Source organism: Lepus europaeus, chromosome 7 (genome assembly GCF_033115175.1).
Source record: "Lepus europaeus isolate LE1 chromosome 7, mLepTim1.pri, whole genome shotgun sequence".
In the NCBI taxonomy this organism is placed as follows: Eukaryota; Metazoa; Chordata; class Mammalia; order Lagomorpha; family Leporidae; genus Lepus; species Lepus europaeus.
Window position 1 is genome coordinate 57,468,249 of NC_084833.1, and position 72,089 is coordinate 57,540,337.

The following is a 72,089-nucleotide window of genomic DNA, read 5'->3' on the forward strand; positions in this document are numbered from 1 at the left end:
CCTACATCTACATTCTCATCACCATCCTAAAGATGCACTCCACTGAGGGGCGCTATAAGGCCTTCTCCACTTGTACCTCCCATCTTACAGCAGTCATTCTGTTCTATGGGACCATTACATTCATTTATGTGATGCCCAAGTCCAGCTACTCCACTGACCAGAACAAGGTAGTGTCCGTATTCTACATGGTGGTGATCCCCATGTTGAACCCCCTCATCTACAGTCTCAGGAATAATGAGATTAAAGGGGCTCTGAAGAGAGAGCTTAGAAGGAAACTGTTTTCTTAGTGAACACTTGTTATTTTGGTGAGATTTAATTTAACTGTATCCCATGAATATTCAGTAGAAGAAAACTTTCTATGGTTGAAAAACAAGGAAACTTTAGAAGCTTCATGGAAATGAAATTAAAAGATAATTTATTTTGTGCAAAAACAATCTGAAATCCATGCATATTTTTTTATACTATACATTTTCCATAAATTGTTTTAAGTCCATTCATATACACAGATCTAGAGATTTCTTTGCTTCTATTTTTTTCTGAAGAAGCCAGATACAAACTCTAACTAATCAGCTTTCTTCTTTTGTCTCTTAATCCAGTTCATTTTGCATACACCAACCATGGCCATAATCCAAATATCTTAGAATCAAAGCAACAATACTTAACACGTGCTATGAATTTCTGAATATAACACATATTTCCTTTCAATTTCTGAACATTTTTTCTTCTTGGTCTGTAAGCACACAATTCTAAGAACCAATAATTTGGTCTTCTTCCAAATCCTTAAACCTATCTACATTATCTCCTGCCTCAAGACTAACTCTTATTTGAACACCCTCGTCTTCATTGTCAAGGAACAGATTTTTTTCTTTTCACTTTTCATATTAAATGTTGAACTCTTTACTTAAAATAGAGTTAATCATATGTATATATAATGTAGTATATATATATATATATATAAAGTCAATTGAAAATAGATCTCAGTAAAAAATAAGACGGAATAAGAGAGGGAGAAGGAAGTTGGTAACTATAAATCTGTAAAATGCCATCTTAATTGGTAAAGTGATCATACTAAGTGCTAAAGTGAACATATAGATAGGATTAAGTCTTAAAGAAACCATACAAATAGCACCAAGAACCTGGTCATAATAATAGGCATAATTAAAAAAGAGGGAATGTCCAACATGGGAAGTGGTCCACATAGCAGACTCAGAAAATGACAATCACTTTAAGTACACTCTGACCTCAGAATCAAATGTTAAGGCATTCAAATGTGGCTGAAAAGCCCATGAGAGCATTCAGGCATGGAAAGCCAAGACACTGTGGCAAAAATATCCTACATGAAGGATCTCTGTGAATGAGATCCCAGTGGAAAGAAGGAGCCATCAAAGAAGGATGTACTTTTCTCTGAAGGGAGGAAAGAACTTCCACTTTGCTTATGGCCCTGTCTAAATACTGATGGAGTTTGTGGACTCTAAAGGCTTCCATAGACTTGGCAGCTCATGACAAGAGCCTCAGGTGATCACTGATGTCATGACACATAAGATGTGTCATGATACATAAGAGTGTCAACTGTTAAATCAACAACAGAGGTCACTGTGTACTTACTCCCCATGTAGGACCTCTGTCCATAAAGAGTTGTACTATGTGAAATAACTGCAAAACTTATTTTCAGACAGTATTTTTTATATGTGTGTGTGCAAACTGCTGAAATCTTTACTTAGTATAGAGTTGATCTTTAGTATATAAAGTTAATTAAAAATGAATCTTAAAGAAGAATGGGGGGGCCAGCGCTGTGGTGCAGTGGGTTAATGCCCTGGCCTGAAGCACCAGCATCCCATATGGGTGCCAGTTCTAGTCCTGGCTGCTCCACTTTGGATCCAGCTCCCTGATATGGCCTGAGATAGCAGTAGAAGATGGCCTAAATCCTTGGGCTCCTGCACCCGCGTGGAAGACCCAGAAGAAGATCCTGGCTCCTGGCTTCAGATTGGTGCAGTACTGGCCATTGCGGCCAATTGGGGAGTGAACCAGCGGAAGGAAGACCTCTCTCTCTCTCTCTCTCTCTCTCTCTCTCTCTCTCCCCCTCTCCTCTCTCTGTATAACTCTGATTCTCAAATAAAAAAAAATCTTTAAAAAAAAAGAAGAAGAAGAATGGGATGACAGAGGAAGTAGGAGGTGGGATGGGAGTAGGGGTAGGAGGGTAGACATGGGGGAAAATAACTATATTCCTAAAGTTGGATCTATGAAAATTGTATTCATTAAACAAAAGCTTAAAAAAAGAACATCTCTTACACAGAGTTTCTACCTGAAAAACACATTTTTCTTAACCTTAGTAACAGCTATTTATGCTACAGGTATAAACCTAAACATTGTCAACCATCCTCTAGGAACCCTTTCAGAAGCTCCAGAACAAAATAAGAATACCATTATTGTAGAATCCTATATATTTTCTTTAAAACATTCATCACAATTGTAATTATTTTACATTTTTGTAAATGTAATGTAATTGTGATTTTATAAATGTAATTTTGTAAATGTAAATGTAATTACTTTACATTTTTGCTATGATGCTAACTGCTCCCACACATTACTACAGTAATTTCCCTTTTCCAGGAGCCTGATTTTTACACAGTTCCTGTAACAAAGTGAACATACATATGTGAAATACATGAATGAAAAAATAGTATATTATTGAACAGCTTAATGAAACTTTTTCACTTGCTTAAACCACTGATTCTGCTGTCTTTGAATCCTAACCACTGATATGTTGAATGCTGCTTTTTATTGAATAATCTTTTCTTGAATTTTATTTAAGATATACACATTTCATGTATTTAATATGTACAGATTTAGGAATATAGTGATACAGTCTACTCTACCTTCCCTCCTGCCAATGCTACAACAATTCTTTTGTCTTCCCTCTCCTATTCCCACTCATATTTTTACAAAGATCTATGTTCAGGTTACTTTATACTCATAAGATTAACACCATGCTAAGAAAAGAGTTCAAAAAATAGTATGAAAATAAAAACTGTTCCTCAATAGTCAAGACAAGGTTTGTTCAAAATATCACATTTCAAAGTGGCAATTTCACTTCTATAGATTACCATTTAGGTACTCTATTAGTTATCACAGATCAGGAAGAACATATGGCGTTTGTCTTTTCGGTACTGGATTATTTCACTAAGTATAATGGTTTCCAGTTGCATCCATTTTGTTGCAAACAACAGGATTTCTTTTCTTTCTTTTTTTTTTCTTGCTGCTGTGCAGCTCCATGGTATATATACACAATAATTTCTTTACACAGTCTTAAGTTAATGAACATCTGGGTTGACTCCGTATCTTAGCTATTGTGAATTGAGCTGCAATAAACATGGGAGCACAGACAATTTTTTCATTTGCTGATTTCATTTCATTTTGGTAAATTTCCAGGAGTGGGGTTTCTGGGTCATGTGGTAGGTCTACATTCAGATTTCTGAAGTATCTCCATTCAGATTTCTGAACAATCTACATACAGTTTTCCACAGTGGCTGCACCAGTTTACAATGCCACCAACAGTGGATTAGGGTGCTTTTTTCCCCCACTTCCTTGCCAGCATTTGTTGGTTGTTGATTTCTGTATGAGAGCCATTCTAACTGGGGTGACATGAAACCTCATTGTGGTTTTTGTGTTTCCCTGATGGGTCACGCTCTTAAGTGTTTTTTCATGTGTCTGTTGACAATTTGAATTTCCTCTTTTGGAAAATGTTTATTTAAGTCCTTTGCCCATTTCTTTTTTTTTTTTTTTTTTACAGGCAGAGTGGACAGTGAGAGAGACAGAGAGAAAGGTCTTCCTTTTTTTTTCCGTTGGTTCACCCCCCAATGGCCACTGCAGCCAGCACACCTTGCCAATCCGAAGCCAGGAGCCAGGTGCTTCTCCTGGTCTCCCATGCGAGTGCAGGGCCCAAGGACTTGGGCCATCCTCCACTGCACTCCCGGGCCACAGCAGAGAGCTGGACTGGAAGAGGAGCAACCAGGACAGAATCCAGCACCCCGACTGGGACTAGAACTCTGTGTGCCAGCACCGCAGGCAGAGGATTCGCCTATTGAGCTGCGGTGCCGGCCTGCCCATTTATTAACTGAATTGTTTGTTTTGTTGTTGTTGAGTTTCTTGATATCTTTATATATTCTGGTTATTAATCCTTTATCAGTTGCAGAGTTTGCAAATAATTTCTCCCATTCTGTTGGTTGCCTCTTCACTTTGCTGCTTCTTTGGCAGTGCAGAAGTTTCTCAACTTGATTTTATCCCATTTGTCAATTTTGGCTTTGACTGTCTCTGCTTCTATGGTCTTTTCCAAGAAGTCTTTGCCTATCAATATCATGCAGTTTCCCCAGTGCTCTCCTTTTGTAATTTGATGGTATTTGATCATAGATTTAGGTTATTGATCCATTTTGAATTGATTTTTGTGTAAGGTGTAAGGTAGGGGTCTTGTTTCATACTTCTACACATGAAGATCCTGTATTCCCAGCACCACTTGTTGAAGAGAGTGTATTTCTCCAAGGATTGATTTTAGCTACTTTGTGAAAGATTAGTAGGATGTAGATGAGTGGATTGATTTCTGGATTTTCTACTCTGTTCCAGTGGTCTACATGTCTATTTAGTCTATTTATGTGCCAGTACCAAGCTGTTATGATTACAATTCCCCAGTAGTATATCTTGAAATCCGGTATTGTAATACCTCCAGTTTTGTTTTTGTTGTAAAGATTGTTTTAGTTGTTTGGTGTCTCTTGTGTTTCCAAATGAATTGTAGCATAGTTTTTCCTACATCTAAGAAGAATGTCATAAGCACTTTGATTGGGATTGCATTGAATCTATAAATTGCTAAGGGTAGTATGGACATTTTAATGATATTAATTCTTCTAATCCACAAATATGGAAGACTTTTCTATTGGGGGGAGGTTTCTACTATTTCTTTCATTAATCATTGATAATTTTCATCATAGATCTTTTAATTCTTTGGTTAAATTTATTCCAAGGTGTTTAATTCTTTTGTAGCTATTGTGAATGGGACTGATCTTAGAAGTTCTTCATCAGCCATGACATTGTCTGTGTATACAAAGGCTATTAATTTTTGTATGTTAATTTTATATCCGGCCACTTTACCAAACCCTTTTATGAGTTCCAATAGTCTCTCAGTGGAACCTTTTGGATCCCCTATATATAGAATCATGTCATCTGCAAGTAGGGATATTTTTACTTCATCCTTTCCAATTTACATCATTTTGATTTCTTTTTCTTGCCTAATGGCTCTGGCTAAAAATTCAAGGATACCAATGGTGAAAGTGTGAGGTATCCTTATCTTGTTCTGGATCTTAGTAGGAATGCTTCCAACTTCTCCCCATTTAATAAGATACTAGCTGTGAGTTTGTCATAGATTTCCTTGATTGTGTTGAGGAATATTCCTTCTAAACCCAAACTGCTTAAGGTTTTCATCATGAAAGGATGTTGTATTTTATCAAATGCTTTCTCTGCATCTATTGAAATAATCATATGGTTTTTATTTTTCAGCTGGTTAATGTAACGTATCATATTTATTGATTTGCAAATGTTGTACTATCCCTGCATACCAGAGATAAGTCCCATTTGGTCCAGGTGAATGATCTTTGTGAGTTTTGATGAATTTGATTAGCTAGTATTTTGTTAATGACTATCCATTTTCCTCAGGGATATTGGTCTACAGTTCTCTTTCTCTGTTGTTTCTTTTTTTCTCATTTAGGTATTAGGGTGACGCTGATTTCATAGAAGGAGTTTGACAGGGTTCCCTCCCTTTCAATTGCTTTGAATAGCTTAAGAAGAACTGAAGTCAGTTCTACTTTAAATGTCTGATAGAATTCAGCATTGAAGCTGTCCAGTTCTGGGCTTTTCATTGTTGTGAAGATCTTTATTACTGATTCAATCTCTGTTTTGGTTATTGTTCTGTTTAAGTTTTCTCTACCTTCATGGCTCAATTATGGTAGATTGTATGTGTCTAGGAATCTATTCATTTCTTCTAGATTTTCTGATGCTGGCATACAGCTCTTTGTAGTAATTCCTAATGATTCTTTTTATTTCTGTGGTCTGTTGTCACATCTCCTTTGTCATCTCTGATTTTATTGATTTGGGTGTTTTTTTTTCTTTGGTAGTTGGGCCAGTAGTGTATCAATTTTGTATATTTTTTCAGAAAAACAGCTCTTCATTTCACTGATCTTTTATATTTTTTTATTTCACTTTTGTATATGTCTTCTCTAATTTTGATTATTTTCTCCTCCTACTAATTTTGGGTTATTTGTTGTTTTCTAAATCCTGAGGTGCACTGCTAGCTCATTTATTTGACACCTTTCCAATAGGCACCAACTGCTATAAACTATCCTCTTAACATTTCTTTTGCTGTATCCCATAAGTTTTTTTAAAGGATGTATTTATTTATTTGAAAGGCAGAGTTACAGAGAGGCAGGTACATAGAGAGAGAGAGAGGTCTTCCAGCCACTGGTTCACTCCCCAAATGGCTGCAATGACTGGAGCTACACTGATCCTAAGCCAGGATCCAGGAGCTTCTTCTGGGTCTCCCACATGGGTTCAGGGGCCCAAGGACTTGTGCCATCTTCTACTGCTTTCTCAGGCCACAGAAGAGAGCTGAGTTAGCAGTGGAGCAGCCAGGATTCGACCCAGTGCTCATATGGGCTGCCAAAACTGCAGGCAGTGGCTTTACCCCGTATGCCACACCACTGGCCCTCCCATAAGTTTTGATATGTTGTACTGTAGTCTTCATTTGTTTCCAGAAATTTTCTCATTCTCTATGATCCACTGTTCATTCAGGAGCATGCTGTTCAGTTTCTATGAGTTTGCATATGTTCTCAAGATTCTTGCTTTGTTAATTTCCAGCTTCATTCCACTGTGATCAGAAAAGATACATGATATGATTTAGATTTTTTTTAAATTTGCTGAGACTTGGTTTATGGCCTAGCATATGGTCTTTCCTAGAAAAAGGTCCATGTACTGCTGAGAAGATGTGTATCCTGCACCTGTGAGATGAAAGATTCTGTAACTATCATGTAGGTCCATTTGGTCCATAGTGTAGATTAACTTGCTGTTTCATGTTGATTTTCTTTCTAGTTGATCTGTCCATTCATGAAAGTGGAGTGTTGAAGTCCCCCATTATTATTGCATTCAAGTCTATGTCCCCCTTTAGATCCATTATTGTTTCATTTATATAGTCAGGCACCCTGACATTGCGTGCATATCCATATTACTATAGTCACATCTTCTTGTTGAACTTATCCCTTAGTCATTACATAATGCCTTTCTTTGTCTTTTTTTTAGCAGTTTTTGTGTTAAAGTATATTTTGTCTGATATTATGATGGCTACATCTGCTCTTTTTTAGTTTTCTTTAGCATGGAATATCTTTTTCCACACTTTCACTTTCAGTCTGTTTGTCTTTGTGGTGATGTGTGTTTCTTGAAAGCAGCAAATAGATGGGTCTTGTTTTTTAATTCATTCAGCCAACCTGTATTTTTTTTTAACTTTTATTTAATGAATATAAATTTCCAGTATACAGCTTATAGATTACAATGGCTTCCCCTTCCCATAACTTCCCTCCTACCCGCAACCCTCCCCTCTCCCGCTCCCTCTCCCCTTCCATTCACATCAAGATTCATTTTCAATTCTCTTTACATACAGAAGATCAGTTTAGTATAAAATACTTCAACAGTTTGCACCCACATAGAAACACAAAGTGAAACATACTGTTTGAGTACTAGTTATAGCATTAAATCAAAATGTACAGTACATCAAGGACAGAGATCCCACATCAGGAGCAAGCGCACAGTGGCTCCTGTTGTTGACCCAACAAATTGACACTCTAGTTTATGGCGCCAGTAACCACCCTAGGCTGTCGTCATGAGTTGCCAAGGCTATGGAAGCCTTCCAAGTTCCCCGACTCTGATCATATTTAGACAAGGTCATAAAAGACAGGATGAGGATAGTAACCAGTGATCCTAAGAGTGGCCTTAACCAGGTCTGAACAATTATACAGCATTAAGTGGGGAAGAGGACCATCAGTACACACAGGTTGGGAGTAGAGCCATTGGTGGTAGAGTAGAAGATATGATTACAAAGGAATGAGGCCCAAGTGCACTAGACAGGGCCTAGAACAAAGGACAGAGTCATTATTAGAGGAGCTAAGAAAGGTGCTGTCTAAGCTACAATTAAGTTTTCTGATTGAGAGGCAAATAGAACCTGATAGAAGGGGCTTGATAATAATCTGGTGGGCTTTAGGCCTTGTAAATTCAGAGGCCCAGACCTATCAATCTCTTCATATGGGGTATATCCTAAGGGAGGTGTGAACCTCCTAGGGGAAGGCACTCTGTTGACTTTCATTACTTGGCTGGCCTGGGAGGAGAGCTGGCCAGGTAAAGGCAGGTGGCATCTCTAACAAGAAATTTACAGTTCTGCCTGCAATGTTGCTGACCCTACTTGACCATCCCCTCAGCTGCAGTGGTCACTTTGGAAGTTGGGCTGAGTGAAGGGCTTTTCAGCTTAGAGCCAATAAGATCTGTGGCTCTGACCTGGGCATCCTTCGACTCCAGGGCAGGTCCATTTCCAGTGATCCAACTCTTGGCAGAGCTGCCAGGGCTCTTCACAAGCTGACTTCTGCTGAAGCCCAGGCTTACCACATTGAAAGCCACTGCAGTGGACTGGCCTGTTGGGTCTCCTTGAGGGCAGATCACTGTACAGAACAGCCATTAATAGGCCTGCCATTTATATTCAAGGTTATTATTGATAAGTAATCACTTGTCCTGCCATTTTTCTATAAGGATTTTTATTGTTTTGAATATCTTTTTTTTCTTTTAATAGGTTTTCTGCTTTCATATTCTTTCATGATGCTGATTGCTTTTCTCTGTGTATTTAGTACATCATTAAGTATGATTGGGAAGACCAAGTGTTAATAAATTCTTTCAACTGTTGCTTGTCTTATAAGGCATTTGTTTTCACCCTCCTATATAAATAAGAGCTTTGCTGGGTACATTATTCTCAGATGGCAGTTTATTTTAAAAATATTATTTCCGACTGGCGCCGCGGCTCAATTAGGCTAATCCTCGCTTGCAGCGCCGGCATACCGTGTTTTAGTCCAGGTCGGGGAGCCAGATTCTGTCCTGGTTGCTCCTCTTCCAGGCCAGCTCTCTGCTGTGGCCCGGAAGTGCAGTGGAGGATGGCCCAAGTGCTTGGGCCCTGCACCTGCATGGGAGACCAGGAGGAAGCACCTGGCTCCTGGCTTCGGAGCAGCACGATGCGCCAGCAGCAATGTGTCGGCCACAGCGGCCATTGGAGGGTGAACCAATGGCAAAGGAAGACCTTTCTCTCTGTCTCTCTCTCTCTCTCTCTCACTGTTCACTCTGCCTGTCAAAAAAAAAAAAAACTATTTGCAAGAGTTACAGAGGGAGAGCGAGGGGAAGAGGAAAAGTGACAGGGACAGAAAGACATATTTTCCATCTGCTGGTTCACTCTCCAAGTGCCACAACATCCAGGGTTGAGCCAGGCTGAAGTCAAGAGCTGCATTTGCATCTCCCATATGGGTGTCAGGGACCTAAGCATTTGGGCCTGCTCTGTGCTTTTCCAAGGCCATTAGAAAGGAATTGGGTAAGAAGTGAGCAGCTAGGACATGAACTGGAGACCACATGGAATGCCAGCCTTTCAGGCAGAGGCCTTACCTGCTATGCCTTAAAACTATCTCTCCATTCTCTCCTGGCCTGTAGGTTTTCTGTTGAGAAATCTGCTGTCAATCTGATGGGAGTTCCTTTAAAAGTGACCTAGTGCTTCTCTCTTGAGAAGCACTTTTTGTGTCTCTCTCTCTTCTGAATTTCTCACCCATGTCACGTATTGATTTTGTAATTATCTTTAACTATTTCTCTGTATTGTTGAGTAACCATACAATCAATTTTAAAAATTCTTTTCAGACATTTCATTTATCACAGTTTCATCAATATTAATGAATTAATGTGTTCCTGTGGGAGTCATACAGTCATATTGCCCTTGTTTTTCATGTTTCTTGTGTTTCTACATTGATTTTCACAAATATAGGGGATTTCCTGTTTCTGTTACTTCTAGAGGACGGTTTTTATTCATTTAAAGCTTTATTTATGGGGGCTGGTGCTGTGGCCTAGCAGGTAAAGCTGCCACCTGTATTGCTGGCATCTCATGTGGGCACCGGTTCAAGTCTCGGCTGCTCCACTTTCGGTCCAGCTCTCTGATATGGCCTGGGAAAGCAGTGGAGGATGGCCCAAGTCCTTGGGCCCCTGCTTCCATGTGGGAGACTTGGAGGAAGCTCCTGGCTCCTGGCTTCGGTTCGGTGCAGCTCCGACCAATGCAGTCATCCGGAGAGTGAACTGGCGGATGGAGGACCTCTCTTTCTCTCTGCCTATCCTCTCTCCGTGTAATTCTTTCAAGTAAATAAATAAATCTTTAAAAAAGCCTTCATTTATGGAGATGTGCTTCTGCGTATTTGTCTCATAAAGTGTTTTATCATTAACTCCAGTTAGATTTTTATAGTACAGTCAACCTATGCTTTTATTTGTTATGGTTTATGGTAGCCATAATAAGGATCTGGCTGTCCCCTGGTTTGGTGTAGTCAGTTTCTGTTACACAAATTTCCAGTCATCTCTCAAGAGAGGGACTGGTGTGATGAGCATCTTTGTGAGAGCAGACTTTGCTATTGTTGACAGTATGCCTGGCACACAGATTTCCAACCAGATCTAAGTCAGACACTGGAATTACGAGGTCAGTGCTGGCTCTAGGAACTCAGGGTACCAGTGGATTTAGAGACTCCTAGCCGCTTCCCAGATTCAGAGCTCCAAGAATTTCACTAATGCTGAGTGGAGGAGGCAGGACCTACAGATGCTGCTAACAGAGGCAGTGACTAGATATGTGGGAGTGACTTTGGCTCTATACCAGCAGGACAAACTGTCTCCTTGTGCTACTTACTGGTTTGGGTTGGGTGCAGCTAACCCAGACCCAAGCATCAAGTGAGGAACAGTACCCAAAGTCTAGCAGGTTCTGTGGTATGGGCTGGAGCCCAGAGCCTGGAGCCCCATGTTGGGCCTGGGCCAAGCACAAATTCCCTGGACCAGAAATCCCAGCAAACCATAATACTTTACTGTGTTAGGCTCAGTGCAAAGAGCCCTGTTTCTAGGCCTGATAAGTGAAGTGTTGCTGGGCTTGGGGAGTGGAGGAAAGGGGTAGTTACGGCCTTTACCTGAGCTCTAGGGATATGTGCTGATGGAGTCAAGTAGCTTAGGCCACCATTCATGGGTGGGACAAGAGTCCAGAGTGATAGCCAGGATGGTGTGGTAGGGCACCTCCAGCTACAGTTAGCTGGGGGAGGCAATTTTGGAACTGACTGGTATGTTTGGCGACCGAGCTTTTTACTGTTCCAAGGTGAACTAGCTGATTCATGGCTCAGAGTGAGCTCCCAGTGCCAGTCCACTTCACCCACACAGATGTGTGCACCATCCAGAGCACAAACGCACTCCATAATGTGCCCTTCAACCCCACTGTGAGATATGTCCCTCGTATGCAGAGAGCTTTCAGCCTCTGTGGTGAGACAGGGTGGGTGCACAGGAACCCAGCCACAACCTTCAGTGTTTCAAGTGGTTTGGAGAGAGGAGGCAGTGGGAAGACCTTGGGAGCTCTCAAATTTGAGAGCTTGGTCTCTTTATTTCCAGAGGCCTAAGGGCCGTCCATCCTAGATGCTTTGCCCCCATGTCTACCACAGCACAGAGTGCTGCGTGGGCCTGGAATCTAGGGCTGCTACTACCCCGTTGGGCTAACTAGGCTTTTGGGGCTCATTCTGCCCTGCTAGAATGCAGAAATGTTTCTGGCCTCTGGAAAAGACAAGCAAGAACTTCTTGCAAGACTCCCCTCTTACGATGGCACCTCCCCACCTCAATCCCTGCTAAGGAGCAGGGGAGGGAACCATGTGGGTTCCTTTTCTGAAGTCTGGAATCCCTGAGTTTTCCAGGGAACATGCCTCACTTCTGGGCCTCGGCAGGAGGATTCCTCTCTAGGGAAGACTGCATGGCTGAGAGGTCTACTCAGATGGGTTTCGCCTACACTCTCCTGCTCACCCTCTCCCCTGCAACAGGGAAACCCCTGGCTGACCATGGGGACTGGGCTTCAGACTCTGGATTGGCTTTGTTCCTGTTTCTGCTCTCTCCAAGCTGCCATGGGTGTTACGGATGTCTCACTGTGTTCCTACTTCTTGCCTACCGTCTCTGCTGCTCTTCTTCAAGCACTCACCTGTAGTCATGGATACTCTGGAGTTGACAGTCATTATGAGTTTCTATTAGTACATATATACTAATAACTCTTATTATTCTCATTAGAACTGTCCACTTTGTCATTATATAATAATTTGCTTTGTCACTTGAGACAGCTTTGATATAATGGCTAATTTTTTTATTTTATTATTTTTTTATTTTTATCTTTTTTGACAAGCAGAGTGGATAGTGAGAGACACAGAGAGAAAGGTCTTCCTTTTGGCCGTTGGTTCACCCTCCAATGGCCACTGCGGCCAGCACATCGTGCTGATCCGAAGGCAGGAGCCAGGTGCTTCCTCCTGGTCTCCCATGCGGGTGCAGGGCCCAAGGACTTGGGCCATCCTCCACTGCCTTCCCGGGCCATAGCAGAGAGCTGGCCTGGAAGAGGGGCAACCGGGATAGAATCCGACGCCCCAACCGGGACTAGAACCCGGTGTGCTGGCGCCACAAGGCGGAGGATTAGCCTGTTAAGCCACAGCGCCGGCCATAATGGCTAATTTTAAAAATGTAAGTTCAGGTAGACCTGTTCTCTGATTTTTACCCATAAGGGATATCTTTACCCATACCTTAACTTGCAGTCTCTATTTTTGTTTGTTGAAATGGATTGTATGGGGCCGGAGCTGTGGTGCAGCGGGTTAAAGCCCTGGCCTGAAGCACAGGCATCCCATATGGGTGCTGGTTCTAGTCCCAGCTGCTCCTCTTCTGATCCGGCTCTCTGCTATGGCCTGGGAAAGCAGTAGAAGATGACCCAAGTTTTTAGGCCCCTGCACCCGCATGGGAAACCCAGATGAAGCTCCTGGCTCCTGACTTCAGATTGGCTCAGCTCCGTCTGTTGCGGCCATTTGGGGAGTGAACCAGTGGATGGAAGACCTCTCTCTCTGTCTCTACCTCTCTCTGTAACTCTGTCTTTCAAATAAAATAAAATAAAATAAAATAAAATAAAATAATAGATTGTATGCCGCAAATAGTGGCCTTGCTTTTTAACACATTCGGTCACTCTATGTGTTATTGAAAAATTGAAACCATTTATATTTAATGTGACCATTTAAAAAATTATCTATCTACATATTTGAAAAGCAGAGAAACATATATAGAGAGATCTCCCATCTTCTGGTGTACACCTCAAATGCTTGCAATGGTTAGGACTGGGTCAGGTAAAAGTCAGGAGCCAGTAACTCAATCTGGGTCTTTCTGAGCTAGAAGACAAATTTTTGGAAATATCTCAAAAAAAGGGGGAGGGTGAATTATAAAACTCAAAAACAGTTTTTAGTTTCTATGGGGTACTAGCAAATGACAAAAAATATGTGTCTTAAGAGTTCCTAAAGGAATGGAAAAATCAAATGGCTTAGAAAACATATTCAGTGAAATAATACCAGAAATTTTCCCAATTTGGAAAAAGATATGGACATCCTAGTTAAGTAATCACATAGAACTCCAAATAGACATGATAATAAAAGGTTTCCACCATGACACATTATAGTCAAACTTTCAAAAGTAAGGCACAGTGTTGGCACTGTGGTACAGCAGGTTAAGCCATGGATTTCAGCACCAGCATCCCATATGGGCGTTGATTCGAGTTCTGGCTGCTCCATTTCTAATCCAGCTCCCTGCTAATAAACCGGGAAAAGCAGTGGAAGATGGCCTAACACCCTGGACTTCTGCACCTACATGGGAGACAAGAAGCTCCTGGCTCCTGGCTTCGGCCAAGCTTAGCTCCGGTAGTTGCAGCTATTTGGGGAGTGACGGAACATCTCTCTCTGTGTGTCTCTGTGTCTGTCTACATCTCTCTGTGACTCTACCTTTCAAATAAATAAATATTTTAAAAAATAAAGCATAAAGAAAAGAATCCTAAAAAGTACAGGAGAGAATTGCGAGATTACTTCTAAAGGATTTCGAATTAGATTAACAGCTGATTTCTCATCAGAAACCATTATAGGCTAAAATAGAATGGATATAGCCCAAGTTCTAAAGACAAAAACTGTCAAACCAGAATACTGTACCATACCCAAAGAGGCTATCATTTATGAATGAAGGTGAAACAAAGACCTTCCAAAACAAACAAAAATTGAAAGAATTTGTCACCAGCAGGCCAGCTTTACAAATAGTACTTAAAGATCTGATACACACAGAAACAGAGAAAGAAAATTAGTGTCATGAATGTGAAAGCAGAAAATCTCCTAATAAAAATACAAAGGAGATCCAAAACAAAAAGTAGGAATATTAACAGATGACAGAACCAAGTCATAACTTTTCAATAGTAACCTTGAATGTAAGTAGACTTAAATTCTTCCATTAAAAGATATAGACTATATAAAGAGAATCCCAACTTATGCTTATCAGATGGTAAACCTTATCCTTTTCTGTAATCAAACAATACATGTCTCCTAAATTGTCTTTTAAAATGTGTACTGTCAATTAGCCAATTTAATTGTATCTAGAGAAGAATTTTAGAGCTATAATTTTATAACTGAAAAAGAATTCATCACTGCAATTACAAAATTGATGTATACCAATCACCAGGGAAATGTAAACTTTAGTCACATTTTGTTACTATGACACCTTAACTAGAAAGGCTAAAATAAACACAACAGGAAAGATCAAGTATTGGCAGCAACGTAGAACAACTGGAACACACTTGGCGGTGGGAAAGTAAATTTGTATAACCACTTTAGAAAATCATTTGGCAGTATGTATTCAAGCTGAATGTTCACATACTTTATGACACAACAATTCTACCCAATATATATAACCAATAAATACAACACAGAGGCCCACAAAGCATATTCTATGTACTGATAGCAGCACTATGTATCATAGCCTCAAATTGAGAACTATGTAAATCAATGTCAACAGTAAAATGCACAAATAAATTTTGGTGTGTTCACACAATGGACAGCAATGAAAAAGAGCAAGCTACAGCTACACAAAATAGATTGGATGTGTCTTAACACAATGGACCAAGTGGTATTTACCCCAGGGATGCAGGGATGGTTGAACATATGCAAATCAAAAAATATGATATACCACTTTAACATTTTGAAAAATAAAACCATATGACTATCTCAATTGATACAGAGAAAGCATTTTATAAAATATAACATCCTTTGATGATAAAACCTTAAGAAAATTAGATATAGAAAGAATACACCTCAACATAATCAAGGCAATGTATGACAAACACACAGCCATCATCAAACTGAATGAGGAAAAGCAGGGAGCATTTACACTAAGATCTGGAACCAGAGAAGGCTGTCCACTCTTATCATTACTATTCAATATAGTTTTGTAAGCTTTAGCCAGAACCATTACATATGAAAAAGAAACCAAAAGGGTATAAACTGGAAAGGCATAAGTCAAATTATCCCTGTTTGCAGATGACATGATTCCTAATATAGGGCAATCAAAAGACTCTACTCAGAGACTACTGAAATTCATTAGAGAGTTTGGCAAAGTTGCAGGATATAAAATTAGCACAAAAAATCAATAGTATTTGTATACACAAACAATGCCATGGCTGAGAAAAATTTGTAAGACCAGCCCTGCTCACAATAGCTATAAAAACTTTTAAATACCTTTGAATAAATTTATCAAGGATGTGAAAGATCAGGACAATGAAAACTATAAAACATTAAGGAAACTACATAAGAAGAAATAAATATTGAAAAATCTTCCATGTTTGGGGATTTGAAGAAGTAATACCATCACAATGTCCATACTATTCAAAGCAATTTACAGATTCAATGTAATCCTAGTCAAAATATCAAGGACATTCCTCTCAGATATAGAAAAAAAAAAAAAACCTAAAATTCATATGGAAACTCAAGAGAACCCCAAAGAGCTAAAGCAATCTTAACCTATAAAAAAGCCATAGACAGCATAATATCAGACTTCAAGACTTATTATAGGGCTATTATAATCAAAATATCCTGTACTGGCATAAAAATAGACATACAGACCAAGGGAACAGAATGAAATCCAAGAAATTAATCCACACTTGTACAACCAACTAATCTTCAATAAACAAGCTAAAATCAATCCCTGGAAAAAGGACAGTCTCTTCCACAAACTGTGTTGGGAAAATTGGATTTTCAATTGCAGAAGTGTGCTGTGGACTGCCTGGGCTCCATATCAGCAATCTCTTGAGAGAGACAGTAACATAATGTCTGCATCCCTTGGAAGGCCAAAGATGTGAACAGTCCCTCTAATGCCTTAGGTTGTGGGAAGGCTCATGCCACAGAGGCCTTGGAAGTCTTGTCATAGGATAACAGGCAAGGGTCTGTTTATCACACAAGATGTTTCTCCTCTCCTCCTCGTGAGATATTGTCTAAGACAACTGGGCAAGGGTTTATTGGTCTCACAAGATGTTTCTTCCTTCCTCATGGAGATAGCCTGATGCATACTGGCACACGGGTGAAATTGTGCTGATGTGAACAAATATGCACTTGCTAATGCAGCAAAGCTCAATATTATTTGGAGAGATTAAAAACTGCTCAGAGAGGCAGAGCGGTTCCTTCTCAGCTTGCAGAGAGGCTCCCACTGGCCCCTGGCTCTTCCATAATCTCTTGTCTGTGTCTTTATTCACTAAGCTCTCTACCCTCTTTGTCCTGGAAAAGTTGCTGAGCAAATCTTGGCACTCTACCTTACACCCTATACAAAAATCAACAGGTAATGGATTAATGATCCAAACCTAAGACCCTAAACCATCAAATAATAAAAAAGAATTGGGTTCAATAAGCACAAAAATAAGAAAACAGACAATATAAGTGACATACTCAAAAAACACTTTTGCTTTAAAACATTGTTTTTTAAAAACAAAATATAATTACTAATTTGTCTTTAAAACACTGTATATTGCTATATATTTTTAAATCATAATTTTAATTATTATGTCTAACTAGCTTTTCTTCATGCCTACCTATTCGTGTCTTATGACATCTATTTTTCATTTACAAATGTAGAAATCTCTATGTCTTTAAGAATTTTAATTGTACATGTTATATGAGTATATTCTGAACAAATTTATTGTTGAGTATAGGTTCTCTTTTATGAATTGTTATTCCTCAAGTGCTCTAGGGCTACCAGTTAAAAAAGTTAAATCTTTTTTAAAAAGATTTATTTTATTTCTTTGAAAGGTAGAATTACAAAGAGAGGTAGAGACAGAAACAGTCAGAGAGGTCTTCCATCCAGTGGTTCACTCCCCAAATGGCTGCAATGACCAGGGCTTGGCTAGGCTAAAGCCAGGAGCCAAGAATTTCCTCCGGGTCTCCCACGTGGGTGCAGAGGCCCAAGGACTTTGACCATCCTCTACTGTTTCCCAGGCACAACAGCAGGGAGCTGGATCAGAAAAAGAGCAACTGCGACTCAAATTGGTACCCATATGGGATGCCAGCACTGCGGGCTGGAGCTTTAACCCACTGCACCACAGCACCAGCCCTGTGAGCTAATCTTCGCCACTGATGTTTTCTGCTTTGTTACCCATGGCCTCCACTCACATGGCAGTATTCCTTATAGATTTTTGGCTACAGTTGAAGAAAGGAGGATATACAGTTAGAAAGTGTGCTATCATCTGGTCTTTTGCACTTGACTCCATCTCTGGAGCACTACTCAGGCTCAGAAAACACTCCCCTAATGCAAGTGCTTAACTATTGGGAGGAGATATGACAGATGAGCTTGGTATACCAGTCTAGTTCCCATTGAAGCACCATAACTAAACGTTGGGTTGGTTGCCCTGATACCCTTTCAGCTTCTGAAACCTTTGTTAGTGAACACATATGGGGTTGGGCCAACTCTTTTCTGATATTCTTACACTGGCACCCACACACTAATACTTATCACTGGGAGAAGGTGAGTAACCAAGAACCCAGATAAATGAAAACCAAAGGGAAAGCTTTTTTGTTCTTCAGGCATTTGCAAATTCTGAAGTTATACGAGGTAACAGGCTGAGGAAGTTACAAGGCAGCAGCTATGAGGCTAAATTGATAATGAGAGATTTAGGCAGTTTTATGGAGCTGAGGATACAAACGTTAGGTTTCAGAGTTTGTCAAAAGAAGGAATGGTGAAAACATCAAGTATTTAACCAAGATCTTTCAGATTATACAAGAGCAAATAGAAGAAGACAATCACAGGATAAAGCTGGCAAAAGATGTAAAAAGACATAACACAAAAGTAGATATACAAACATCTAAAATGATATTACACAAAAGAATATATACAGAGAGAGACATACATACAAATATATGTTTTAAATGTTCAATGGAAGAAGCTCAAAGCAATGAGATGGAATACCACTTGATTATGGCATTGTAAAAGCCAATGTTTCTATAGTATTATCAGTTTCAAAAACTGTGGATACATAATTTCATCCAGCAGAGTGCTGAGTATCTAGGACTTCATTAACCTAGTTCCTTCTATAAGTTGTTTCCATATCCCTGTTTGCAATGAATTATCCTTTCAAAAAATTTTTGCCATGCATTTTCAATTGGGAAGAATTAAAATCTACTCTTGCTCTAGGATTCATACAATATGCATCATTTTTGCAATAATTAGAGAGCCATATTTTAATTTTTTAAAATAAATAATCATATATCATAGCATCAAGGTTCTGGAGATAGGGAGGCCATTCAGGAGGCTAAAAACTGCCTAGATTTGATCATAAAGCAACTACAAGGAAGCAATGATGTAAGTGGTGGCAAAGAACACCTTTGAGAGCTATGAGAAAGTGCCTGCATCAGCCTGGATAATTTTGATCCTGGAAATACCAACAGGCTTGCCTTTGAAGAAAGCTCCCTTGTGCCCTATTCTCAGCCACCGACACTTCCCCTGGATTTATTTTACCAAAGTCTTACCTGCTGAGCCTTCAGAGTTCCTTCTGTGTTACTGGGATTGAGATTCTTCGTGACAAAACTGTGGAACAAATTCTTTTGGTCTGGCTTAAATTAGATGGAAATAAAACCTGTCTAAGACTCCAGCATGATTATTTCCCAGATTATGATAATCCTATGTAAAAGGCGAGGGCAAGGTCTTCCAAGAAAAAGTGACTAGATCCATCAACACTACAGCCTACTATGTTGTCATTGAGAATATGATGCTTTCCAAGATGCTAATTTGTAAGATGACGTTTAAAAAATATATTACTATTACTTAATTGAAAAAAAACCTTGTAATCATTGAATCCATAAATAATGGAGAGAAAAAATAAAACTATACTTTCCAAGTATCCTAATCCTGAAATATACACATTTACGTTGAACTAAGCAGATTTTATGGATGCAGTACTTTTTGTGACTCTAAAAAGTTATAAAGGTGACATTAATCAACATACTGGCATTGCATTTAAGATAGTTCTTCACATAAAATAAGACTAATGGACAATATAAAGATCCTTCACAGATGTTCCTGAAACTATTGTTCTGCAATTTCTGAATTCACATTAGATTTATTTCAAAATGAGGGATGTGTTCCTGCCATCAGTTTTCTCATGGCCTCTTTCACATCTTTGTTCCTCAGACTGTAGATGAGTGGGTTCAACAAAGGGATCACCACTGTGTAGAACACAGACACCACTTTAACATGATCAGGTGAGTGGCTTGACTTTGGTATCACATAAACAAATGTGACTGTCCCATAAAACAAAGTGACTGCAGTGAGGTGGGAGGTGCAGGTGGAAAAGGCCTTGTGCCTTCCCTCGGTAGAGCGCATCTTCAGGATCGAGTGGAGGATGTATAAATATGAAACAATGATGATAAACAGTGTGATTACAATGATTGAGCCAGCTGAGATGGCAGGGGATATTTCAGCAATATAAATATGGGTACAAGAAAGCTTCACTAGTGGTGGGAGGTCACAGAAGAAATGGTTGATTTTATTTGGGCCACAGAATGTCAGGCTCAATAAACAGCCAGTGAACGATGAAGCATTCAGGCACCCACCGAGGTAGGAAACAACCAATAATATGATGCAGACCCTGGTGGACATGTGTGTGGAGTAGAGAAGTGGGGAGCAGATGGCCACGTAGCGATCATAAGCCATGGAAGCCAGCAGGAAGCACTCAGCTGTTCCAAAGGTAACATCAGAGCCAAGCTGGACTATGCATCCAGCAACAGGGATAACTGTTCTCTCTCTCAGGAAACTCAGAATCATGACAGGTGTGACTGATGTGGAGTACCCAATGTCCACAAAGGCCAAATGGCTTAGGAAGAGGTACATTGGGGTGTGAAGCTGGGGACTTCTTCGGATTAACATGATGATGCTGATATTGCCCAATATAGTAACAAGATAGATTGCTAGAAAAACTACAAAGAAGATGGAACAAAGTATAGGATCCTCTGTTAACCCCAAAATAATGAATTCTGTCACTATTGTGTGGTTTCCAGTCTCCATCTTTCTTTGAATGGCGCCTATTAAAATAAAAATATGTAGATATTAGATCAATTAAATGGTCTCATAATTAATATACTTACTTCAACATTCAGCATATTAAAAAACAAATGTAGATCTCCTTTTTGTCTAATGCTTGCAAAAATATTGTAGGTTAATAACTATTAGTACTCTATTTTTTTTTTTAAGGATTGGGAATGTTGCCTTATTTGCAAGCTAACAAAAGAGATTGCTACAGTTTTATGTACATGCACTGACAAAACATACAAGCTTTGGATCACAGACAAAGGCTGCTTATTAATCACAACAAAATCAGTAGCCACATCTCAAAGCCCCAATTCCAACTGCATGATAAAATGAGGACTGGATGTTACCCAGAGTACATCACAGGAGAGAAATCCCCAAATTAGGCAAAACTGATTCATGTCCAGCTGCAGGTAACCTGCCCAGCCTCCTCTCCAGAGAGAGGGCGCCCTTGTCTTTGCTTTGGAATGTAAGCTGTCTCTCATGAGGTGGATCACGTTGTCCTGGAACGTCTGAGGAGGGAGACGTTTCTTTCTTTTTTTAATAGAAAACTTCTATTTAATAAATATAAATTTCAAATTACAACTTTTGGATTATAGCAGTTCTTCCCCCCATAACCACGCTTCTACTCACAAACCATCCCATCCCCTACTCCCTCTCCTATCCCCTTCTTCATTAACATTCATTTTTAATTATCTTTATATACAGAAATCAATTTAGTATATACTAAGTAAAGATTTCAACAGTTTGCACCCACACAGACACACAAAGTATAAAGTACTGTTTGAAGACTAGTTTTCCCATTAATTCATATAGTACAACACATTAAGGACAGAGATCCTACATGGAGCAAGAACACAGTGACTACTATTGTTGCTTTAACAATTGACACTCTTATTTATGATGTCAGTGATCACCCGAGGCTCTTGTCATGAGCGGCCAAGGCTATGGAAGCCTCTTGAGTTCACAAACTACAACCTTATTTAGACAAGACCATAATCAAAGTGGAAGTTCTCTCCTCCCTTCAGAGAAAGGTTTGGTATTCTATTCTTCATCAGCCTTACTATGAAAAAATTTTGAATTCCATACAGTGATGAAATGAAACCAATGTGATTTAATCAGTTTTTCCTATGAATTAACTGATACAATTTTTCCTATGAATGTAAGAAGGCTGCATATCTACCTTCATTATTTAGTACCAGGATTTACACAGTACACAGGTTTAAAAAAAACACAAATATGGGGTATATCATATTTGTATAAGAAAATATAGGCCGGCGACGTGGCTCAACAGGCTAACCCTCCACCTTGCAGTGCCGGCACACCGGGTTCTAGTCCCGGTTGGGATGCCGGATTCTATCCCAGTTGCCCCTCTTCCAGGCCAGCTCTCTGCTATGGCCCGGGAAGGCAGTGGAGGATGGCCCAAGTTCTTGGGCCCTGCACCCGCATGGGAGACCAGGAGAAGCACCTGGCTCCTGGCTTCGGATCAGCATGATGCGCCGGCCGCACTGCACCGGCTGCAGCGGCCATTGGAGGGTGAACCAACGGCAAAAAGGAAGACCTTTCTCTCTGTCTCTCTCTCTCTCTCACTATCTACTCTGTCAAAAAAAGAAAAGAAAAGAAAATATATACATGAAAAACCTAAATGAATTCAAAATATGAGTGACAGTATGAGAAGTATGACGTTCAGTGATGCAATGAAAATCAAATAAGACCTAAGAACCCAAAGCTCTGATAAATCCAGGTCTGCCCCTGCCTAGGTGATCCTATAAAAGTTATATGATCATTTTGAGCTTTACCTTCTTTAATTTAAAAATTGAGAAAATAATTTTTATCTCACATGGTGCCTCATTAAATGAGATAAACTACATGAAAACACCTAGCAATGAATGACAAAAAATGAGTAATTCATAAATGAGAATCTACTTCAAATAAATAACTACCTGCTTCTACTATAAATGCACATATATACAGACACACACAACAAAGAATAAATGCTACCTGCTGGTCAGATATTAGGGTAAGGACAGACTAGGGAATCCTCCCTGTACAGCAGGGCTTAGGTATTAAGGATTTAAGACCATTTGCACCATAAGTATGTTGGCATCAAATATGCACAGGTTTGTTAACATCCTATTCTCCAATGGGAGAAAACCCAGTGAGATTGAGAAAATTAGATGTGTTTATGTATGCATATAACTTTTCACTGACTGAGACAATCATTAAGATCCCAGGGGCTTTGTTTTCTTCATTACCTGTATACACAATTGCATAGATATAATTATTTTTTAAGCTTTTTTGGATCAATGTAATTAACATGGGGCTATGCTTTGATCATCTGTGCTATTTCTAAGGAGCAGCAATGATCATGTGTTTGGAATTATTTTTTTGAGCGCTGTAATGTTGTTTATAGTTAGTCACAATCACATCTTACAGAGCTGCAGGAAAATCCCTGTTTTTCTCTGTGTGAAAATGATCCACATTTTAATTCAGTTTTGGCATTTCCCACTTATCATGTAGATACTATTTTTCCAAAATCCTGAACTCTTCAGAGACAGAGATCCAATTTTTTAAAGATACTTCTTCCTTTCTCACTTATAGTTAACTTTATCCCAGTGTTCTCTTTTTGATAAACAAAGAATCTCTTTCTTGTTGGCTGGCACCACAGCTCACTTGGCTAATCCTCCGCCTACGGCACCGGCACTCTGGGTTCTAGTCCCAGTTGGGGCGCCGGATTCTGTCCCAGTTGCTTCTCTTCCAGTCCAGCTCTCTTCTGTGGCCCAAGTCCTTGGGCCCTGCACCGCATGGGAGACCAGGAGGAAGCACCTGGTTCCTGGCTTCGGATCGGCACAGGGCCGGCTGTGGCGGCCATTAGGGGAGTGAACCAATGGAAGGAAGACCTTTCGCTCTGTCTCTCTCTCTCACGGCTTAACTCTGCTGGTAAAAAAAAAAAAAAAAAAAAAAAAGACTCTCTTCCTTGTTTCTAATTTCCATGGTTTCTCTTTTCGTTCTTTCTTTGTTTGTTTGTTTGAAAGGCAGAGTTAGAGAGGTAAAGCCAGAGAGAAAGAAAGAAAGAGAGGTCTTCCATCGCTGGTTCACTCTCCACATGACTGCAACAGCCAGAGCTGAGCTGATCTAAAGCCAGGAGCCAGGAGCTTCTCCTGGGTCTCCCACACAGGTGCAGGTGCCCAAGGACTTGGGCCATCTCTACTGCTTTCCTAGGCCATAGCAAAGAGCTGGATCGGAAGTGGAGCAGCCAGGACTCAAACCGATGCCCATATGGGATGCCGGCACTGCAGGCCGCAGCTCTAACCTGCTATACCACTCGCCGGCCCCTCCATGGTTTCTTTACAGTGATGTTATTGTTTGTATTTTTTGATTGCTTTTTTATTTGAAAATACTTTTAGATAACTTTATGAAAATATATATAAATCTACTTTGTAATCTAGTTTGGAATCCCATGATTCCAAAGTATTTAATTAGCATATATATTTTTAACAATAGTATTACCAATGCTTCATTGTAATAGAATTTCTCTTCCATGTACACAAAGAAGTGTTTAAAAGATTTCAACAATTTAAATTCTAACAGATACTGCCAAATAGCCCTTGGAGAAAACTAGCATACTTTAAGTAATTATATCTTATGTTAACAATCTATTAGATCATTTTTGTTATTATTTGACCTACCAATTTCTGAATGAATTTATTCATGATTGTGGATTTTTTCAATTTATTCTATTAGATTTTGCTTTAAAAGTTTCAGTACCGTGTTATTAGGTATCTCACTGTTTAAGACCACCTAACTTCCTTGTGAATTATAGCTTTTATTTTTACAAAATTGTTATAACTACTTTTGTCAATTTCCCTCCCACTGCAAACATCAGAGAACACTTATTTCCTTACTTAGTTAATGATTGAGATGACCAAATTTTTCATTTTTGTAATGAACAACATGCTCTATTGTGATCTAATTTTGAGTTTTGTTTTTATTATCTTCTTAGTATTTTAATTGTTGTTCTATCACTATTTGCATAAGTTACATTGGGTCAGTTTCCTTTGTACTACTTTTAATCTAATAATACAGAATTTATTCATCTTATTTCTATTTCTACAATAGTTATCGTTTTAACTTTTTAAATATTTTCTATCAATGTCTCAAATTAATCTATTTCTAAATCCTGCCTTCAGAATGGGAGAGGGAAGATGAAGAAAGATTGGAGCTTGGGTGGGAGGGAAGGAAGGGTGGGGAAGTATCACTATGTTCCTAAATCTGTATGTATGAAATACATGAAACTGTATAATTTAAAAAAAAAATTAAAATAAATAAATAAATCCTGCCTTCAAATTAGACAGAAGGGTGGGCATGGTTTTTACATCCCTCCCTTCCTACTCTTAACCACTCTTCATTTCATCTGTTAAATCAGCAGGAAATCTAGCTAAAAATTGTCATTATTATTTTATAATACTTTTATTTATTTACTTATTTGAGAGACAGACACTCCTCAATTGCCAACAATGGGAGGGCTGGTTTGGGTATTGGAGCCAGGAGCCAAGAGCCCAATACAAGTCTCCCACATGGGTGGCAGGAACCCAATTACTAAAGCCATCACCACTGCCTCCCAGTATTTGAATCAGCAGAAATCTGGAATCAGGAGACAAAGCCAGGTATTGAACTCACGCACTCCAATTTGGGATGCTGGAATCTTAACTGCTAGGCTTAACACTTCCTCCCCAAATTATCATTTAAATAAACAATTATTTAGACTAATAAATTACTTGACTAATTAAATGACTAATGAATTTAATATTACTAATAAAATATAATTATTTAGACTAATAAATTACTAATAAATCTGTCTCCCTTCAGGCAGAAAAGATAAGTCTTGTGGGCATTAAAATTTCTGAATCTGGCACCAGTGTATGGCACAGTGGATTAAGCTGCCACCGGCAATGCTTGTATTCCATATGAGCACTAGTTTGAGTCCCAGCTGTTCCACTTCTGATCTGGCTTCCTGTTAATGTGCCTGGGAAAGCAGCAGAAGATGGCCCAAGTACTCCACCTAAGTTGGAGATCCAGATGAAGCTCCTGACTCCCGGCTTTGGCCTGTCCCAGCCCCAACCATTGTGGCCATTTGGGGAGTGAACTAGCAGATGGAAGATCTCTTTCTCTCTGTCTCTCTCTCTAACTCTGCCTTTCAAATAAATAAATAAATATCTAAAAATAAATAAGTATATAAAATTTCTGAATCCTTCTGTAATATGAAAATGACTATTTTCTCCCCCGGGTGAATCATGTATTATTTGGGTATAAAATTATATATGCATAATTATTCCCCACCTCACAACTTAGCAGAGCTGCTCCCTTATCTCCCTGCATCCTGTACTACTGAAATATCTGGAGCCAGTATTTTCTTCCTATATAGATATTTGCTATTTATGGAAAGTTTCAGAATTTTCTCTAGGATCCTTGTTTTTGAAATTTTGGTATATAATTCTTTGAGTAGTGCTTTCTTGTCATTCCTATTTGGTACTGAAGAAGATTTTCTCTTTGAAGGTCCTTGTCTCAGTTCAGTGCCGCAGTTTTTTTCTTTAATTATGTCATAGAGTGTTGCTTCTCCACTCCACTCTGCCATTCTCATTTTGGGAATGGACACATGTGGGTACTGCTTGATCTGTCTTCTTCATCCCTTAACTCCTTTTTCATTCTTTCCAGCTCTCTGACCTTGTGGGCTGTTTCTAGGACAGATTCCTCAGTTTTGCTCATTAGATCACTAAGTGTTCTCCCTGTGGCCATTCTTACACATAACCCGTCTGTTAAGGGTTTGTTTCTTTATTTGTATTTCAACAAAAAATTTTTACTTTCTTGTGTCTGTTGTTGATTTTTATTCATGCAACACTTTCTCACACTGCTCTGAGTACACTAATTATAATTACTTTGCAGTATTCTAATTACTGTTTGCCTCTATTTCTTTGGGAATTGGATCTTCTAGTGATTATATTTGGTATCTCTCCTTCATTGTGTTGTTTGCTCCCAAGGATTAGCTATTTTGTGTTTGCTCAACTTTGTACTTCTGATGATCATTAGCCTTTTGTGAAGCCATAAACATTTACCACAGCCACCTCCAGTGTCCCTGAGAGAGGGACAGGATGTAATGGCAGGCAGAGCACCCCAGGAGCTAGACGCTTCTAGACTGGTCTGCTTCTCATTGTTTCTGGATGTTTCCAACCACCTGGAACACTGCCTGGCCTCTTGGCCCCATGGGAAAGTATTACAACTGATTCTTCTTTAGAATAAAGTAGAATGGGAAGGATCAAAATGCCTAACTTGTTACTGGGATACCCCAAACATGAACACTATTAATTATCCTGGAGATCTCCTTCCCTCACTTATGCTCCTGTCTCCAGAGTTCTATAACTTTAGAACTTACTCAGCTGTATTCTAATAGGCAAGTTAGGCTATGCTTCTTTTCTCTAATGGGATTCCATATGATTTCTATCTTCTAAGGATATTCATACTTTGGGGGCATTAAAAATAACCTTTCCCTTTATTGTTTTCCAAAACTGCTATGATTAGTTTATTTAATATATCTTTCTTAACATGAATTTGAAGCAAGAGCAGGAGAAAAGTTTCCCAGGATACCAATTTAATTCAATCCCTAGGTGGAAGTCACTGAATCTTCCTCCATAAACATCTTGTTTATTCCTGTTGCAACAAGAGATGACATAGTTCAAACTAAAGGCAAATGAAAGGTAGAGATTGGCAACTGAGTTGTAAAATAATTAAGGACAATCAGGGGATACCTCAGGGCAATCAGAAGCAATGAAGATATTGCTAAAGAAAAAAAAGTCTTAAAAGGGAAGAGAGATGCAACAGAGGGAGAACTGAAAAAGAAAGAACAATTGCACCCACCCCAACCTTCTGCATCCTGGAATAGGAATGGGAGGATTTCAGAAAGAGGAGAGGTTTAGTTAGATCCAGAAATTTGAATGGGGCTGGTCATAAATCAGACAAAGAATAGGAAAATGGTCCAGGTTAAAACTCTGGAAAGCCAACAACTTTTTAACACAGAAATGAAGATAGGAGAAAGGCAGCTGGACAGGGCGTGTCTGGAAGAGACACAATTGGTGCCCAAATTCCAGGTGGATACATCATGTGTAATGCTTCATCCAGCCTCTGCAGCCTCTCACCAAGAGTCTCTTATGAAGACAAAACCTCCATGGTGCAATGGAGGAAGGAGGTCAGCTGGAGATGCAGTTAGTGAGAAAGCCAAAAAAAAAAAAAAAAAAAAGTAGCGAATAATACGAAAATACCTTTACAAGCATAAAACAGTGGAATAGGTGGCATTCATTCCATAGAAGGCTGGATGAGGAGAGAAATCATACAAATGTATCTTTTTTTCTTTACTGCTAATTTGGAAGCTAATGACTGGTGGCATCCAAAAAAAGAAAGTGGACCAAGTCTTACAGGTCTACCAAAGAAAAACAAAACACACGCAAGGAAACTGATAAGGATTTAGTCAACATAGTAGTGTGCTAGAAAGGATATGGGATCAGCAATCAAAAAACATGAGTTGGAATAAGGACTCTAACATGAATTATTATATAACACTGGGCAAATCCCTGAAAGTATTTGATTATTTTATTCCATATTTGTAAAATACTGTCTGCAATGCAGGCATTCCATATGGGCACTACTTTGTATTCGGCTGCCCAATTCCAATCCAGCTCCCTGCTGATGGCTTGAAAAAAGCAGTGTGAAATGGTCCAAGTGTTTGGGCCCCTGCCACCCATGTGGGAGACCGGCTGAAGCTCCAGGCTCCTGGCTCTGTTGGGTAGGAAGTAAGAAATTAGCCTTTGTGTGTGAGAGGGGCCAGAGGAAAATAAAGCCTCTGCAGAAGCTCATTTGGAAACATCCCAATATTTTACACTTCAAACTCCCACCCATATCTTGATAACTTTACAGGTGGTCCCAGCCTCCCCACCAAGGAAAGCTCCCCAGAAGAATCCTCTCTCAGCACCAAATGGGTTAGCTGGCCTGATAATACTGAGCAATAAAATATTTACATCCTTCCTCCAAGGCAGGCCCCATAGGGGAGGCTCCTCTGCCCAGCCTGGTGGGCTCCCAGGTCTGATAGCACTGACTAGTGACCCGTGGGAGGAATTTCACCTAATTCACATTCAGCAAACCTTCTGTCCTGGAGGAGGAAGGGGAGAAACTGCGGGCAGAACTGGACTCCTTTCCCTTATAAGCCCCAGTCTGAATACGGACTTCATGTTCAGCTCTCACCTCTTTCCTAAGCCACCCACCTGGCCTGCCAGGTAGATTCTCTCCATTTAACCACATAACCTTGCTTTCCCCAGTCTGTGTGACTGGGCACTCTCTCAGATCCTGCCCCATCAGTTCTGACAGGTGCCCCACCCCCCTAAACCTCACTACCTTGCTTAACACTGTTCTCTGTCTCATGTCTGAATTCTTTCCTGCATGAAGACAAGAACCTGTACCACTCATCTCCGCTAGCAGTTCTGGCCTGGCCCAGCACTGGCTCTTGTCGGGGGAGTAAATATCAGGGGGAGTGAACCAGTGGATGGAAGACCTTTCTGTTTCTCCCCTTCTCTGTAACTCTTTCAAATAAATATGTAACTCTCTAAACAACAATATTTCCTATTGATAAATGCAGAAGGAATGATAAAATTGGAATATAAAATGCAAACACTCATGCAGTAAAGGATCTAGGCAATAACAGCCAAGAGATAAAAATCTGAGGGCCTTTAGAACAAATGAATCAAACTGGGAACATGTAAAACTACTAATTCTCAAATCATAGAAAGAACAACTAGACATTCTGTGCCTCGTGATGTGGTGCAATAGGAAGTATATCACTCTACTATAGCATGGCTTGCCAAAAATCTAACGTGAATATGATCAAGATTCTAAGTCTATTAATCAGCCTACAGGTTGTATACTCTTGTATAGAGTTGCAGGCACACGTTAAAAGCCAAAACCCTGAAATTAACAAAATACAGAATGTACAAAAGTCGAAAAGACTACATAAACAATTCCTTCAACAAACACAACTGAGCAAACACAAAGAGAAGGAAGCCATGGCTTAAAAAGGACTTGTGAGATGTAACAACTAAGTGAAACAGGAGACCGTGTTTACATTTTAAATCACTTGTTAAAAAAAAAATTTGTAAACCAACTGAAGAATTCAAACACTGAAGATTTGATATTAAAGAATTACTTGGGGCCAGTGCTATGGCCTAGCTGGTAAAGCTGCCTCCTACAGTGTCGGCATCCCGTATGGGCACCGGTTTGAGTCTCGGCTGCTCCACTTCTTATCCTGCTCTCTGCTAATGGCCTGGGAAAGCAGTGGAAGATGGCCCAAGTGCTTGGGACCCTGCACCTGCCTGGGAGACCTGGAAGAAGCTCCTGGATCCTGGCTTTGGATCGGCACAGCTCCAGCTGATGTGGCCAATTAGGGAGTGAACCAGCGGATGGAAGACCTCTCTCTCTCTCTTTCTCTGTAACTCTGCCTTCAAATAAATGAATAAATCTTTAAAACAAAACAAAAAAGAATTACTACTTTTTACTGAACAATGTTATTATTATTTTTATGAATCTTTATCCTCAAGATATATATATATTAAATTATTTATAGAAGAAGTAATATAATACCTAAGATTTGTTGCAAATAAAGATTGTGGTGGAGATCATTGTAAAAGAAATAAAATGGGTCAAGTGTGAATAATTGTTGAAGCATAGTGTTAGAAAAATGAAGGTCTATTATAGTATTCTCTATACTTTAATACTTTATATGGGTTTTAAGTTGGCCATTATGTTTTTTTAAAAGATTTATTTATTTATTTGAAAGTCAGAGTTACACAGAGAGAGGAGAGGCAGAGAGGGAGAAAGGTCTTCCATCCACCAGTTCACTACCCAATTGGCTGCAAGGGCCAGAACTGTGCCGATTGGAAGCCAGGAGCCAGGATATTCCTCCAGGTCTTCCACATGAGTGCAGGGGCCCAAGGACTTGGGCCATCTCCCACTGCTTTCCCAGGCCATAACAGAGAGCCAGACCACAAGTAGAGCAGCTGGGTCTCGAACCAGCACCCATATGGGATGCCAGTGTTTCAGGCTAGGGCATTAACCTGCTGCATTACGGCACCAGCCCTGGCCATTATGTTTTATAATATTGCCAGTTATCCATTCCTTCTACAGTCTTCCTTTGTCATTCCTGTTAGTTATATATTAGATTATCTCATTCTGTTATACACATTTCACAATACTGTTTCCATTGTGTAGCCCCCAAACCCCATCTTTCTCTCTCCTTGACATTTTAGAAATTCCTAACATCCGGGTCCATCTTCCAGCTCATTCATTGTCTTTCATAATCAGTTTAATATGTTTAATCTATTTTTAGAGTATATTTTTAATTTCTACAATGTCTGCATTTGTGTAGTCATTTTTTAAAGCTCCTTTTTGGATTTTTTATTCTTTTATTTCTTTTTCTTTCTTTCTTTATTTTTATTTGACAGATAGAGTTAGACATTGAGAGAGACAGACAGAGAGAAAGGTCTTCCCTCCGTTGGCTCACCCCCCAAATGGCCGCAACAGCCAGAGCTATGCTGATCCGAAGCCAGGAGCCAGGTGCCTCTTCCTGGTCTCCCATGCAGGTGCAGGGCCCAAGCACTTGGGCCATCCTCCACTGCCTTCCCAGGCCACAGCAGAGAGCTGGACCGGAAGAGAAGCAACCAGGACTAGAACCTGGTGCCCACATGGGATGCCAGTGCTGCAGGCAGAGGATTAACCAAGTGAGCCACAGCGCCGGCCCCTCTTTTATTTCTTAAATAGTATTTATAAATATTTTATAACGTCCATTAAATCATTTTATTGTCTAGAGTTCTTAATGATCCTGGTCTGCTGCCAGACATATCTGCTAACATACACTTAGTTGAGTTGTGCCTTTTGCTATTTTGTGATTTTAAATTATGAACACATCTTTCTTTAGTGGGGTATTATCTGTGTTACTCTGTTCTTCCTGAACTGAGAGCATGTTCTTCCAAATAGGCTCTGTTCTTAAATTGATATGAATTGTATACTACTATAACTCTAATGATTTTGTGTCTACCTTAAAATTGATATGGATGAAGTTGAACATTTTTTCATTTGATTACTGTTTATAGTCCTTGCCAATTTTCCCACTGGACTATGGTCTTTTATTTTTTATTTGTTGAACTCTTTATTTAGTAGAGCCATTAAGCCTTTGATTAAATGTAAACTTAAAATGTTATCTCAAGACAAATAAATAAATAAAACATTATTTACTCAGAAAAGCAAAATAGGTTGTTCTTGATTTTTTGCTATATCATTGGTTCAGGATAAATTTAGATGTTAATTTCTCTACTTGGAGATTTTCAAACAGGATAATTTAATCCCTAAACCTATATTGGGTTCAGACTTTGATCCAAAATTCTCAAGAATGTTTTTCCCCTCCAAATGTTTAACAGTCCCATGAATAAAGCAATCAATTTTTACATTAGCATGCCAAGTAACACTTTAATACATTGTTTTTACAAGTAACTACAACATATAAGTATTATAAAGCACCTAGAATTCTGGCTTGGATAGCTGACCTTATAGAAACTTAGTATCTCTGAACCTGATACACTCTCCCCGAAGATGAAAATGTTAGGGGCTGGCATGGTGGTGTAGTAGGTTAAACCTCCGCTTGTGGCACTGGCATCCCATATGGACGCCAGTTCTAGTCCCAGCTGTTCCATTTCCAATCCAGCTCTGCTAATGGCCTGGGAATGCAGTGGAAAATGGCCTAAGTCCTTGGGCCCCTGCACCCAGGTGGGAGATCTGGAGGAAGCTCCTGGCTCCTGACTTTGGATTGACCCAGCTCCAGCCATTGTGGTCACTTCAGGAATGAACCAGCAGGTGGAAGACCTTTTTCTCTCTCTCTCCCTTTCTGCCTCACAAATAACTAATCTTCTTTAAAAAAAAAAATTAGCAACAGGATGATAGTTTGCCACCTTGAGGGAATAGAGTACCAACTCTTAATGACCAGTTTCATGTTGTGAACAGCTATGTTGATATATATTGATAGCTATGTTCGGATATATGTTGAGTGGGTTGATACGAGAACTTGAAGCAAGGATATTTTCTTGAATTGAAGGAATAAGCAAGATCCCATCATTTTTCGGTGTGATAACAGACATATGGCCCCCACTCTCACATAACAAGGGAAAATAAATTATTTTTCTGTTTAAAGTCAAATTGCCTTTTTATATGACACTATAAACCAAGAGTAGGTCAAAAGCTCAAGAACACTGAACAATAAATGAGCCTCTATGCCTACTATGGATTTGTTAACCCTGCTGCATCCCAGGCTTACACTAAGTCTTCCTGAATATTCTACATTAGCAGCACATAATTTATTCAGGAAATAGTGAATTTGGGATCAGGAGGGCCATTTTCCTAGTTAAGTTCCTCTGGAAAGTGATAGATAAAATATAATAGAATCTTCAAGAACATTTGTGTCAATGATACATTGAAATTTTTATTGTGGCTTACATGTTGGTTATGTCTTCATGCTGACAAAAAAATCTTATATTTCTATGTGGTCATGGATGACATTGGCCAAACCACAGGTGTTTCTCAGACACTGACCATGTGCCAAGAACTCATGCAGGAAAGAAGAAGGCTTGCATATAATCATACCCACTTTCCTTCACCTAAACATCCACCAGGTGTAGGAGTGAAGGAGACTCAGCATTTGCTGTCTATAAATACCAAAAAAAAAAAAAAAATGGTGGGACAATGCAGATTCACAGAATGACTCAGTGGACATTGTCCTAATCATTGTCTAGTAGCAGGACTTTCTGAGTGTGCTACAGAATTATCTTTCCTTTCTTCTCCTCTAACAAATGGGGAAGATCACTATCTAGTTATATTTTAAAAAAAAAAGAAAGAAAAATATTTTATACTATTCTGATGGGTTATTTGTAAATGTGTAAGAAAGTCTACCCATACAAACAAGGGCAATTTTGATATTCAATCCTCTTGTAAAAGTGCTAATCTGTACAAAGAAGCACATTTGCAAATGCAAACCTTAAACATTACCGTCTTGGGTATCCATTTATATTCGAAGGGAAGTAACTAACTCATGGAGGTGCAATGGGACATGTAATACTGCTTGACCAACGCTGCTTCTGTGGTTAACTCTCCACATCTTGCAAAAGATCTTTGCAAGAGACCACAATCAAAAACATCATAACGACATGGTTGAATACCTCAAGTCTTGGTTAATGGATAAACTTATTTTAAATTGGCTTGTTGCTGGTCTCCCAAGGCTTTCTATTTTTGTTCTCTTTGGTCTAATAACTGAGTCTGAAAATGCCTGTAAGTATGAACAAGCTGATTTTAGTACTGGGAATGTTACGTTGGGAACAAGGTGAATTTGTAACTCCTTCTCTCCCCCAAGGTAAGTTCCAAACGAACTCCATTGATTTCTTTGTCTGAAAGAACAACCTTTGCTGGCAGTGGGCATCAGAAGTCCACTCCATAGTCCTCTGGGAAAATTGGAGGGGAAAATATATTTTGGAAATCTAGTTATCTGTCAAGTAATTATTTAGGATTTCTCTCCTATACTCAATATTTGAAATAGGGTAAAACATTAATGGAATGGAATTAAGTTTTTTAAATTTAGTTTCACAAAGTGAATTGAAATTGTTTACATAAAAATCCCATCTTCTTTCGTGGATCTAATTCTGGAAATCAGCTTGGATTTGGAAGCACTTGGAGTCCTTTGTAAAATTATCATGCTGGGAAATAGAAAGCATGGCCACTGTAGTATATTATAAATGGTCTCTTCCCCCTTGATTATCATAAGCTGGAAACAGTTCTTGGCAGGCTTTTCCACAGTCAGACTTGTGCCAGACCTAAGCATCAACATGTTTTCTGTCTGCTTCATTGAGTTCAGGAAATAGTAAATTTTGTGTCTGAAGGATTTATGACTTATTCAAGTGAAACAGAAAATAAACTGAATCCAATGTCATTCCTGCATTGGGCTCAGAATTAAAACAAAAAACAAAACTTAGTGTTACATTCATGCAGTGCCAGTAATTAGCTGTGCATCTCTTAGTTTTTTCAGCTGTAAAGTGGAGGATAATGTATTTGATTCACAGGTATAGAATAGGGATTAAATAATATGTCATTTTAAAGATTCTTGCATATTTTAATATACTACTCTAAATAGTTCTACTCTTAAGGATATATTCTCAAAAGAAACCATTAGTTCATCAGTCTAACTTTTCTATTTGCCTTCTATATTCCTAGGAATTTGTGCTAAGCCTTATAAACACAGACATGTATACAACATAGGTTTCTTTTTCAAGTATGTCATAGTCCAATGATGGAGGCCAACAACTCACTATCATAGCACTGCTATACAACACAGGAGAAAGACACTTAACCCAGTTTCAGTAAATCAAGGAAGACTTCTCAGGGTCATCTCCCAGTTGAGGAATAAGGACTAGAGGATTCAGCTAGGCAAAAAAATGGTGCGATTATGAGGCAGGGCTTTCTAGATCTTCCTAAAAAAAACATGAGGAAAATAATGACTTGCAGGAGGGGCCAATTGCCATCCTTGAACTACCTATCTTAGTCAATATCTTTATTCTAGCCTTTCTCTTAGTGGGAGAGTCAGGAAAATGAGGGAAAGTGAGCAAATGCAAGATTTTTCAGGGATAAAGTATTTTCCATGAAGAAGAAGGAATTCTTTCTTCCATTATCTGGTAACCCCTAACCTAACACTGGTGTATGAATCAGGGTGCAGCTTTCTCTCTACTCCATTCTTCTTGAACGATATGACTATACACTTCCATGGATAATGAAATCCTAAGAGATTTATTGCTATCTGTGTTTTGGGCACCACAGACTGTGTTAAGACTCGTTTTCACAGGTAGAACAGAGAAGATACTCAGCAAATTGCAATAAAACACAGACTATAGCATCAACAACAAATAACTTCTATACATCAGGCAACTGTGCCATCTATTGTGATTTTACATATTTCTAAGATTAAGTTCCTATCTTTGAGAAGTTCACAGTCTACTGGGTTGACAGACAGAAACAGCCATAATGGCAAATGATCAATGTCATGGGTGACTAGAGTTCTGTGAGGAGCCTCTCGGGTGCCAGGGAGCTCAGAATCAAAAGCCAGCTGCCCACAATTCAGCGGAAATCTACTCCCGAAGCCATTAGTCTTCACATCAGGAAAGTATCTATCTTTATATTTCTTCCTCATAACAAGAACTGAGCAATTCCTTGCACTACAGATCATAGCAAATCCTGACAATTAACTTAAATCTATTTCCTGATCTTCAACATGCTCTATGCCCTACAGTTTTTTTTTTCTTGTTCAGAAGAGTTTTCTGTATCCCTCTGTCTTAGAAGCCATCTAATCACACAATTTTTATCTTATTTTTTTACCCAGCTCCCAACTGTGGGCAGCGTCTAATTAAGACACGACCTTGGAGTAACTTTAACATTTTCAGTCGCATAGTTGGGGGAAGCCATGTGGAAAAGGGCTCCTATCCCTGGCAGGTGAGTCTCTGGTGGGTGGTTGTGAGACGTCTCAGGATCAGATCTATAGAATCACATGCTACTGGTCAGTGCTCCCTTCTGCCAATCTCTTCACCAGAGAAGAGATCTTAGGAGCGTGTGCAAAGATCCAAGCCCTGTACGATGTGCATCAGCTGAGTTCAGAAAAGGTGTGTTCATAATAGTTACATGACTACTGGCTTACTTCACAAACTGGAAATGCCATCCCAAACTCTGAGCCCCTAACACATGCATGGCACTTCAGGAACCTAAAAAAAACCTGTGAATTTACAATTTAAAATATAATTTTTTATTGAATAAGTTTATTAAAGAGATACATTGCTATAGCTGAAGAACGCTACAGAGGACTGGCATTGTAGCACAGGGGATTATCAACTGTTGTGACAATTACACCTAATTGGCCGCTCTCCTTCCAATTCAGCTTCCTGTTAACACACTTCAAAAGGTAGAAGAAGATAGCCCAAGTACTTGTACCCCTGCCACTTGTGTGGGATACTGATTGGAATTCCTGGCTTAGGCTTTGACCTGTCCTAGATTTGGCTGTTGAAGCTGTCTGGAGAGTGAACCAGCATACAGATCAGTCTCTCTCTCTCTCTCTCTCTCTCTCTCTCTCTTTCTCTCTCTCTCTCTTTCTCTCTCTCCTTCTCTGCTTTTCAAAAGACAGATAAACCAAGCTTAAAAAAAATAATAAGATTACTAGACAGGCCGGCACTGTGGCTTAACAGGCTAATCCTCCACCTTGCGGCGCCGGCACACCGGGTTCTAGTCCCGGTCGGGGCGCCGGATTCTATCCCGGTTGCTCCTCTTCCAGGCCAGCTCTCTGCTATGGCCCGGGAGTGCAGTGGAGGATGGCCCAAGTCCTTGGGCCCTGCACCCCATGGGAGACCAGGAGAAGCACCTGGCTCCTGCCTTCGGATCAGCATGATGCGCCAGCTGCAGCGACCATTGGAGGGTGAACCAACGGTAAAAAGGAAGGCCTTTCTCTCTGTCTCTCTCTCTCACTATCCACTCTGCCTGTCAAAAAAAAAAAAAAAAAAAAAAAAAAGGATTACTAGACAATTTGAATTCACAGATTGCTTTTGGGTTTAGGGTATAGGATCCTTCAGGGTACAGTTAGGAACACACTGCTTCCTTAGGCACTAATGTCTTAAGAATTCTGCCTCAACTTAATCTCCTGGTCCTCCCATGCTACTAACATGCCTTTGTGTCTCTGTCCCTAGCCTATAGTGTTTGCTTTTAACATATGAAATTCTCCCAATTTTCTTTACCCTCAAAGCGTGTTGTATTCTTGCCTCTAAATTTTGCCAGTAGTGCAATCACTCTTAATTTTTACTTCTCTTGAGTCAGTCACATTAACTTCTAGGAAAATGAATATTTGGTAATGGTTGGTAGACGGAGTTTGTATTCATGAATTGACTAAGTAGCTGAGTCACTGTCATTTGACCAACTGATTACTTACTGGATAGTTGCTTGATCAGTTGGTTACGTGAAAGGTTGGTTGCCTGGTCAATTCAGAAGTCCATATTCCAATCACAGTAAAGGTGACTCTTCGACTTTCACTTACGTGCTCTTTGTTCTATTCTTAGCTTTTTCTCTGTACTACTTTTTTCTGATTGCTAGTTAAGTAATTCAAATGAACTGATTTTTTTTAATTCTAAAAATGTTAATTTATTCATTAAAAGTATTTACTTTTATATTATAAATCATTCTACAATTAAATATCATGAACAGGATAAACCAAATATGGAGAGTATGGTGGAAAGGCAGAATAAAGAGGCCTAAAGTTGCAGGGGTCAAATAATTAAGAATATGAGGATGGAAGGTACAAGACACTTCCCTAAGTAGCTTGAAGGAAGTGGAGCATATGTTGAAAGACTCCCTACCCCTCACCTTGCCTTCTTTCAAACTTCTTCAAATGGATTCTACTATATCTTATACTCCTCTATCTTTATTCACAGTTATTTTTCATATTGTTAGAATGCAGATCAACAGTGTTATAAAAATAATTAAATAAAAATGCATACCAACACTTACATCAAATTATCTCCAATTAACTACCTCTCATGCAGACCAGGGTTGGGAATGATCTGGTTCTAGCCCTTCTATTCCATATGAGTTGTACTATATGGGTTTTACCCCTGCATAGTCCATGATTCCTGATATTTATGAATAAGATATCTGTTTTTCCAGTTTGCCCAGGCATCAGGTTTTGGGGAATCCCAGGGTATTAACTTGCTCTCACTTAAGGTCTTTGTGATTCAGGTGTCTCTGAAACGAAGGCAGAAGCATATATGTGGAGGAACCATCATCTCCCCTCAGTGGGTGATCACGGCAGCTCACTGTGTCACAAAGAGGTAGGGAAGGCCTAGCCCCAGGAACCATCAGTAATAACTCTATTAAGACAAGGACCTGTAAAGAGTATAAGGACCTGTAAGGAGTATTGCTATAGCTGGTGGTACCCTGTTCATGTAATACAAATGGAATTCAGTGACACTGTGTGATGGTACTCAACGTGGCAGAAAACATGCCTTCTATGCAGAAATAAAACACTTAAGATGACTGGAAGCAAAAAAAAAAAAAAATCAGGTGAGGAGGAAAAAGAATTACAAAGATGGATTTGTGAGTTTTCTCCTGGTTTCTTTTTTCTTAATTTGGTAAAAAAAAAAAATTATCCAGTTAATCATATATCTTAAGAAATAGATAAGGGGCTGGCACTGTGGCTCACTTGTTTATTCCTCCACCTGCGGCGCCAGCACCCCGGCTTCTAGTCCCGGTTGGGGCACCGGGTTCTAGTCCCGGCTGCTCCTCTTTCAGTCCAGCTCTCTGCTGTGTCCGGGAGGGCAGTGGAGGATGGCCCAAGTGCTTGGGCCCTGCACCCGCATGGGAGACCAGGAGGAGGCACCTGGCTCCTGGCTTTGGATCAGCGCAGCACCGGCTGTAACAGCCATTTGGGGAGTGAACCAATGGAAGGAAAACCGTTCTCTCTGTGTCTCTCTCTCTCTCTCACAGTCTGTAACTCTACCTGTCAAATAAATTTTTTAAAAAAGAAATAAGTAAAAGAAAATAAAGGGAAGCCAGTAAAGTATAAATTAGGTCCCCATGGCTTCCTTTCTATTGATCCTTCCTCTCTGACTTCAATCTAACAACTTCTGTTCTTTATCTACTTTTGGGTGATCCAAACATTCCATTATTGTCAGTGCTCTTGATATACACTAGGCTGTAATCAAGATTATGTTCTATGTTTATCCTCTTTGATTTCAAGTCTGTAAACATTCCCCAGATGCTTATTTAGTGCCAGGCACTAGTGGACAGCAAAGATATAAAAGTGACTAAGACACAATTCCTATCCCCAGAGAGTTGGCAGTCTAAAAATAATTAAATGATAATTTCACCGCAGTGTGGCAGATGATAGACTAGAGAGACAGTATGTACTGGGCGAGGTTCCTAATAGAGCCAAAAGTCATGAACGTATACCAAGAGAAAATGATGCTCTTTCCAGTTCTGTATTAAATCATTACTTCTGGGAAGGAAAGGTCCTAAGCAATGATAAACTAAAAGTTTATCTCAATATATTCTACCTAGATCCATTCAGATAATGTTGGCCCAGGAAGATGGGGTCTTTCCATGTCATGTCAGCTCTCTAAATGACAAACATAAAGATGCAAAGGAGAAGACCCTAACTTTCCACTGCTGTAATCATCCTAATGCCCTGAGTGCATGTGCTCTCTGGGACATCGTAGTTATGGTACTATCCTTCATAGTCTACACTACCTATAAGATATCTGTACCAATACAGCATACTTACTGGAAATCACAAATCATTCCTACAGTATCTCACTGGTATTGAGGCCAAGTAAAGTTCCTAGGGTAGCTGAATAAAGTTCCCTATAGCTTTATATGCCTGAATCACAATGAATGTACATCTCTACATATTTATAAATAATGCTGCCAAGTGTTAAATTTGTCATATCATTGGCTCCGTATAAGGCCCCTCCATACTAGTCCTCCATGGGAACTTGGAATCTCTGCATCTTTTCTAACAGTGTTGGAATCGTCCTCACTTTCTCTGCTCAGCAGCTTTACATCCCACATTATTCAAACAGCATTTGTAGAGGGCAATTTGTCGCTCATTACTACGGTGCTCAAGGGTTTAATGAAACCCATTCATTTTACTGCTTTTTCTTTACAGAAACAGTGTGTCAAACTTGAATGTTACTGCTGGAGAACATGACTTGAGCCAGACAGAGCCAGAAGAGCAAACGTTCGCCATCAAGACTGTCATTATACACCCACATTTCTCCGCCAAGAAACCAATGGACTACGATATTGCTCTTTTGAAGATGGCTGGAACCTTCCAGTTTGGTAAACAGTTGAGGCTCACCCTGAATTGTCTGCCCCATATTCTCCATCTCATGACATTCTTCTTGCAGTGTTATGTGTATCACATAGGTTCAACTGCTGGGTCATGTGCTTTGAGAGATGGATTTAGTTGGAGGGCCTACTATCTGACACTTTCTTCACTTGTAGTTCTGGTTTTGGTATTATGCAGAGTTGGAAAAGGGTCTTTCCTTGTTTGATAAGTGATCACTGGAGACGCCATGAAGAGATATGACAATTCTCACAAGGTCTTAATGGAATTCCAACTGGTGAGTGGCTTATGGTATCCTCTCCTCCAAAAGGAGACACGTCCTGCCTTGATCTTTTCTTCAGGCCAGTTTGTGGGGCCCCTGTGTCTTCCAAAGCCAGGGGAGCGATTTGCAGCTGGATTTATTTGTACAACTGCAGGCTGGGGCCGCTTGACTGAAGGTAAGAACTTTCTGGTGGGTAATCAGAAAAGAGAATTTTTAATCTATTTTTTAAAAATTGTGCAAAGCATTTCTAAAGATGGAGAATGTCATGTTCCACTTAGAAATTCAGTCTTGGGGCAGGTGTTTAGGCTAGCAGTTAAGATTCTGGTTAGGATGCCTCCTTCCCACACTGAAGTGCCAGGGTTCAATGCCTGGTTCTGGCTCCTGACTTTAACACCTTGCTAATGTAGGCCCTGGGAGGCAGCAAGTGATAGCTCAAGTCCTTACTACCCACCTGGGAGACCTGGATTGAGTTTCCAGCTCTCAGTTTCAGCCTGGCCCAGCCCTGGGCCCTGGGCATTTGGAGGGTGAACTAATGGATGAGAGCCCTCTTTCTCTGTCTCTCAAATAAGCAAGTAAATATTATAAAGAAATTCAGTTCCTTGAATGGCATAGCTTTGACTCAGAAAGGTCCACCTTGCTAGGCTCCTGTATGTGTTCCAGATGGTGTCTTCTCGCAAGTCTTGCAGGAAGTGAACCTGCCTATTCTGAGCCAGGAGGAGTGTGTGGCAGCTTTGCTAACCCTAAAGAGGCCCATTAGTGGAAAGACCTTTCTCTGCACAGGCTTCCCTGATGGGGGGAGAGATGCATGCCAGGTAGGTGGGGACAGCTGAGCTGATAGGCCCCAGGTAGAGCTTCCCTTGACTTTGTCATCACCTGAGGGGTTCAAAGAAGGCAGTTTCCAGATAAGACTAGAATCTAGAAAGACGGGTCAGGAATAACGGGAGGTCAAGTCAAAATAAAAGGACAGTTTGAAACCATCTATGTTTAGCAATGAATATAAATGCAAAGTGGGTCTCTGCCTTTTCCAACAGAACAAATAAAGATAATGCCAAGAATGAGCTCAGGGTTCTCCCATCCCTGACCGGTAGATGGCTATTTCCTATTTAGAGGTTTCCATGTTGTAGGTATTAGGAACTTTGTTTTCCCTCCATTTTTCCTGCTGACAAAGACCTGGAGTCAATTTTACTGCCAGGCACAATTTCTCTGAGTCTATGGCTATAGCATGAGACAGACAGCAGAAGGAAGAAAGTCTACAGCTTGGATCACAGGCTAAGGTGGGAAAGAATGGGGTGGAACTGATGGGCTCCATTGATATTTGAGGACCATGTGGAAACTGTGCTTGGCTGTCCTCCCAGTGACCTGAGTCTAAATTCCTAAGAGTGAGACAATGGCATCCTCACTAGCATCCTTGTGGGGAAAGAGTGAGCACTTTGGGGCACAGACACTGACAAGGATGGTAACAGAGATTTTTCCCCCTGCAGGGAGATTCAGGAGGTTCGCTCATGTGCCAAAATAAGAAAGGTGCCTGGATTCTGGCTGGTGTGACTTCCTGGGGTTTTGGTTGTGGTCGAGGCTGGAGAAACAATGGAGGCTGGAGAAACAATGAGCAGGAAAATGAGCAAGGATCCCCTGGGATCTTCACAGATCTTAGTAAAGTGCTTCCCTGGATCCACGAACATATCCAAACTGGTAATGAACACTGCACAAAGCAAAGAAGCTGCCATTCTGCTAGGGCCAGAGAGAGCACTGGCAGTCTAGGCAAGTCAGGCAGAGAGCACACAAGCTCTACACTTCTGTCCTCAGCGTAGCACATGGGGATTGTGAAAACAAGAGGGAAATATGGTATGTGCTACAGCATGCAGTGAATATGCAACGAAAAGAATTAACCTATCCATCTTATTTTGTCAAATCGGTCTTTAACTGAAAATACCCTTAATGATGGTGTGTTTTTACCTCTTAATACTCTGTTTTGGTAAGAATAATCAAGCTATAGCATAGATAGGTCATTATCAACCATGCAGTTTTGCCACTCAGGGAAGAGTGTCCGGAGATTTTTGGTTATCACATCCAGGGGTGAGGGTCCACTGGCATCTAATGGGGAGGGGCCGCTGATGCTTCAGAACATCTTACAATGCACAGGACAATCCAGCACAACAAAGAACGAGTCCACCCACAATATTGACTGTGCCATGGTTGAAATGCCCTGGCATAGATCTGAGCACAGGAAATCTGAGAGGGCCAGGATCTAAATCATCCTCCTACTAGGCTGCCCAGCCAGTAATAGCAACTTCATTTCCACCTCCAAACCCAGTTCAGTTTTCATAACTGGTGGCTTTCAGACTCAACAAAGTTTCTGTCCTTCCCCAAATAAAAAGTTAATTCAAGTTAATTCAAGTTAATTCAATAAAAACGTGATTGTGTTTTCAAGTATATGGTATCATGACAGGTATGAGCCTTCAGTTCAAGTAGTAGCTATCCCCAAAACTGTCTTGTGGTCGTGGGCAATTTATTTCCATCTCTAGACTCTATTCCATATAAACTGACCTTTTCCTGCTCTGTGTAATTTCCAAGTTAATCATTCTCTGTTTATTAATTAGGTCACTCAATAAAGAGAGTATCATCCCCTTAAAACACCAGGGCCCTATTCTTTGTCACTTTATCTGTTCTCTTCTTTGCACAGTTTAGATTTTTCATTTGTTGCACATTAACTTAAAATCTCTATAGTTTTGAGCCAAAAAGTTGGTAAATTCTTGAAATATTGCTCAGAAGACCACAAATTTTCAATCACATCTTTTTTTCTTTCCCAGGGAATCGGAGAAAGAGCTCCAGAGGTGGGTATTCTTTGCAACCTGTTCCATCAGGAGCATGAATTAACATGTAGCATTTCTGAATATGAGGTCCCTTTATAATCAAAAGTCTTTCTCCTCTGCAAGTGTTCTCCATGCTTACTATGTGCAAAAATTGTCACTTGAAGCGCCCACAGCCATTCCCTGACCATCTAGGCAGCTCAGCTCCCAGAAGGAGCCATGGAACCCCTTTTATTTCACTTCTTGTCAATCCACAGACCCATCTCAAGTCAGCAAACATCTGCTAAACCCTAGCTTTAAATTAGGGACTTGAAGGAAGAGGGAAGGAGGTACAGATACAGTTTATAAGCTTTACACCTTATCCTGAAAGTGTCCCTACTTATCCAAAGGTCTCACCCTCAGTGTTACATTGCAACTCTACAATACATTTACCCTGTGGCATCTTATCTCTGAATCTCAGTTTCCTCATCCATAAAGAAAAAAGTTTGTACTAGATGGCTTCTTGGGCATCTTTAGTTCAAACCTTCAGTTATTCTTTGAGCCTATAGAACCATCCAAAAAGAACAATATAGAAAAATAGTACTCTGAGAGCTCCAAGGAGTGAGCAGCTGCTTCTAGCTAAAAATAAACATATCAATCAGTCAACAAAGGCAGTTGTGGAGCACAAACAGCTTTTAAGCTGAACTTTGAAGGATGAGTGAGATTTTGTCAGATAGAAATGGTTTGTGGCTAAAGAAAAATATTTCTGTTCAAACAATCATCCTCATTAGAGAATGGATATTAGAGGAAGGAGATAGACAAATGCAGGGTGTACCAGAGACCAGTAAACTGGCAAAACCAGCTGAAGCATAGGATGTATGATGCAGTTTATTAAGGGAAAAGAAGCAAAAGATAACTTGAGATAAAATTATGGGAACTTCAAGAGTCACTCAAAAAGTTTAGACATTGAGGAATAGGAAGCTGATTAATTAGGTTAGAGCTATAATGACATAACATTATACACTAATATATATTAAACATATAAGTATATATATGTAAATAATAAACACTAATTCAAGAAATGAGAAATGAGGCCTGAATCAACACACTGGCCAGAATAAAAAAGAAGAGCTAGAAAGAAGAGTAATTAAGGACTTTTGTAGCCAATTAGACAAATGGTAAGTGAGGTGGGGGAATCAAAGGTAGTACAAAACTTGTGAGCATGGGCCACTAAGAAAAAAGCACTTAAGGCCAGCGCCGTGGCTCAACAGGCTAATCCTCCACCTTGCGGCACCGGCACACTGGGTTCTAGTCCCGGTCGGGGCACCAGATTCTGTCCCGGTTGCCCCTCTTCCAGGCCAGCTCTCTGCTGTGGCCCGGGAGTGCAGTGGAGGATGGCCCAAGTGCTTGGGTCCTGCACCCCATGGGAGACCAGGAGAAGCACCTGTCTCCTGCCTTCGGATCACCGTGGTGCGCTGGCCGCAGCGTGTCAGCTGCAGCGGCCATTGGAGGGTGAACCAACGGCAAAAGGAAGACCTTTCTCTCTGTCTCTCTCTCTCACTGTCCACTCTGCCTGTCAAAAAAAAAAAAAAAAAAAAGCACTTAAAAGTAGTAAAATCAGAAGCGGATGCAGTTTTACTGACCCAGAGAAATCAAACTTAAACATGTTGAGTTCCAGGGGAGATATCTAGGAAACCATTGGAAAACCATTTCTGAAGATCAGAAAAGTAGAGAAACTGAGGGTTATGAATAAGATTAATCAGAGGGCTTATGTTAGAGGGAAGATGTGGACTAAGCATAGAATGTAGGAAATGTATTTACAGAACAAAATCACAGGGTCAGAGGAAGAGTTAAGGAGAAAAAATTGTCATAGAATTTCAAGCTTAAGCAAGCTTTAAAAGGAACAAAAAAGAATAAGGCATTATAGAAGCCGAGACAGGAAAATATGAAGAACAGCAGATCAGAACTTAGAAAGAACTAGAAGGTGGACGAGCCTGCGCAGTTTCTAGAAGGAGCACCCGTGGTTGGGAGCCATCACTGTTATCCCTAATTCTTCTGGCTTTCCCTGCAGCCTCATGCAGTGAGCAGGATGGCGTAGTCAGCGGGTCTGAGGGGGAACTGCACTTCCCAGAAAGCCTCCACCTGTATTATGAAAGCAAGCAGTGAGTAGCCCCTCTAGCACCCTCACCCCCACCTCCAGTCTGGCTGTACTTATTTACTGGGACGTCGAATTACTTTCTACCTAGAAATAACATCCTCCCAATGTATCTTCCTGCAGACTGTGTGTCTGGACCCTGCTGGTAGCACAGGAAATGCATGTGCTGCTCAATTTTTCCCGCTTGGATGTGGAGTCTTGTCAGCACAATTACCTGTCAATGTATTCTTTAGAAGGCAGACTCTTTGGTGAGTGGGTTTTCACATCCTCCAGTGGAAATCAGTGCTATGTGGGCCTAATGAGACCTGGCTATCTTATGTCTGGCACTGAGTCATCCGTAAACAGCACACTTGCCATCTCCAGAATTGCAAGGGGGAAGGAACTGAATCTGAGTAGGTGGCTGCAAGACCACAAAACACTTCAGTAGCTGCATCAACTTCCCATGAACCAGGTTTCCAAACCCACTGGCCACACAAACTCATGCGAAATAAAATCTGCATGCATTTCAGAGCCACTACCCCTTTACCACCCCCTGCCCCACCATCCCGGATGCTGCTTTCCTAGGAATGGAAATGACTTTTACCTGCTTCATCAAGCTAAAAAGAGAAGTGCCAGTAGATACTCATGAGGAGGCAACAAGGACTTCTTAAATACGAAGCAGAAAGGGAGCAGTGTTTCCGAGAGTCTCCACTGGAGGCCATTCTGCTCCCCAGGGGACATTTGGCAGTGTCTTAGAAGCAACTTGGGTCCTCAAGACTTGGAGGGACTGCAGCTGGATCCCAGGTTGGCTGTCAGTAGTAGAAGCATTGTTACTTGTAGAGTCAGGGATGCTAGCAAACACCGAACAAAAGGCACAGGACAGCATGAACACAAAGAATGTTCCAGTCCAAAATGTCCATAGGGCCAAGGTTGAGAAACTACAGTTATTGGATGCTACTTTCAAGATTCTGAATGACGACTCTCTGTTGCAGGAAAACTCTGTGGAGAAAGCCTCACCTCAGCCATTCTTGTGGGTTCCAATACCATGAGGCTGGAGTTTATGTCTGATGTCACAGATTATGCTGCTGGGTTTAATCTCACCTACAAAGCGCTTAAACCAAACTACCTTCCTGGTAATATCATTGACTTTTATCACACAGTTTCCAGGCCTTAGATAGAAGTGTAGGCCCTGTGGGAATCAGGTGAGGAGCAAGGGAGCCTTCTCCCAAGTCTGCCAGGCTCCACAGTGGATAGGAGCCACAATTCCAGCTAGGAGCAGGTGCTCTCTCTCCTTCCACAGTCCTGATACTCTTATTTATCTCTCACCCAAAAGGGTTAAGAGGGCCTAAAGAGTTCTGGAAAACAAGTGTTCAAATTTCTGCCTTCTTCTTGGTTGTGTCTAAACACTCAGTTCATGAATTATTTGCAGGAGAGAGGGGAGAAAAGTGAGAATTCTTCACTGGGGTGGTGCCAGATGTCTGGACTTTACTCTTGTGTTTCAGATTCAGGTTGCCATTCTTTAACTGTCCTTTTTGAAGAAGGCGTCATACAGAGTCTTCGCTATCCTGAGAACTACAGTGACATGGCTAACTGTAATTGGATTTTCCAAGCCCCCAGACATCACCTAATTAAGGTATTGATTGGTTACCCTTACTTAGTTATGGAATATCCACAAAACATCTAACATAAGCACCATACAGGCAGAGTTTTTTTTTATCAAATTTATTCACTGCTATATTTTTAGTACACAGTACCTAGCACACAAAGTGCTCAATCAGTATTTGAAAAATAGACTAGTTTCCCTTGAAATTATCCATTATTACCACTAGATGGCACTTGCACTCTATACTTTCTGTAAAAAAAAAAAAAGAAAAGAAAAAGAAAAAGAAAAACAGAAAGCGTTGCCTTAATCTTTGTACCTGATGACTTTGACCAGGCTGTGGTCCTTTCTATAAACAAACATTTCTTCCTTTTTAAACTACTAACAATATACCATGATGTAAGCAATGGCTAGCAAGTCAATGACAACCAGGCCAAAATCATTAAGCCTTCCATGCAGAAAAGAGCCAGTAAGTAAAGAGGAAGCATGGCAGAGCAGGTACATGGAAATGCTAGTTTACGAGAGCCATAAGGCGTATGTGGGGGAGGGGGTCGTGGAAAGTGAGGCTGAAGTCAAAGCTTGGAGGCCTTTGAAGTCAGCACATGCGGTTTATTCCACATTTGGTAAGAAGTGCTAGTAGCCATTTGTTTGTCCATTAAACATCAGTGGACCAAACATAGAATACTTGAGTATCGTCAACTGGGTAGATGAAGGTAAGGCTGCAGTCAAACTGAGATTGGGACTAGGCATTTGTTTACAAGTCTTCCTCCTAAATTAATAATTGAAAGAGGGTTTAGGAAGAAAAGAAAGGAGCACAGAAAATAAAGCAGGGGTGGGGGGAGGGAGGATTCAGGGCAGACAAGACCTCAAAGCTCTCACACATTTGAAGTAGAAAGAGATCTGGGGTGTAGAAGGAGAAGCAAACTGGTGTGCTCTTATAACAGCCCAGAGAATGGAGCCTTTAATTTAAAATACACAACAAAATAAAAAGATGTGGCTGATAGTTTAGATTTGTCACACAAAGTTAAAAAGAATGAGCACCAAGGATATACTGTCCAGTCCCCAACTCCAGCCTTCCCAAAAAAGCAGAAAATTTGGATTGGACAACTCAAAGTAGTTGGGATTGTTGCTATCTGAAATGCCACCTTAGATTGGAATTTAGACGCAGAAACAGTAGTACACAGATTTTATGAATAAGTGGGAGAAGTCAACACAATGAAGGTAAGTATAGATCTCCTTCTAAAGATTTCTGAATCCTAGAGACCAAGCAAAAATGTCAACAGAACAAATATTTGTTGTTAGTGCTGGAGGATAAGAATTTAGGTAAGAGTATATTTCCAGCGGGGGGAAAAAAGAGACATTTATTTGAAATCTGAAAATGGCACAGCATCATCTTGTAGGATCTACCCAAGAGAGTAATTTGGAAGCTGCTGTTAAAAGTCATAACAATATGCATACTATTTGACTTGGGGAGAAAAGGAGCCATTTCCAGAAAATAGCTCATTAACGGCTTAACAGATAATTGAACAAATGCTGTCTCCGACACCTGCCTCCTCTTTCCATTGCTACATTCACCATTAATGATCATTTGCCTCCCATGTTATCCTATCCACACAGTAGTCTATCCCTTGCTGAGAGTCCTGGCTCCATTGGTTCCCCTTCATCTTGTCCCAATTCCAACTTCATTGGTCCTGTCTCCTACCACCCCTCACTTCAAATTCACTTGACCAGTGCTGCCAGTGTGCTTGGATATCACTCTTTGCTCCTCCTTCACATTACTCCCTCTGTATATACTTCTCATCCCTTTGCCTGACCCAAAACAAGTACCCTATACAGAAAATAATATAAAAGAAGGAAAAAATAAATACGTTTATAGCCCATTCTTAAGATGGGGAGAAAGTGGAACTCTCAAGGATAAATAGGATATTATGCTGTCACTGAACATCATGATGATAGAACTTATGAAAATAGGTTTTCATGACTTATTCTTTTTTGAACCCAGTTTAATGTAAAATTATCATCTTTATTTTCTAAGGCTTTATTCCTCATATGTCTAATAATCTACTGAGGATGTAGCTGAGATTACATCTAAGCTAAGTATCCAAAAGCAGCTTCCTCTAAGCCATGCCAGGATTTCTGTTTTCATGCACATCTGTGAATTCGCAAAGTTCACTGCTTGGACTCCGAGCGCACTTCTGCAAGTGTTCTCAGCAGCTCAGATGACACTTTTCTACATCAGCACTTGCACTTGCTCTTATCTGTGCGATATCAAAATGTATCGGTGAGGCATGGAGATTTATTGGCTGCAGGACAGAGCAGGAAGGAGGAGCCAGATATATCCTGCAAATGGTACAAATGGCAAAACCACTTTCAGTTTTGATTCAGGAGAACTGGGGTTCAAGATGAAATATCAGGAACCAGGTATACAACACTAAGACGTCCAGGGAAGCAGTTGTGTGCCCATGCAACTAGCAGTATATCCAGGCTAGCATAACCCAAAGCCTAGCTGCTTTTAATTAGAAAAGTTTCCATGGGGGTGGCTCCTCTGGTCTGTTAGGGCTGCAACAGAACTCAGATATTTACACATTCAGCCCCTATTTGGTAGTTTAGATGTTTTAGAAGCTTTGAGAGCCTGTGACATAGCGTCTCTTCCTAAGTAATTTAACCCATTAATGAATATGCCACTGACAAAGTGTTATTCCAGAGCAAGTTTACCAAGCCAAATTTCTCCACTCAAAGTCAGGTCACGCATTCATGCTGTTTACTCTGAATGTTAACTTTGAGTCTTCTCAGCTTTCATTTCAGAGTTTTGAAATAGAAGAAAATGGAGATTGCACTTCTGACTATGTGACAGTACACAAAGATGTAGAAGGGAAGAAGGAAATAGGTTTGTATTCTTTCGGAGCCTCCACTTCCACTGGTTTCCCTGAACCCAATCTTGAGATGAAAATAAAAAGGAAATGGCTCAATTTTTCTACCTTCCTGTGTAGCAGCTCCATCCCTCACTATGATCTTGCCACCACTCCTTCAATGAGGGCTTCAAAAAGCTTGTGGAATAACTGATTAAAAGATAATGTGCATTTTCTATTAATTGTTTGAAGCCCCCCTCATGGTTTAGGTTCAGAGAGAGAGAGAGAGGGAGAGAGAGAGAGAATAAATAAATATCAAGAACCATTTGAATGAAAAGTTCACAATGAACTAGGGGTTGAAGGGGAAAGTTCCATTGAAATAAGCCCTGTGGCTGGAATCAGTTCTGTTATAGGCTTTTCCATTTGGGAAACAAAACAGCTGAAATGTTGAACACATATTTAAAAGAAGCAAACGGCTTTCTATTTTGAAAATGAATTGTGACGGCCATCAGAAAAGCTTATTTCTCAACAATTACTCAAAAGACACATTTTTTTTCTTCTATGCAATGCCACTGGGTCCTTGCCAACATCTTACCTGGGCTGGGCTTCGACCAGCTCGGATGTGTGGCTATGCTGTGCCCAGCCCTGTGCTGAGCTTCTCCGGGGTCATGCTCATCAGCTTCCAATCAGATGAAAACGGCAACTCCAAAGGCTTTCAGGCTACCGTCTCCTTCACTCCTGGAGCAGGTAAGAAGAGACAGGCACTGACTCTTCAGTTCCCAATTGCAACCCTCATAACGTGGTAGGTAATAAAGGACGGCATTTAGGACCCAATACGGATACAGTTGAGTCTCATTATTTGCACTGACTCTATCTTACAAGGTTACCACTGAATAAATGAATACTGAACCACTGCTCCTAGGTTCTCCCAAACCTCTGGGGCAGTTTCATCAATGGGTCAAATCATAATCTAATTTTATATGTGATTCTGTTTAAAGACACCTCATTTAATATGTAGAATTGATCATTAACATGAAATAATAGCAAATAACAATGTAACTCATGTCTGAATGAAGCTTATCTAACATGTATATTTTACTTTATTTAAAAATCATTTAAAATACATTTTTATTTTTAATTGACAATAATTATACATATTTATGGGGTACATTGAAATGCATCTATATAATGTGTTGTGCTCAGAGCGGGATGACTGATATCTACGACTCAAACAAATATCAATTCTTTGTGTTGGGAATATTCAAATCCTCCCTACTAGCTAGTTTGAAATATACAGCCTGTTGTTGCTAACCATAATGACGCTACTATAATAAATGCATTTTCTCTGTAAGGTAAACCCAGGCTTCCTGTACTCAGGAACACTGGATGGCACTTTAGTGCTTTGCTTGGGGGTCATTTTAAACAGATAACTCACCAACAAAATGCACAAAAATGCAAAACACGTGGTACTAAATAGACCATAAAAAGGACTCTTGTTTGTATAGTGTGGAATGAGACGGCAGAATGTTATTGTTCCATCTCTGCTGGGAACATGCTTGTCTGGCAACTTAAATTTATCACTCTGTAACATATGTGAACTATCACAAAAGCACCATCAGTGTTGATTTTGGAGTTAAAAAATAAATATCAGTACATAGGCATGTACTGAATACATAAAGAATGAAGATTGACTGCACGCTGAATTTTGCCTATCCCTATTAGGTATTTGCCTATACCTATTAGGTGGGTGATCTTAAGAATGACCCATCTAAAACTCTAAAACTATTGACTTTACAATGGAAGACTGACGGATACCTACTAAGAATGCAGTGAGGATTAAATCAGGTAAAATGAACTTGGCCACAAGCAAACGTGCACACATAATAGACACACAGGACATGAAATATCTTCACCAATCCCCAAAGTCTGGACACTTAAACCACCCAGTTTCCTTCCAAGTCTTCACTCTCATGACCCTTCTTCCCAGTCCCAAAAGGCCAGTTATCCTCCTGTGAAGCTCTTCATTCTCGTTCGGTATTATGTGGCTACAGATGATAAAGCCGGGTTCTAGTTAAACAAGCCATACATTCCAGTCGGCGGAAATGCCTCCAATTCTAACAGTATCTTCACAAGTCATTTTGTGATAAAATCTCAAGCTGAACAATTTTATTATTCTTACACCCAGGTTTAAACATCTCCACATCAGAGGATGAGTCACAGTCTCCAGAGACACAGAAAGTGCCACCTGGAGAAATCAACGCTCCTGGTAAATGTTCTGGGGAATGTGACGAAGTGATACTCCTAGGGTACATCCCAGGGTTGGCCCAGAGAAACAAGCATGATGGGTTGAACTATGTCTTCCTCCCAAAACAAGTTGGAGTCCTAATCTCTAGGGCCCCAGAATGTGACCTTATTTGGATGCAAATCTTTACTGAATAATCAAGTTAAAATGATGTCATTAGGGTGGGCCCTAATTTATTATGACCAATTTTTTTTTTTAATAAAAAGGGCAAATCTGGATGCAGAGAGACAGCCAAGACACAGGAAGAACAGCACATTAAGATGAACAGCGCAGAGACAGAAGCGCAGAAGCGATCCATCAGCCAGAGGAGAGGCATGGGACAGTTCTCCATCGCAGCCCCCAGAAAGAGCTAGCCCTGCTGACATCTTGATCTTGGACTTCCAGCTCTGGAACTACGAGGAAATAAATACCTGTTGGTCTAAGACCCTCAGTTTGTGGTACTTTGGGACAGTAGCGCAAGCCAATGAATACACTGGAATTGGCTTACACAATTGTAGGGGGTTGACTAAGCCAAGTACCCCATTGGGCAGGAAATCAAATAGGAGAATCACAGGAGCACCAGAATCCCACAGGCATGGGCTGAAGTTGTTCTCTAGTGGCAGAATTTCTTCTCTCTTTTGGGGAAGTGGCAGCCCAACTTTCAAAGCCTTCCAACTAATAATGCCAGGCCACTCATACCACCCAGGATGGTCTTCCTTACCTAAAGTCCACTGATTAGGGGCTTTAATTATATCCGCAAAATTCCTTCACAGCAACACCTAGATTACTGGTTGGCTGAATAACTGCATGCAGTATTTTAGCCAAATTGGCACATCAAAAAGCCCATTGCATAGAGTGAATGGGATGTGGTTATTGTCATTCTCGCTCAAAGCAACACTAAAATATTTCCAGTCACAAGAATCAAAATTCCCATATCAAGTGACTCATTTGGTGGGAATCTCTAAATTGTATGCCTAATTGTGGTCTGGCTCACAAGATCTCCTCACCATAAAACAGTAAGCATACCACCAGGTTTTAATGCCAATGACATGAGGAAGGCTGGGCTCTCCCTTTTCATTCTTCTCCAAGATATCCATTGGCATACGGAACACATCTATGGTAACATCCTGTTCCACAGGGAAAATACAGTGGTGAGGGCAGCAAGCAGAGGATAGAGGTGCTATTTTGATAGTTTGTCATCAATCAAAAACCTTTTTATTTTTATTTTCACAAGTTATCTGACATGTAGGACACAGAATATGGAAGGTGAATATTCCTTTTAACGAGAATATGTGGAAGTGTTCTGAGACTTTTTGTTCTGGCTTTGACAGCAACTTCAAGATGCAAAGAAGCCCCAGATAGAAATGTTTTCTGAAGTTGACTGCAGTGGCACCTTCTCATGGCCACCATGGGGTACGTTCAGAAAAGACATTTTTATCAGCCTAAACCAGGAACAATATTTTCCAAGAAGTCTCATTGTAACACCCAGCAAGACATTCATCTTTTTATCCCCAGTACCTACTGCAATGCTCAAAACAAAGTCAGTGCCAAATAACAATGTGACAGATAAAACTAAAGAATCTACAAATAACTTCCAAGGTAAAGGTTTTAATGAGAGTCTTTCTTGATCTTCTATCACTGATTTCATACCTATTTGGGGATCTTCTTCCCTTATAAAAATATCATAAAAACTTAAGGGCAAGGGAAAGTGTTTATATATGCCATATTACTTAACTCATTCAATAAGCAATTTTGTCCCTCACTTTTTATTTTGAAATTCCTTATAAAAGGTCAAAGAATAGTGCTCAAGCACCTATATATCTCTCCTGAAATGGAACTGATGACATTCTACCATATTGGTTTAATAAATAGGTGATATCTTTTCTGTGTACATCTCTATATCAAAGCCTAGGGCATGGGGGAGGAGGTACAAAGATGAACAAATAACTTTTATTCTATAACAGAAATCGGAAGTGTACAAATAAGTAGTAGATATTCTATTATTTTCATTCATTAACTAATTAAATTATTAAAGTCATTCAAAACTAATATGCAGTGTTAAAAGTCAGGATAGCAGTTATCCTTTGGGTGGACAGTGATTGGAAGCATTCATAATGGGTCATGTGTTATTCTGTTATTTTGTTTTTAGATCCAGGTTCTAGGTATACTTTATGACAATACATTGGGCTATAGAATTATTACTCTAAAGCTTTCCTAGATATATGCTATACTTCAATAAAATTCAAACAAGAGAAAAAAGTATACAGAAAACTATAGTACAAAAACAATTGAAATATGTTCTAGATAAGATCATTAGGATCATTTGATTTGGGTCCGCGAGGATAAGTAAGATGTCAACATTATTCTATACATGGAGCCCCATGTTTTGATCAGGGGATGACATGATCAAGACAACAATCTTTTTTTTCTTTTTTTTTATATTATTTATTTGATAGGTAGAGTTATAGACAGTGAGAGAGACAGAGAGAAAGGTCTTTCTTCCATTGGTTTGCTCCCCAAATGGCCATTGTAGCCAGCGCACTGTGCCAATTCGAAGCCAGGAGCCAGGTGCTTCCTCCTGGTCTCCCATGTGGGTGCAGGGCCCAAGGACCTGGGCCATCCTCCACTGCCTTCCCGGGCCACAGCAGAGAGCAGGACTGGAAGAGGAGCAACGGGGACAGAATCCAGAACTCCAACCAGGACTAGAACCCAGGGTGCCAGCACCGCAGGCAGAGGATTAGCCTAGTGAGCCGTAGCACCAGCCATATATACAGAGTTAGGAACACAGTGATCCTTCCCAGCCTACCCTTCATCTCACTCATGCTCCAACTCTTATTCCTGCTCCCTCTCCTATTTCTACTCTTAATTTTTACAAAGCTCTATTTTCAGTTTACTTTAAACTTACAAGATTAACTCTACACTAATTAAAGAGTTCAACAAATACTATTAAGAAAAAAGAAAAAAAAAAAACGCTCCTCAACAGTAGAGACAAGGGCTATAAACAACCATCAAATCTTAAATTGTCCATTCCAGTCCAATACATTACATCTTATGTACTATATTAGTTACAATAGATCAGAGAAAACATACAATATCTGTATTTTTGGGACTGGCTTATTTCACTAAATATAATGGTTTCCAGTTGCATCCATTTTATTGTGAAAGATAAGATTCAATTATTTTTTATGGTTGAGTAGTACTCCATACAGTATACATACCATAATTTCTTTGTTCATCCAGTCATCAGTTGATGGACATCTGGGTTGATTCCATATCTTAGCTATTGTAAATTGAGATGCAATGAACATGGGGATATAGATAACTCTTTTATACGCTGACTTCATTTTGTTTCAGTACTTCCCAGGAGTGGGTTGACTGGGTCATATGCTAGATCTATTTTCAGATTTCTGAAGTATCTCCATACTGTCTTCCACAATGGCTACACCAGTTTACATCCCTTCCAACAGTGGATTAGGGTACATTTTTTTCCACATCCTCGCCAGCATTTGTTGTTTATTGATTTTTGTATGAGAGCCATTTTAACTAGGGGGAGGAAAAACTCACTGTAGTTTCAATTTGCATTTCCCTGATGGCTAGTTATCCTGAGCATTTTTTCAAGTGTCTGTGGGCATTTGAATTTCCTCTCTTGAAAAATGCCTGCTGAAGTCCTTTGCCCATTTCTTAACTAGAATTTTTTTTTTTTGGTTGAGTTTCTTGAGCTCTTTATAGATTCTGGATATTAATCATTTATCAGTATCATAGTTTGCAGATATTTTCTCCCATTCTATTGGTTGCCTTTTAACTTTGCTGAGTTTCTTTTCAGTGCTGGAGCTTCTCACCTTAATATAATCCCATTTGTCAATCTTGGTGTTGATTGCCTGTGCTTCTGGAGGCCTTTCCAAGTTTTTGTTCATGTCAATGTCTTGCAGAGTTTCCTCAATATTCTCTAGTAAATTGAAGGTATTGGGTCACAGACATAGGTCCTTGATCCATTGAGTGGATTTTTGTGTAAGGTGTAAGGTAAGGGTCTTTTTTCATACTTCACACAAAGATCCAGTTTTTCCAGCACTATTTGTTGAAGAGACTGTCCTTGCTCCAGGGATTGATTATAGTTTCTTGTCAAAGATTAGTGAGTTATATATGTGTGCATTTATTTCTAGAATTTCTATTCTGTTTCATTGGTCTACATGTCTGGTTTTTCTGCCAGTACCAGGCTACTTTGATTATAACTGTCCTGTAGTAGGTCTTGAAATATGGTATTGTATACCTCCAGTTTTGTTTTTGCTGTATGAGATTGCTTTAGCTATTTGGGGTCTTTTGTGTTTCCATATGCATTTTATTTTTTTAAGATTTATTTATTTGAAAGGCAGAGTTAGAGAGAGACAGAGGCAGAGACAGACAGAAAGGTCTTCAATAGACAGGTTCACTCCCCCAAATGGCTGAAATGGCTGGAACTGTACAAATATGAAGTCAGGAGCCAGGAGCTTCTTCCAGGTCTCCCACAGGGATGGAGGGCCCCAAGGACCTGGGCCATCTTCTACTCTTTTCCCGGGCCATTACAGAGAGCTGGATTGGAAGTGGAGCAGCTGGGACTTGAACCAGTGCCCAAATGGGATGCCAGCACTGCAGGCGGCAACTTCACCAGCTATGCCACAGTGCTGGCCCTCCATATGAATTTTAGCATTTTTATTTTCTATATCTGAGAAGAATGCCATTGTTATTTTGATTGAGACTGCATTGAATCTGTAAATTACTTTAGGTATTATTGAATTTTGATGATGTTAATTCCTCTAATTCATGAACATGGAAGATTGTTCTGTTTTGTCTTCTACTCCTTTTGTTAATGTTTTTTAATTTTCATCATAGAGATCTTTGACTTCCTCGGTTAAATTTATTCCAAGATAGTTTTTTTAGCTATTGTGAATGGGATTGATTGTAGAAGTACATTCTCAGCCATGGCATTATCTGTGTATATAAATTTTTGGGCGTTAATTTTATATCTTGCTACTTTATCAAACTCTTTTGTGAGTTCAAGTAGTCTCTTAGTGGAGTCTTTGGTTTCCTATACATAAGCATGTCATCTGCAAAAAGGGATAGTTTGACTTCCTCTTTCCCAATGGGTATCATTTTGATTTATTTTTATTGCCTAATGATTCTGACTAAAACTTCCAGGACTATATTGAATACCAATGTTGAAAGTTCACATTCTTATCTGGTTCTGGATCTTAGTGGGAATGCTTCCAATTTTTCCCCATTCAGTAAGAGGCTGGCTGCAGGTCTGTATTGCCTTGATTGTGTTGAGAAATGCTCCTTCTCTACCCAAGTTGCTTAAGGTTTTCATCATGAAAGGGTGTTGTATTTTATCAAATGCTTTCTCTGCATCTATTGAAATAATCACATGGTTCTTGTTCTTCAGTTTGTTAATGCGATGTATCACATAGACTGATTTGTGAATGTTGAACCACCCTTGCATACCAGAGATAAATATCTCTTGGTCCAGGTGAATGATTTTTCTGATGTATAGTTGAATTCGACTAGCTAATATTTTGCTGATGATTTTTTTTGCATCTATGTTCATCAAGGATATTGGTCTATAGTTCTCTCTGTTGTTTCTTTTCCGGTTTAGGAATTAGCGTGATGCTGGCTTCACAGAAGGAGTTTGGGAGGATTCCCTCCCTTTCAATTGTTTTGAATAGCTTGAGAAGAATTGGAATTAATTCTTCTTTAAAAGCGTGGTAGAATTCAGCAGTGAAGCCATCCAGTCCTGGGCTTTTCTTTGTTGGAAGGGTCTTTATTACTGATGCACTCTCCATCTTGGTTATTGGTCTATTTAGGTTTTCAATGTCTTCATGTCTCAAATTTGGTAGATTGTATGTGTCCAGAAATCTATCCATTTCTTCTAGATTTTCTAACTTGTTGGCATACAGCTCTTTGTAGTAATTCCTGATGATTCCTTTTATTTCTGTGGTATCAGTTGTTACATTTCCTTTTTCATCTGATTCTATTGATTTCGGTCTCCTCCCTCTTTTTTTGATTAGTTGGAATAATGGTGTATCAATTTTACTTATTTTTTCAAAAACCAGCTCTTCATTTCAATGGTCTTTTGCATTTTGTTGTTGTTGTTGTTTAGTTGTATAAATTTTATTTCTTCTCTAATTATTTCTTTCCTCCTACTAATTTTGGATTTGGCTCATTGTTGCTTTCCATGTTCTCAAGATGCATTGATAGTTCATTAGTTTGGTGCTTTCCCAATTTCTTGATATTGCTATAAACTTCTCTCTTAACACTACTTTTGCTGTATCCCATAATTTTTGATATGTTGTACTGTCTTCATTTGTTTCCAGAAATTTTTTTTAACTTCTCTTTTGATTGCTTCCATGACCCATCTGTTCACTCAGGAGCATGTTGTTCAGTCTCCATGTGTTTGCCTATGTTCTAGAGATTCTTGAGTTGTTGATTTCCAGCTTCATTCCATTGTAGTCAGAAAAGATGTATGGTATGATTTTGTGTTTTTTTTTTTAATTTGGCCTAACATATGGTCTATCCTAGAGAAAGTTCCATGCACTTTTGAAGAAAATACATATTGCAACTGCCGGATCAAAGGTTCTGTAGATCAGTTAGGTCCATTTGGTCCATAGTGTCATGAATCTGTTGCTTGTTGATTTTGTCTAGTTGATCTTTCCATTGATGAAAGTGGGGTGTTGAATTCCCCCATTACTATTGTATTGGAGTCTATGTCTCCCTTTAGATCTATTAGCATTTTGTTTAAACAGCCAGGAGCCCTGGTATTGGGTCACATACATTTATTACAGTCACATCTTCCTGTTGAGTTGATATCTTAATCATTATATAATGCCCTTATACTTTCTAACAGTTTTTGTGTTAAAGTCTATTTTGTCTGATATTAGGAATGCCTACACCTCCTTGTTTCTGCTTTTTATTAACATGGAATACATCTTTCCATCCTTTCACTTTTAGTCTGTGTGTAACTTTGTTGTTGAGGTATATTTCTTATAGCCAGAAAATACATGGGTCTTGTTTTTCAATCCATTCAGCCAGCCTGTATCTTCTAATTGGAGAGTTTAAGCCATTTATAGTCAAGGTTACTATTGAAAAGTAACAAGTTGGTCCTGCCATTTTTCTGTAAATATTCCTATTGTTTGCTTTGGATTTTCTTTGGACTTTAACTGGAAGATTTTTCTGCCAGCACATTCTTTCATAATGATGACTACCTTTCTGTGTTTTTATGTGCATCACATCCTTAAGCATCTTTCATTGGGGTGGACAAGTGGTGACAAATTCTTTCAATTTCTGTTTGTTATGGTAGGTCTTTATTTCACCTTCATTCCTAAATGAGAGCTTTGCAGGGTACAGTATTCTGGAATAAAAGTTTTTTCTCTTAAGACTTGTCTGGGGTCGGCACTGTGGCGCAGTGGGTTAATGCCCTGGCCTAAAGCACCAGCAGCCCATATGGGCACCGGTTCGAGCCCTGGCAGCTCCACTTCCAATCTAGCTCTCTGCTATGGCCTGGGAAAGCAGTAGAAGATGGCCCAAGTCCTTGGACCCCTGCACCTGCATGGGAGACCCGGAGGAAGCTCCTGGCTCCTGGCTCCAGATTGGCGCAGCTCCGCCCCATTGTGGCCAATTGGAGAGTGAACCAGCAGATGGAAGGCCTCTCTCTCTCTCTCTTTGCCTCTCCTTTCTCTATATAACTCTGACTTTCAAATAAATAAATAAATCTTTAAAAAAAAAAAAAAAGACTTGGACTATGTGTCTCCAATCTCTCCTAGCCTGTAGTTTCTGATGAGAAGTCTGCTGTGAGTCTAACTGAAGATCCTCTTTTTAGAAGAAAGGAGGGTAGGGTCACCTCTGTTGGTGTAAACACACCCTTACCTCTTCTCTTCCAAGGTGATCAATGCCCAGGTATTAGCCCATAGTAGGTGTAATACTCATCTGTGCTGCCATATTAACTGTACAAAGGCTCTGTTCAGTCTTCAATGTGAGCATGGATCCTGTTGCAATGACTCACCCCAGACAATCTGGAAGCTCTGAGTGGGTGGAGTCACTCACATCGATTACCCAGAGACCTAGCTATACCTGTGTCCTCCCATGCATCACAGAGTTCCCACAGTCTCAGCACACAGGCTCCCATAGTCATGGAGTCCAGAGGATCCATTCTGCCTTGCCAGTCTGTCCTATCCTGAGAGACGCAGAGACATTCCCAGAACTAGCTGCCTATGCAGTTCAAGCCCCAGAATCTGTGATATGTTGAGTGGATGAGGGTACCTCACAGTCATATTTGGGTACCCAGCCCCCATCAATCCTCCAATCCAGACTCAAAGTCAGTGGGGAACATTGATTTTTCCTCTGGTATAATCTCTGGATCACACTGGTGCACAAGAGCAATGGCCATAGCCCCTATTTGTTGCCTTCTCCCTGCTGGTTGCCAGGTGCATGCACTCAAGCTCCTGCCATGTTGCTGCTGACAAGGTAGCGTCTTGCCCCAGCCAGTTGCTCAGCATGTACAAAAAAGCTTCTGCAGCTGCTACTTATACTTAAAATGGTGCCAGCCCCTTCTCAGCCAAATTTTGGTTGCCATTACAGGGAGGATGGAGAGAGGGAAAAGTGTCCCTTTTTTTTCACTGTATGAGTAGGTACCCTATTCCCCTTAGGGCTCCAGGCTGGACTCATGCCAAGCTCTCCCTCTGCCTATATCGCCAATGGCACAGGTTGCTGAGTCTGATCTCATCTCACTCTCCATAGCTAGTCCTTTCTTGGCTCTGCTGGGGTTGTGTGTTGTGTCCATGTTTGTACTGGATGTCCATACCCTCCCAAGGCAGCACTCTTAGGTGATTAAATTGGAGTGTGAGGAGACTGGGTGAAGACTAACTATAGTGAAAGAATACCAAGTAAGCAATATGGAGGATCCAAATCTTATTATTACTTATAATAGAATACCTTCTACTGGGGTATAAGATGAATATACAATATACTATAGATACTAGATCTAAGTCTTTGGAAATTGGATGATTAGAGGAGAAAAGGGGGAAAAATCAAAGGTAAATTGGGTATTTTGCCACTGAAAGACATCCACTTATAGCAATATTTTTTAAAATATTTCTTTGAAAGGCAGAATGACAGGAAGTGAGGGAGAGGCAGAGAGGGAGAGAAAAAAGAAGGGAGGGGAGGGGAGGGGAGGGGAGGGGAGGAGAGAGGAATCTTTCCTCCACTGGTTCAGTCCCCAGTTTCCCCAATAGCCAGGGCTGGGTCAGGCTGAAGCCAAAAGTCAGGAAATCCATCTGGATCTCCCATGAGGGTGGCAAGACCATCATCTGCTGCCTCCCAGGCACACTGCCAGGAAGTCAGATCAAAAGTTCAGCAGCCAACTTGAATCTGCCCTCTGATATGGGATACAGACATCCCAAGTGGTGGCTTAACCCATTGTGCCATAACACTGGCCTCAGTGTGTACATTTTTAATCTATCTAGAATACAACACCCTTTCTCATTATTCCCAGGTATTTAGTAGAGGGCCCTGTACAAGGGAGCTACATTGAGATTATCATCTGCACCTGATAGTGACAAGGATCCACAGATAATATAGATGCATCTCCTTGTCCCCTTCCTAGGTAGCCTCTGCAGAGCTACTTCCTTCTCCTCCTCTTTTCCAGTCCAGTTTCTTGCTGTAGTCAGAAATATAAAAGGGCCCATAGCCAGTTCTTGGCCATGATAGGTCAGCCTGCCAACTGCCACTAAGTATCTCTATGAAAAAATTATCTTGGTTCTTGGAAGCTCTGAGCAGCAGCAGAGGATGTCTGGCGACCCTCGTGGAGAGGCCATGTTGGGAGAGACCCCATGAGATACACATGAAGAAGGCCAAGCTGGCAGAGTTTCTGCTGATGTAACACTCAAAAACCTTGTAGATCTCCCCTATACTTCACAGCATCCATGTGATTAGACAGAGAGGCTCCATCATAGGTATTTCATGGTTGAGGCCCTCTCTGCTGAGATGGCTGAGTGGATCCATGAATCACACATTGAAGACCTTCAACAACATCAACATCATCACGCCTTGGTCCCCTCTCCAGGGCGTGATTTTCCACTGTCAATTTCCTCATTTCAGTGTCCTCTGTAAACATCCCAAATCCAAAAGTGCTGGTTCCTTTTTATTAAAAAAAAAAAAAAAAAGAAATTATCATCCTGAGGACCTAAGTAGTCATTACTGCTCACTGCTTCACCAGTAAGAGCAGGATTCTCCTTTGTCAAAGGTTTTACTTCCTAAAGTTTCAGTTACTCATGCCAACCATGGCAAATGGAAAATTCTAGAAATGAACAAGTCATAAGGTTTAAATTGTTCACCGTTTTGAGGTGACGAAATCTTACACTTTCTCATCCTGACTCACCCAGCATTTGAAGCATCCCTTTGTTCAGTCACCTGCCTCGACGCTTAGTAGCCATCTTGGTTATCAGGTCAACTGTTGTGGTACCACAGTGCTTGTGTTTAAGTAACCCTTATCTGGTAGCCTAATGCCATGTCACAACGCCTACATCATTCACCTCACTCCATCTAATCATTTAGGCATTGTATCATCTCAAATCATCACAGAACGTTAAGTACATAATACTTTACAATATTTGGAGAAAAACAATATCCACATAAATATTATTACAGTAAATTGTTAAAATTGTCTTATTTTGTTATTAGTTGTTTATAATCTCTTACTGTGCCTAATTTTTAAATTAAAGCTTTTTCATATGTATGTATAAGGGGCCTCAAAAAGTTTATGAAAAATGTTCATTATCTTTTAATGTCATTTTTGCATGAGCTTTTTACAGCTCCCTGATTTGCACAGGAAAAAGCACAGCTTATATAGTTGCATACTATCCATGGTTGCAGGCATCCATTGTGGGTCTCAGAACATATTCCCCTTGGATAAAGGGGGACCTACTATAAACCCGGAAAATGGGATGTGGTGGGAGCTGCTGGCTTAAGTTGGTTGACTGTTAATCTTTCACTTATCACCTCTGATATTCACAAGGGTCTCCCCCATTCATCACCATCCTGGGTAAGGATGAGTTCCCTAAATGCCTAAGAAATTTCTGCCCTGTTACACAGTGCTTTTAGCATATTCTAATTAAGCATCAGCTGACTGCTGGACAGAGATATATTTATCACATCTTCCTATCTAGGATTTTTAAAGTCAGAAATACTGAATTTTGTGAAATACTTTTAGCATCTCTTGAAAGGACAAAATGCTTTTTCTTGACTTAGGAATATATTAGAACAATACTAAACAGGTTTCCTAATAGTTCCACGTTCCTGAAATGCATCCCTTCTGGATGGACACGGAACATTTATCTTTCCATGTACTGCTGAGTTCTGTTTACTGGAATTTCACTTAGATTTCTGCATTATAATTCATTTTTTAAAGATTTATTTATTTGAAAGGCAGAGTTACAGAGAGGCAGAGAGAGAGAGAGAGTCAGACAGACATCAATCTTCCATCCACTGGTTCCCTTCCTAAATGGCTGCAAAGGCCAGGTCTGAGACAGGCCAAGGGCAGGAGTCAGAAGCTTCTTCTGGGTTTTCCATGAAGGTACAGGGGCCCAGGCACTTGGGCCATCTTCCACTGCCTCCCCACATGCATAGCAAGGAGCTGGATTAGAACCAGCTCCTTGGTTCAAGCAGGACTTGAACCAGTGCCCATATGGAATGTTGGTGCTGCAGGCAGTGGTTTTACCCACTTCACCACAGCACTGGCCCATCATTTGTGTTTCAAATAAACTTACAGCAGAGGTACTAAATGGTCTGAAATCCCTTGGGGATCTTCAAGATCTCTTTTCACAGGGTCAATAAGGCATTAGTTTCCTTTTTAATCTGATTCTTTCAACAATATAGTGTTTTCCAGAGGCTACATAAAATGCGATATCTCAAGAGACTGAACGTAAATAGCAGATATGAAAATCCACCTGTCTTATATTTATCTAGACAGCAAAGAATTTTATAAAAATGTGAAACAGTGCCACCCTTATTAAAATTGTTTTAGAAAATATTTGCATAAATATGTTATTTGTGTTTAGTAGCTAAAGTTTGTTATATTTATCATAAATAAGCAAATGGGCTTTAAAAATTTCTGCTTTAATTTCTAGTATGGTAAGCAGTGATAAATACAATTCATATTAGACAAATATCACATGTTCTATCTGTGGAAATTAACATATATAGAATATATTAATATAGAGAGAACATACAGAGATTATATAGAGAATATACGTGTAGATGTCATTCAGCATACACTTATAAACATTACTCCACTGACATGCCATGTACAGAACAATATATCTTTCCCTTTCCATGTTATCATTGTCAACAATCCTGCCCTCTGTGATATTAATATCCTTATGAATATCCTTATTTTCAAGAAAAATAGTGTGTGTGTGTACACATACATACATAAACACACACACACAACGTCTTTAGGAATGAAATGGGCATCTGATGATATGATTGTCATTTTTAGCCCTTGTTTATACACCTGTGGAACTGTGGTCTCCCTACTTTTTACTTTTTGAATATTATGGTTAGTGGTGAATTAAGTCTGTCATTATAGAGTAGATTAAAACTATGTCTCTGCAAAAATTAGGGGGGAAAAGGAATGAGGGAGGAGAATTGATGAAAAGAGAGGGGGAAGGAGGGAAATGTGGTTATCTCTTGGAACTGTAAAATACACAAAATATCCTCTCATAATATTAATAAAAATATTCAACAAAAATGCAAAATTTTAAAACAAAAAAATAAACAAAAACAAAAGAAATAAAAGCTCTCTAGGACTTTCAATGATTTTTTTTTTTGAATGTGAAAGAATCCTGAGACAAAAAGATTTGAGAACTGTTGGTCTATAGTTTTCTTTTTATTTATTTATTTATTTTACAGGTAGAGATATAGATAGTGAGAGAGAGAGAGAGAGAGACAGAGAGAAAGGTCTTCCTTCTGTAGGTTCATCCTCCAATGGCCCCTGCGGCCGGAGCTATGCCAATCCGAAGCCAGGAGCCAGGTGCATCTCCTGGTCTCCCATGTGGGTGCAGGAGCCCAAGCACCTGGGCCATCCTCCACTGCCCTCCCGGGCCACAGCAGAGAGCTGGACTGGAAGAGGAGTAACCGGGACTAGAACCCTGCGCCCATTTGGGATGCCAGCACTGCAGGCGGAGGATTAACCAAGTGAGCCATGGCACCAGCCCCTATAGTTTTCTTTTTATCTTAGGCTTTGACTCATTTTTCTGCAAGTGTTCTTCATGAAAAGAATTGAGATTTCTCTATGCTTTGCATATAATTTTATAGCATTAAACTAGTAACTAATATATTACTGACATATATGAGAAAATATAATGTGTAAATAATAATGACTTCATGTAATTATATATACTAAACATCTATTCTTTGAAGGTTTGACATTACCTTTCTCAATTTCCTTCATTGTTATTTGCTTTTAGGTTTAAAAATCTCTCTGTTGGTCAATTAAGGCAATTTATAAAATTGGTAGTAGCTATAATCTGACTATCCTACTCATTGCCCCAAGTTTTACAAAATATTCCCTGATAAATAATACCACTGTTAAAGGATTTTTTTCCACTTTAAGTTTCTAATTTTGTATATTTTTAAATCTTTTTTTAAAAATCAAACTAGTGGGGCCGGCGCCATGGCGCACTAGGTTAATCCTTCGCCTGCGGCACCGGCATCCCATATGGGTGCCAGTTCTAGTCCTGGCTGCTCCTCTTGCAATCCTGCTCTCTGCTGTGGCCTGGGAGGGCAATGGAAGATGGCCGAGGTGCTTGGGCCCCTGCACCCGTGTGGGAGACCAGGAAGAAACTCCTGGATCCTGGCCTCGGATCAGCGTAGCTCTGGCCATGGTGGCCATTTGGGGAGTGAACCAATGGAAGGAAGACCTTTGTCTCTGTCTCTCTCTCTCACTGTCTGTAACTCTACTTATCAAATAAATAAATAAAAATAAAACTAGTGTTTTGTTATTTTACAATTTTCTTTTAGAAAACAGTTGAATTTTTTAATGCACCTATTCCCTCTGATTGTGTCCTGATGAGTAATTTGGTTGACCTGGGTAGGTATGCTGAATGGGGCTCAGATATTTCCTGCAGACGACTGACAGGCATAGCTGTAATATTTACTAATATCAGAAGGAATCTTCAAGACTTGATTGTGCTCCCATTTGAGTTATTAGTGCTTTGTGTGATGCCAGATAGATTGCTCCATGTGTCTGAGTCTTTCCAACTTTACACATAAAAGAAGACAGAAGACTGTTTAGCCTCTCTGGGCTGCTGCTTTCACTGTAATGGTCAAGAGGGCAGCTCGCTTCTCCTCTGACTCCAGGACTTCTTATACAGTCAGCCCTGCCTTGCCTATTTTAAGGAGGCTCTATCTGAAATTCCTTTTCCTCTCACTTTGTAGGGAACAGCATGTAGCCATCTGGATGTGAATCCAGGCACCCATGATTTGGCTAAGGGCTCCCCTTAGATAAGAGGCCTCAGGGCCTCCCTTCCATCCAGCCAGTCGGGCCACCAGCATCTCCCAGTGACTGCACAGTCCCTTTAGTTCTTGCAATTCCACTGTTGACCAGCGTTGGGTCACAGATTTTTCTGGTGTGGAGTACAGAAATTAGGCTGAATTTTCTACCCCTTAACATAGGTACAGAAATAGAAGGGAATTCAAGAGTCAATTCCAGGTTTGTCAGTTGTCTATGCTTTACACAGGCGAGCTCTTCTAGAAGCCTGTCACTGAAGATTTACCAACAGGCATGCCTTTCCTTGTTTCTAGTCCCAACAAGACCAAAGAACCAGCAGTAGCCATTTAGGAAGCCCTTGCTGAGACCCACCCTCTGCCTGCTGCTGTACAATGCAAGACTCTTAAAACGTAAGGATGAAACATATGCCAGCACCAGGTACAGGCACTTCACATTGTTTCCTGTGCTGGGAGAATGCAAGCCCCATGAGCTTCACACACTTCCCTGCTTCATGGGAATATTCAGTGTTCCTATTGTCTTGTCAGAAAAGATTCATCAGCACATAACAACCATCCAATCACATGGCACCACTGCTGCTGGCTGATCCATTTCAGTTCAATCAGCATGCCTGTCCAGCCATCTGCCTGAGAGGCCAGGCGATCCCTGCTTCCAGGGGGTGCACTATCACAGGGTGGGGCTGTCCTCCAGATCTGTGATCAGCCATCCACAAGCGTCCTTAGTACCTTACATCTCTACAACACTGACTTCTTTGTGTTGACTTGTCTCTTGGTCCTTCTCACACTGCCCTGTGGTGTGGAAAGGTGGGATAACTGCTCCTCATGTTCCAAAGAAAAAAAGGAGAGGAGGAGGGAGGGGAGGGGAGGGGAAGGGAGGGGGAGAGGAGAAGGGAGGAGAGAAAAGGAAGAAAGAGGAGGGGAGAGAAGGGGCGAGCAGAGGAGAAGAGAGGGGAGGGGAGGAGAAGGGAGGGGGAGGGGAGAAGGGGAGGGGAAGGAATACTGGCTCCTCATGTTTGAAAGAAAGAGAGGAGAGGAGGGGGGAGGGGAGAAGAGGGGAACTGAGGGGAGGGTAGTGGAGGGGGAGAGGAGAGAAGGGAGGGGAGAGATGAGAGGAGAGGAGAGGAAGGGAGAGGAGGGGAAGGGAGAGGAGGGGATGGGAGAGGAGGGGATGGCAGTGGAGGAGGAGAGAGGAGGAGAAGGGTGGGAAAGGGAGGGGAGGGAAGAGGAGAAGAGAGGGGAGGGGAGGGGAGGGGAGGGGAGGGGGAGGGGAAGAGAGGAGGAGGGGAGGAGATACTTGCTCTTCATGTTCAAAAGAAAAAGGAGAAGAGGGGAGAAGAAGGGAGCTGAGGAGAAGGGAGGGGAGGGTAGTGGAGGAGAAGAAGGGAGAAGAGGAGAGGAAAGGAGGGGAGAGGAGGGGAGGGGAGGGAAGGGGAAGGGGGGAGCGAAAGGGAAGGAAAGGAGAAGAAAGGAAGGAGGGAGAGTGGGTCATGTGCAAATCTTCACTGAGGACCATCTTCCTGCAGGTCCTCTATTAATCCCAGGAAAAATAGAAATGAATAAAACTCAATCTTTGATTCTACTGTCAGACTTAAGAGCTGAGAACAACTGTCCCAGTACAAAGTGATAAATGCTATGGTAGACAGAAGCATTGAAATCAGGAGGAAGTAACTTCCCTAGGAGTGTCAGGAAATGCCTCACAAAGAATAGGCACATGTGAATCTTAAAAGAACCAGAAATTGCTCTCAGGCGAGCAGGGAGGAAGGGTATTTCATGCAGAGGAACTGGCCTGAGCTAAGGATCAAAAAAGTCGAGCAGAGGGGCATTCAGGGCAGAGCAAGTTGTTCTGTGTGGCTGGTACTTTGACAGGGGAACTTGGAGGAAATTATTTTAAATAAGAGCTGGGGCTCAGTTGTAAAAGAACTTATTTTGGTGTTTAGAAGGTTGGACTTTACCTTGTAGTCAAGTGATAGGAAATACTACAGTTTGAGTGTAGAAGAGGAAAAAAATCAGACCTATACTGAAGAAAACTAATCAGGCAGCAGCAGAGTGAGAACGGATACAAGGGAGAGAATGCAGGCAGGAAACAGACGAACAGATAAGAGAGTCCAGACAAAATACCATGGGGACCCCATGAGTGACCATGAAGAAGCAAGTTCAAGAAACATTTCTTTCACAGTGTCAACAAGACTTGGTGACCCATCATATTCGAAAATGCAGGAAAGAAAACACCAAGAAATGACTCCCAGGTATCTAAATCAAGTGACCATATAGATAGAAGCCAATAGTTAGCATTAATTTTTTTATTCTAGGCCAGGTCACTTACATGCATTATCTCATATACTCTTCTTAGTAAACCTGAGAAACATACACAGTACAGGGATACAGTCCAATACCCTTAGTGGAAATAAATTTAAAAAAAAAAAAAAAGGCTAACGTGCCTGGGAAAGCTTGGTCCCCTGCACCTACGTGGGAGACCTGGGTAAAGCTCCTGGCTCCTTGCTTCAGCCTGGCCAAGTCCTGGCCACTGCAACTATTTGGGAAGTGAGCCGGTTGAATGGAAGATCCTTCTCTCTCTCCCTCTCTGCCTCTTCCTGTCTCTCTTGGTAACTCTGCATTTCAAATAAATAATCTTTAAAAAAAACCCTTAGTGGATGCCTGAAACCATGGATAGTATCAGCCCTATAACACTGTTCTTCTTATACATACCTATATATAACAAAGTTTAATTTATAAGTTATGTACAGTATGAGATTAACAGTGATAATGAATAAAACAAATTATAACAATATGCCATAATAAAAATTATATGAATGTAGTCTATCTCACTAAATATCTTATTGTTATTGTACTCACCCTCCTTTGATGCTATGGGATGACATAATGCCTATATAATGAGATGAAATGAGGTGAATGACATCAGCATTGTGATATAGTGTTAGGCTACTATTGACCTTCTCCAATGAACTCTGGGAAGCTTTCCTGAAAAGTGTGAAGAAATCTTGCCCCACATGGCTCCATCCTGCATAGCACACAAACATACATCATCCCATGGTCCTGCATATCCACATTGCATGAGTGACCCGGATCTGCCTGTTGGTCACTCAGTAGTGGCCTGGGTTATCAGATTAACTATTACAGAATTTTGATACCCTCAGAACAGTACATAATTTAAAACTTAAGAATTGTGCATTTCTGAAATTTTCCACTGAATATTTTTTTTTTTTTTGACAGGCAGAGTGGACAGTGAGAGAGAGAGAGAGACAGAGAGAAAGGTCTTCCTTTTGCCGTTGGTTCACCCTCCAATGGCCGCCGCGGTAGCGCGCTGCGGCCGGCGCACCGCGCTGTTCCGATGGCAGGAGCCAGTTGCTTATCCTGGTCTCCCATGGGGTGCAGGGCCCAAGGACTTGGGCCATCCTCCACTGCACTCCCTGGCCACAGCAGAGAGCTGGCCTGGAAGAGGGGCAACCGGGACAGGATCGGTGCCCCGACCGGGACTAGAACCCGGTGTGCCGGCGCCGCAAGGCGGAGGATTAGCCTGTTGAGCCACGGCGCCGGCTCCACTGAATATTTTGGACTACAGTTGACCATAGGTAACTGAAACTTCAGAAACAGAAATCCTGGAGAAGTAGTAACTACTTTTAAACTATTATTAACCCTAATTTTATAGATACAGAAACTGAATCTCAACAATCAAATCTTTTGTGTGTCACATGCAAATAAGTAGTCTAACTGGGATTCAAACTCAGGATTTTCTGAGACCTTAGCAAACTGGTGTCACTAACTACTACACTACTACATTGCTTCTGTTTCTACTGCTAACCAAAAAAAAAAAAAAAAAAAAAAAATAGCAGTAGCATATGCAGGTGGCATGAAAGAAGGCCTAAATAAATTGTTTGGATCTGTTAATTTTTGAGGTTCCTGTGGACATTTAGCTGCAGATGTTCAGGAACTGAGAACCAGGCCTAGGATGTGGTGATTTCGATGGTAGTGGGTAAGGGTGAGCCCCTGTGCTTCCAAAGAGAAGAAAAGGAAAAAGGAAAGAGGACAGCCTAAATAAAGTGTCTGAAAGGAACATGTATAGCAGGAGAGAGTTTAGGTTTCATTGGGACTGAATGTATCCCCTAAATTCACGGGGCTAGTGTGTGGTGTAACGAGTAAAGCTGCCACTGGTGACACCAGCATCCGATGTGGGTGCCTGTTTGAGTTCCAGCTGCTCCACTTCTGATCCAGCTCTCTGCTAACGCACCTGGGAGGGCAGCAGCAGATGATCCAAGTGCCTGAGCCCCTGCCATCCACATGGGAGATTCGGATGAAAGTCCTGGTTCCTGGCTTCAGTCTGGACCAGCCCTGGCTATTGTGGCAATTTGGGGAGTGAACCAGCAGAAGCAAGATCGGTCTCTCCCTCTCTCTCCTCCCTCCCTTCCTTCTTCCCTGCCTCCCTGTCTTTCAAAGAAAATAAATAAATCTTATAAATGGGGAAATATATTTTGACCACTTGCACAGAAACATATCTTTTTAAAATCTTTTTAATCCTTTGTTTTAAAAGATTTATTTTTTTATTTGAAAGTGAGAGTTACACAGAGAGAGAAGAAGACCCAGAGAGAGAGAAAGAGGTCTTCCATCCGCTGGTTCACTCTCCAGTTGGCTGCAATGGCTGGAGCTGTGCCAATCCAAAGCCAGGAGCCATTAGCTTCTTCTGGGTCTCCCATGTGGGTGCAGGGGCCCAAGGACTTGGGCCATCTTCTACTGTTTCCCAGGCCATAGCAGAGAGCTGGATTGGAAGTAGAGCAGCCAGGACTAGAACCAGCACCCATATGGGATGCCGGCACTGCAGGTGGCAGCTTTACCCACTACAGCACAGCGCCGGGCCCCATAATATATCTTTATATTCTCAGGATGTTGGTTTCCTTTCTTTCCTGTTC

At 40.5% G+C, this 72,089-nt stretch overlaps 3 protein-coding genes across 3 annotated transcripts in view; 2 read left to right on the forward strand and 1 right to left on the reverse strand.

Moving 5' to 3' along the window:
* LOC133764458 (olfactory receptor 5P6) overlaps positions 1–287 on the forward strand; it is a 5,460-nt gene extending 5,173 nt beyond the window's left edge. Inside the window, exon 2 of the mRNA XM_062198134.1 lies at positions 1–287. This exon is cut by the window's left edge and continues 642 nt beyond it. Within this exon, the coding sequence (XP_062054118.1) occupies positions 1–287 (287 nt within the window).
* A 19,480-nt stretch (positions 288–19,767) lies between these two features.
* On the reverse strand, positions 19,768–20,706 carry LOC133764459 (olfactory receptor 5P4-like). Its single transcript, XM_062198135.1, has one exon. It carries the CDS (start codon positions 20,704–20,706, stop codon positions 19,768–19,770), a length of 939 nt encoding a protein of 312 aa, XP_062054119.1.
* Positions 20,707–34,128: 13,422 nt separating this feature from the next.
* Positions 34,129–54,813, forward strand: OVCH2 (ovochymase 2). The gene is made up of 18 exons (XM_062197511.1): positions 34,129–34,216; positions 36,230–36,339; positions 38,620–38,711; positions 40,547–40,719; positions 41,068–41,163; positions 41,649–41,800; positions 42,470–42,677; positions 43,796–43,819; positions 45,846–45,936; positions 46,053–46,177; positions 46,901–47,041; positions 47,411–47,541; positions 50,302–50,395; positions 50,973–51,104; positions 52,543–52,730; positions 53,970–54,051; positions 54,154–54,237; positions 54,788–54,813. Exons 1-18 carry the CDS (start codon positions 34,129–34,131, stop codon positions 54,811–54,813), a joined length of 2,037 nt encoding a protein of 678 aa, XP_062053495.1.
* Positions 54,814–72,089: the final 17,276 nt, after the last annotated feature.

Excerpts from the sequence above, each read along its gene's own strand:
- LOC133764459 (XM_062198135.1), bottom strand. The coding sequence starts at position 20,706 with ATGGAGACTGGAAACCACACAATAGTGACAGAATTCATTATTTTGGGG.
- OVCH2 (XM_062197511.1), top strand. The coding sequence starts at position 34,129 with ATGCCTGTAAGTATGAACAAGCTGATTTTAGTACTGGGAATGTTACGT. Across the intron at positions 43,820-45,845 it reads TCGGAGAAAGAGCTCCAGAG|CCTCATGCAGTGAGCAGGAT; the intron begins GTGGGTATTCTT and ends CTTTCCCTGCAG. Across the intron at positions 50,396-50,972 it reads AGAAGGGAAGAAGGAAATAG|CTCGGATGTGTGGCTATGCT; the intron begins GTTTGTATTCTT and ends GGCTTCGACCAG.